This window comes from Clupea harengus, chromosome 13 (assembly GCF_900700415.2).
Source record: "Clupea harengus chromosome 13, Ch_v2.0.2, whole genome shotgun sequence".
In the NCBI taxonomy this organism is placed as follows: Eukaryota; Metazoa; Chordata; class Actinopteri; order Clupeiformes; family Clupeidae; genus Clupea; species Clupea harengus.
The window spans coordinates 27,808,297-27,868,296 of NC_045164.1; the positions used below are offsets into that span (position 1 = coordinate 27,808,297).

Genomic DNA, 60,000 nt, shown 5'->3' on the forward strand with positions numbered 1-60,000 from the left:
ACGCTGCTGTTTACTCCAAAGATGGCTTGACCGTAAACATGTCTTTTACATTCTGATATTATGGCACGCACTGAAAATGTAGTCTTCCCTTAGTCTCCTTTTCCAGCTGACAAACCACTTTGGTCAAACATGTAATCAGGCAAGTAGACCAACACTGAAAACCCACGGCAACACCGAACAACCCTAACCCTAATCCACGGCAACACCGAACAACCACGGCAACACCGAACAACCCTAACCCTAATCCACGGCAACACCGAACAACCACGGCAACACCGAACAACCACGGCAACACCGAACAACCCTAACCCTAACCCACGGCAACACCGAACACCCACGGCAACACCGAACAACCACGGCAACACCGAACAACCCTAACCCTAACCCACGGCAACACCGAACACCCACGGCAACAAACAGAATTCATGCGCAAAAGATCCGAGTCCACATCAGTGCTTATCAACTCGAGACACCGCTGACGCCGCTGATGCCGCTGATGCCTGATGCCTGCGCGGTGAGATAAGTGCCACAGTGGCAGCATCAATCAGCCCCATGTCACCAGCGGATACCGCCCTCACTCAACCGGCCTCGGTTAGCATAATTAGTGTTGGTGGTCATTGTAGGCACACAACAGCCCAGCGCACCTTTTAAAGGACATTGCTTTACGACAAATGGCAGGCTGAGAAGTCATTTATCATCTAAATAGCAGCTGAGTTGAATTAGAAGTGGTCTGAGCGTGTGGCCTTAGAGTTGACCTTCAAATGGCTTTGAGGGGTAAAATCTTCCAAACAGCCCTTCACTTTACATATTACAAAGCAGAGGGAGGGCGATGAGGTCGTTTGCATTTCTCTTCTTTGCCTCGGTTCAATCTGTTTCCTCATCCTGTCACTGGGTTCACAGACTGGGCTGCATCTTTAAATTCCCTGTCAATATTCCGTCTGGCTGACAAGAAAAGTTCTCATTAAGAGTGAGCAGACAGTGCTAACAGGGGCATGTTGATGCCTCATTAGCAGAGCAAAACGTGCTGTCTAACAAGTACACACACACACACACACACACACACACACACAAAACCTTCCCTCTTCCCCAGAGAGTCAAAATATCCTGTGCGTCTATTTGTCATTGGACATCAAACTGTCTCATCCTCAGGCGTACCACACCACACTTGAGATTTGGCCGGCCGCTGGAGCGTGGACGGCTCCATCTTGAGTAAATGAGAGAGCCGAGGGGACTGCACGCCTCAGAGGGCCACAGCAGACGGTGACTATATAAACGGAACGCACAGATCAGCCATGCCTGTGATGGACAGACAGGGAGCGGGGGAGGAGTTGGAGGAGGCCTCTGGCCTTGAGGAGAGCTAGTTCCTGTGGTGGAGGAGTAAGAGGAGGCTTCTGGCCTTGAGGAGAGCTAGTTCCTGTGGTGGAGGAGTAAGAGGAGGAGAGCTAGCTCCTGTGGGTGAGGAGTAAGAGGAGGCTTCTGGCCTCGAGAACAGCTAGCTCCTGTGGGTGAGGAGTAAGAGGAGGCCTCTGGCCTCGAGAACAGCTAGCTCCTGTCTGCTCCTAAGGCAAAGAGCGCTGGATAATGAAGCCTTGGAGGTCAGCCAGCGTGTGGCAAATCAGGGCTGCCAACTGGCCAGAGAACCATTTAGTCACCAAGATGCAGTGTTGGTTTTTTGCACTGATGGCCCCCTGTAGTCCTCTCTTCTCTGTCTTTCTTTTGTACAGACCTAAAAGAAAGAAGAAGAGCATTAAACATGTCTACCTTCCTCATCCTCAGTCTGCACCCTGCAACCCGACTGCAGAAAACAACATGAATAATGTTAAGCCTTTCTTACATATGCACTTAAAGCCGGAATTAAAAAAGGCTGTAGAATATGCAAAAGCCAATTATGCGATGTTCCAAGGCCACAGGTCCATTGTGGAGGCCTTGAATTAGCATGCTTTAAACCTCTCAAAGGAGGATTTAGTCTATCTGGAACTCACAGGAATTGTTGTAAATGTAGCAATTACTGTCCTGGAATATATTAATGTTTCTCTATTAATCATCGTAACATTTTCCACATTAATTATCGGCACATTTTTTTAAATGCTTTCATCATGAGCACGTCACCTGTCCGGTGTGATTACTGAAGGTCTTATGAGGGACGAGACCCGTGTTTCTCAACCTTTGACACACACGCGCACGCACACACACGCACACACAGACACACACACACACACACACACACACACACACACACACACACACACACACACACACACACACACACACACACACACACACACACACACACACACACACACACACACACACACACACACACACACAGACAGACAGACAGACAGACACTAGACAGTGAATGTCGCGGCTGTAAGGGAATGAAAGATCATTGACCAAAAGCTTGCCCTTGTTTGCTTGTCTTTACTTCACTTGGGTTTCTTCCCACTGCAACTATTCACTAGGTATAACCAAGAAACATGAAACACATCATGTTCATGATATTCACTCTATACACTGTATGAATAATTAGTACAGCAATGCATTTAAAGGAAATATAGTATTTAGTATTCAGCATTTAAAGGAAATATAGTATTCACTGACTTAAAAGGTTCAGTCCAAGTGATAGGATCATCATCACACTTTGAATATTTCCTAAGGCAGAGCTCAGGTTTATGCCAAATTGAGTTTTAGAGATGGCATTAGCCTACACACTCTCCACACACTCTCCAGAGATGGCATTAGCCTACACACTCTCCAGAGTGAGAGATGGCATTAGCCTACACACTCTCCATATGAGAGATGGCACAGGACTGCACAGGACTGCCACCCAAAACAGAGGAATAAAGCTATCCGCATGAACGTTTCAGAGGCTTGGGTGCTTTTGTTAAGCATCTGGAGGCTGTGGCGTTTGGTGGCTGTGCGGCTCAAGCTATCCTCATCTACAGGGGATGCATCCTCATTAGGCAGCCTACATGTCCCCGCCTATCTCCATCTACGGGGGATGCATCCTCATTAGGCAGCCTACGTGTCCTCGCCTATCTCCATCTACGGGGGATGCATCCTCATTAGGCAGCCTACGTGTCCTCGCCTATCTCCATCTAAAGGGGATACATCCTCATTAGGCAGCCTATGTGTCCTCACCTAACTCCATCTACAGGGGATGCATCCTCTTTAGGCAGCCTACGTGTCCCTGCCTATCTCCATCTACGGGGGATGCATCCTCTTTAGGCAGCCTACTGTATGTGTCCTCGCCTCAGGGGGAACCAGGAAGAGGAAGTGCAGTTTAAAGGGCGATCAGTCCAGCTTCGGATGCCAACTTCATCACACTGGAACTCGCGACATTAAGATTGCAGAATCACCTGGGGTAATAAGATCACCTGGGGTAATAAGATCGCCTGGGGTATGGAGCCCTGCAGGCCCAGGGTAGGTTATATTCTTCGGTTAATCCTGCAGGCCCAGGGTAGGTTATATTCTTGGGTTACAGGCTAGCTGCAGGCCCAGGGTAGGTTATATTCTTGGGTTGATCCTGCAGGCCCAGGGTAGGTTATATTCTTGGGTTGATCCTGCAGGCCCAGGGTAGGTTATATTCTTGGGTTACAGGAGCCCTGCAGGCCCAGGGTAAGTTATATTCTTGGGTTAGAGGAGAGCTGCAGGCCCAGGGTAGGTTATATTCTTGGGTTACAGGCTAGCTGCACTGCCTCAAACAACTTACTGGCTGAGAACTTCATCCATGCCTGCAGCTGGCCCGAGGTGAAGTGATCTAGAGCAACTCAAGAACATAATTGGTGTGTTCCCGCTTGTGTACAGGATTGTGCTTGTCAAACTCAAGCTAACCCATTATTCACTCCGAGAGCAAGACTGAAGAGCACTGCAGGGCATAAACAAGGAGATTATGTCCATGTTCCACTCCAAATCCCCCTAGAAATAACCACTTTTGGAGGAACAGCTGCTGCCATTGGCAGGATATAATAGTTTGGAACATGCAAAGTGTTTGTACAAAAAAACAAACCAGAGAAAAGTACTTAAGAACATGTGTATCAACATCTATACAGTATATATGGATAAGATTATTCAAGAATAATAATTGTTATATTCGAATTACTCCTGTTACCTATCAAATGTTATTTGATTCTTTCAATCCTGAGCATATCAAACATAAGTTGTTGTGTTTAGTGATAGTCTCAATATCTCCCTAATTGCCATTCCTGCACTGATGTTTTTCTTTTCTAATCTATAAGGCTGTTAATGCAAAGCTTCTTTTGTGTCTCCCTCAAGGCTCACTTACACCTCTGAGTGGGTTTCATGTGTTGGAGGAAAACCATCCAAGAAACAAGTGAGGACAAAGTGTGAATAATTACTAATGTGTCTTTGTATCTCTGTGTGTGTGTGTAAGTGAGAGAGGGAGAGAGAGAGAGATAGAGGGAGAGAGAGAGGGAGAGAGAGAGGGAGAGAGAGAGAGGGTGGAGAGAGATAGAGAGAGAGGGAGAGAGAGAGAGACAGAGAGAGAGAGAGAAGGAGAGAGAGAGAGAGAGAGAGAGAGAGACAGAGAGAGAGAGAGACAGAAAGAGAGAGACAGAAAGGGAGAGAGATAGAGAGAGAGAGAGAGACAGAGACAGAGAGAGAGCGATAGTGAGTCACAGTGTGTGTGTGTACCTAACTCTGATCTGATCTGATCATAGGCTGTATTGATGAATTCCTTCCAAATGAAGGTGATTGGATTTTCTTGAGGGCTTCTTCATCTTCCTCTCCATGCATTGAATCCCAATGAGTCCCCTTCAACAGAAACGTCTCATTTCCCGCTTCTTCAATTTGCAGTCTGACGACCCTCCCTCAGCACCTTCCCCTCCATCCCCGCCGCCATGACACTTCACTGAAAGGCTGCGCACGAGAGGAAGGTGTAGACACACGCAGAATGAAAGGCGCGCAGAAGAAATCCAAAAGAGTTGATAAAAGTCAGTTTGAATACAGAATGGACCAAAATGAAATATAACGGAGAACTTGAATCATTGGGCAGCTTCTCTTCTGCAGGATTTCATCTTCAGTGTGTCTGCAGTCCTCAGCGGAGCGTTTGATCCGTGGCGCTCAGACCCTCTTCCTCATCATCATCATCACTCCTACAGCCCTCAGACCTGTGTTTGGGTCTCATCCTCTTCATCTTCATCATCTTCATCATCACTCCTACAGCCCTCAGACCTGTGTTTGGGTCTCGTCCTCTTCATCATCATCATCTTCATCATCACTCCTACAGCTCCCCTTCCACAGCACAGCATCTGTCTGGCAGACTGAATTATTCACTGCTGATTACAAACACACACTTCATAGCATTTTAGGATTTGATTCCGCTGGCTGGAGGAGAAAAAGAATTACAGTCGCAGGAAAAGGAAAGTAGCTTAGAGGCGGCGAAGGCCTGGGAGGTGGTGCCCAGATAAGCACCAGAGATTTTTGATCTATGACAAGCACACACACACACACTCTGACAGCCTGGTGATAATGGGTTTAAAGGCCTAACGAGCGTCAGGGCAAGAGTGCCCGGGGGAGCAGCAGGACACGAGGCGACGGCCCAAAGCCCTCAGCAGACGACGCTGCGCCAAACCAGAGAGAAGCTTGCAGACTTTTACTGAATCAAAAAATCCACACGGCACTGACATCTTCCCCCCTTACACTACTGGCACATGTCACTCAGGAGCCATTTCCCAACTATGCACAGTGTAACCCGGGGGAACAGCAGGGCACGAGGCGACGATGGTTTCCGTCCAGGCTTCTGCCAATAGTGCCATTCTGTCAACTCATGACACATTCAGATCCTTTTAGCTTCATGACAACACATGTAAATAATATGTATGGTTCTTATTACAAGTTTGTCCTAAAATGGCAAAATAATATCCAGGGACAAAAATCATAACCAAAAATTGGCATCACATAACATAATTGATGGCTATATAGTTGGCAATATGACACCTTAATATCAGACCACATGAAGTCAAATGTCATACTAGAAAAGAATGAAAGACAGACATGTCATTTTGCATACGTCTCCCATGAGAGACATGTCATTTTGCATACGTTTCCCATGAGAGACATGTCATTTTGCATACGTTTCCCATGAATCATTGTCCTAAGTGGTGCCATCCCACTGAATGCATGCTATAGTTGCCAGACATGAGGATATCTGCCTTTGTCCAAGTCAGCGCAAATATGGTGACCTGCGTTTCTCATAAGCACAGCATCCTGATTCATATGCTTAGATATACACACACTTGGCAACCCATTCATATGCTTGCATATACACACACTTGGCAACCCATTCATATGCTTGCATATCCACACACTTGGCAACCCATTCATATGCTTGCATATACACACCTGGCAACATATTCATATGCTTGCATATACACACACACCTGGCAACCACCAGCGTGCCACTCGCCTGCCGCCAGGGTAAACATATTAAACAGCTGTCAATTAAACAGGGATGCTGCGTAATGAATTCACTTCAAGCGGCAACACTGCAACACACTGCTATGCCAAATTAAATTCCCCAGCACCACTCCCCCCCCCCCCCACTGAATTAGGACTGCGCACCCAGCACTACACACAGAACCATGGAAGTCTTACGCCAGTACGGGAGTGGCCAAGGGATGGTTAATTCAAACAGACACTCATAAGGTCTCCAGAGGAACGAAGGTGAGAGATAAACTAATAATCTATTCTGTGCCATCATTGGGAATTCCTGTATGCTGACAACGCTTGTCTTACCATGCCCTTCAAGGCTTCTGCCAAATGGTCTCTCTCTCTCTCCCTCTCTCTCTCTCTCTGTAGGGGGTCAACTCTTTCCTTGTCTTCACTCTATACATTCCAGGTACACAAAATAAAAAAAGATGTCTTTTCTCTGACATGACATCCTTGTGAAGATAATACATATCTCCTATTGACCTTCCTGTAAAGTCAAGGACATTTCTGTTCTGCCCTCTCGGCTCAATTGAGGTCTATTGACTTTCTTAATCTTTTCCCTCTCCCCTCATGTTTCCGAGTCTCCCCAGCAGCCACTGCAACACTGCAAACAACACCATACGCCCCACAAACTCCTATGCCTGCAACTGTACCACATGACATTTCTGAACAGATGCTTCCCCAAAGCAAAGAAACACTGGCACTGAAAACACAGGAGCGGCCGCGGCGGCTCACAGGGTTGAAGCACTGCAGGCTGCAGGATGATGATGACACCTATATTTGATTCATCACAGACACACAGAACCCACTTTACATCTCATCATGACTCATCCAAGAGACAATGGTGACTCATCATCTCTTGGTGTTATTTTCATCCGGTTTTGGAGTTCATTTTGACAGGGCCTTCATCCATATGTGCAAATCATTGGGTTCAGAGAGCGAGGCGAGCACCTGTGCTGTTTTGGTGGACAAAAAAAAAGACTTGTCATGTCTAGGAGGGTAGCCCTGGTCAGACAGCACACATAGTACATGTCATATAATCAACATGGTTGAATATCTCTGTAGACAGCACATGTAACAGGGTTTAATGTGCTTCCCTGAATTTCCCTCCCTTCATGGGTTAATTCTCTAGCACGGTCAAGGTGCAGATTATTGGTTCCCGAGTATTATTTGGATACAATGTTTTGAAGTGGGTGTGATTGAGAGGTTGTCTCTGGGTTCTTCCTTTCCTCTGTCTCTTTCTTCGAATGTATGGGACAGAGGTAGGTACACGTCCTGCAGACACACACTGGCGAGTTAGCTAGCCTACATGTGAGCTTGTTTTGTGCATATTGTTTTAAGTGGCTTGCCTGATTTGTATTGACAGGAGCTGAGCGTCTTGCTAACTCTGTCCAACGGATTTTATGTTCGTCATTTGCATGTATCAGGTGGGTCACGTTTTGCACTTGTGTGTTTTGTGCACGTGTTAGCTCTTTCTTCGAATGTATGGGACAGAGGAGCTGAGCGTCTTGCTAACTCTGTCCAACGGATTTTATGTTCGTCATTTGCATGTATCAGGAAGCAGCAATAAACGTGTGAACATCAGGTCGGTGGCTGTGTCCTTCTTAAACAAACACAACGCAGAGTGAAACAGCGAGGGGAAGATAACCTCCGTTACAGTGGTGCCGTGACGACCCGGATCTCTGTTCAGCTGTGTGCCGAACACTGGGCTAGCTGCATCGACAACGCCGACCTGAGACCATCGACGACGCCGACGTGCGCTGCCACTGACGTTGCTGCTTTTATAGCGTGCCTCACGCTTGATGCACTTGCATGCATCACCGTGTATCTTTTGAACTGTTACTGAGTGCATTGCAAGGGTGAATGCATCTGTGGTCTCTGTTAGTGAGGCGGTGCAAATGAACAATTCATATGTTTGAATCGTAACACTGTGTTTTATATCATTTTGGTATATTATATATATATATATATATATATATATATATTTTTTCTTTCTCAATTTTGTTTTCTCTTTCTATTAACGTGTACTTATTATGGAGCCTACTGGTTGTTACTACTTTAGTGTTGGGAGGGGGAGGGGTCTTCCGACATTTAGCCCTTCAGGTAGTCCTGGGTTGATGGGTGACGACACTGTTAGGAATAGGATTTCATTTTCTACACCTGTGCGCCAAGAGTTACCGCCACAAGCATCCACTAGGTCTGACACCCCTACGGTGCTGACCAGTGAACAAGTTAGGGATATCAGTTTTAACATTAGTCAGGCAGTCAGTGCAAATATTTTGCATACCATGCATTCTGGTTCTCCATCTCTATCTACTGGCCATTCACCGGGGGGTGGTTCCTTTATTGATGGCTCACAATTGAATCTGGTCCTTAAATCTCAGAAGAAGGAGCCTCCGTTCTTCAGAGGTGATAACAGTGATAAGTTCTCTCTGTCTGAATGGGAGGGTTTAATGAGGGCATACTTAGGTAGAAGTGGCTACACCGGGCGGGAATGTGTGGATGAGTTGGTGGGCAGACTGGTGGGCAGGGCCAGAGATGTAGTCCGCATTTGGCTGCGCAGCAATAGTCATGTGTTTGACTCTGGGGATGTGGAGGCTGTGTTCGGGGTGCTCCGGCAACACTTTGATTCGGTGGTGCGTTCAGGTATGCCGCTGGCTGATTTTTATGCCACCTTGCCGTATCCCAGTGAACAGCCTTTGGACTATTGGATCAGGCTGAACAAGGCAGCTGAGGTAGTTGAACAGTCTATGGGAAAAGGCAGTAAGGCATTGCAGCCGCAAACTGTAGAGGTTGCGGCCATGTTTATTAGGCATTGCCCTGAAAAAGACTTGTCCCTAATGTTCCTGAGTAAGCCACAGACTATGTGGACGGCCTGTGAAGTCCAATCACAGTTGGATGAGTTTTTGAGGAGCCGTGCGGGAAAGGTGGGCCATGTATCTCAGCACACCACTTTGACAGCCACACCGGTAAGTGGGGCGGTGGTCAGCAGTGTGCCGACTGGTGAGTCTACAGTGGGGGTGGGCAAGCTAGGTAGTGCAGCTGCGGAGGGTACCAAAATTGACAGGTTGCTTGACGTGTTAGAAAAGATGGTTGTGTGTAATGCGCAAGTTGCTGGCCAGCCTAGGCAAAGTGTGACGCGCAACTTCAGATGCGGAGTGTGTCAGAGTTCCGACCACTCTACTCAGTCACATTGTAGATTGCATAATTTGTGCTTTCTGTGTTTTAGCCCTGGCCACACACGACTTCAATGTCAGGGTAGGTCTTTAGGTAGGAGTCGGGCTGTTGTGCCTGTGGCGGTGGAGCCAGCACAGACGCTGAAGCCGTTTCAGGGAAACTAGTGAGCCTCCATTCGGGGGAGGACAGTGGCAGGCATCTTAGTTTACCCTCCGGTTTGAATGATGACATTGAGTCTGTGTATTCGTATTTGTGTGAAACCTTGCCAAAGTCAAGCAGAGTAGTCATGCAGAACACCATGAGAGTGACACAGAGTGACAGTTTGTTTTATGCATCGGTTTTAGTGCAGGGCAAGGTTGAAGTACAGGGGATGTTGGATACTGGGTCAATGGCGACCACGCTTAGTGCAGACGTTGTGCCACGTCTGAGGGAAGCAGGTGTGTTGCTGGGTGAGTCTCCAACTCCTGTGGATATTGTCTTGGTTGGTTGCGGGGGTAAACAGACTAGTCCTCTTGGTGTGCTTGACATGGTTATTGAGATGTATGGATTCAAATTTGAAGTTCCTGTGTTGATTATCAAGGGACAGGTGGACCCGTTGATTGTTGGCACTAATGTGTTGAAGCCTCTTATCAGGCAATTTAAGTCCAGTGATGCTTTCTGGCGGGTTGTGAGTCAGCCTGATGTAGCAGGTCAGGGTGATAGCAGCCAGTTTTTACGCCTTTTATCGAATTTGGAGAGATGGAGAGGTGAGTCCATTCCAGATAAAGTGGGTACACTGAGGCTGAAGAGTGCAGTCACACTCCAACCTATGACTGAGCATCTGGTGTGGGGCAGGTTGCCGCCGAAAACACGTATCTCTGTTGGCAGCACGGTTGTTGTGGAGCCCAGCACTACGCGCTGCATAAATAGACAGATGCTTGTTGGACGTATTGTCTCTCCTATGTGGGGAGATGGGTGGCTTCCGGTTAAGATTGTTAATCCCACGCCCGACGCAGTAACCTTGCGCCGGAACGCAAAGGTAGCAGATGTGTACCCGTGCATTGCCCTGGAGGATTTTGATCATGACTTGGTGTCACAGAATGTAGCTACGGTGAGGTCAGGCAGTTCTCATGGCAGTTTGTCTGTTAACAGTGACTCTGGTGGCGTGGTTGGGAATGTTGATAGCACATTGCAGGGCCTTGGACTGGGGTCTATACCCATTGACGATTGTCAGGCCTCTCCTTGTGGGAAGGACAGGTTAGTTGATCTGATAAAGGAATACGAGTCTATCTTTTCTCGGCATAAGCTTGACTGTGGTGAGGCACGTGAGTTTTGCCATAGGATCAGGTTAACAGATGACCGTCCTTTCAGGTTGCCATATCGCAGGCTGTCCCCAGCACATTATCAGAAGTTGAAAGAGACTTTGGATGAAATGGAGGAAAAAGAGATAATTAGAAAATCTAGTAGTGAGTACGCTTCTCCATTAGTGCTGGTGTGGAAGAAGAACGGGGACCTGCGATTATGCACTGACTTTAGGTGGCTTAACGCGCGCACGGTTAAGGATGCTCACCCACTTCCTCACCAAGCGGATGTCCTTGCTGCTCTAGGTGGTAATGTGTTCTTTTCCACTATGGATTTAACCTCAGGTTATTACAACATGCCTTTGCATGAGGATGATAAGAAGTATACCGCCTTTTCATCTCCATTAGGATTGCATGAATATAACAGGCTCCCGCAGGGTTTGTGTAATAGCCCCGCCTCCTTCATGAGAATGATGCTCTCCATATTTGGGGATCAAAATTTCTTAAGCCTTCTCTGTTATTTGGATGATCTGTTATGTTTCGGGAGATCTGAAGACGAGAGTTTGCAGCGATTACGCATGATTTTTGAGCGGTTGAAGGAACACAACCTAAAGTTGTCGCCTGCAAAGTGTAAATTTCTTAGGAGGTCTGTGAAATTTCTAGGTCATATAGTTTCTCAGGAGGGTGTTGCTAGTGATCCAGACAAGGTTGAGGCTATTGTGAATGTCTCGCAGTCAGATTTGATGGAGGCTGATGGTGCCACACCGTCGGCGAGTAAGATCCGCTCCTTTCTTGGTATGGTGGTTTACTACCAGCATTTCATTGAGAACTGTTCTGTACTGGCAAGGCCACTGTTTGTACTTACAGGTGGGTCTAAAAGGCCACGTAGGAATAAGGGGGTGAGTAGGCCCGTGCAAAGGAGAAAGCTCTGCCCTCAGGACTGGTCCCCTGAGTGTTCAGAGGCGTTTCAGGCCCTTAAGTCTGCACTGGTGAATAGTGTGCCTTTAGCCCATCCAGATTTCACTAAGCCTTTTCTGCTGTCTGTTGATGCGTCCACTAGTGGTCTTGGGGCTGTACTGTCCCAGGTGCAGCCTGGTCTAGACAAAGCTCGGCCCATTGCTTTTGCAAGCAAGTCGTTGAATCATGCCCAGTCTAAATATCCTGCTCATCGGCTCGAGTTCTTCGCTATGAGGTGGGCTATTTGTGATAAATTTAGTCACTGGCTACGGGGTCACAGGTTCACAGTGTGGACTGATAATAACCCACTTAAGTATATTTTGACGAAGCCGAAACTGGATGCATGCGAGCAGCGTTGGGTGGCTAAGCTAGCACCGTATGATTTTGATATTTTGTATATTCCCGGTCCCAAGAATGTGGTGGCGGATGCTCTGAGCAGGGAGCCTTTTGTGAGGCCCAGAGTTATGCACCGCTTGACCAGAACTCCCTATGCTGATCTGCTCCAAGAGGCAGAGAACTTGCAAGTGGATGCAGTTCAGGATATGTTTCGCCTGTCCACTGAGCTTTCTGAAGTGAGGGAACAGCGGATGGTTTCTGGGCCTGACGAGGTGTGTGTCGGGGCTGCACATGCTGTTCAGTTTGAGGTGGGTGGTAGAGTCTCGCGTGAAGAAGTGTCTGCTGTATTCCAGTCCTCTCACCATTGGGGGGACGGCGCTAGGCTTAGGGCCGTCTCTCATGCTCAGCAGCTGAAGGCTATGGCCATGTCTGGCCAAAATCCTTTGCCAGTGCTCAGCCATGATGAACTGTATGATAAGCAGTGTCAAGATGCTACCATTTCCAGGGTTAGGTTCTTTGTTGACAGGGGGCGTCGTCCGTCCAGGCGGGAGCGGGAGCACGAGTCCCAGGAGACACTTAGAACCCTGAGGCAATGGAGTAAACTCACCACCAGGTTGGGCGTGTTGTATAGGGTGTCTAAGAATACTGTGTCCAAAAAGAATGCTTTCCAGTATGTGGTACCTGAGGCACTAAGGCTCATGGTTCTTGAAGGGGTACATGATGAGGCTGGTCATCAGGGTCAGCAGCGTACTCTGTGGTTGGCCAGACAGAGGTTTTATTGGGACACGCTTGAGAGAGATGTCCGGGCTTACGTCCAGAGGTGCAAGAGATGTGTAGTGAGCAAGGCTCCGGAACCTGAGGCTAGGGCCCCTCTCGTTTCCATTACTTCCTCAGCACCTCTCGAGTTAGTGTGCATTGATTTTTGGTCTGCAGAAGACTCCAATAATAAGTCTGTTGATGTGTTAGTAGTGACTGACCATTTCACTAAGCTGGCATGTGCCTTCCCATGCCCTAGTCAGTCGGCCAAGTCTGTGGCTCGGGTCCTATGGAACAAGTACTTCTGTGTCTATGGATTTCCAGCTTGTATTCATTCTGACCAGGGGGCTAATTTTGAGAGCTCTTTAATTGCTGAGTTGCTCCAACTGGCTGGGGTGGAAAAGTCCCACACCACCCCGTATCATCCCATGGGGAATGGTCAGGTAGAGAGGATGAACCGCACCCTAGGGAATATGATCAGGGCTCTACCACCTAGGTCAAAGGCCAAGTGGCCTCAAATGTTGAATGGCCTCGCTTTTGCGTATAACTGCACGGTTCACGAGACCACAGGGTACCCCCCTTTCTATTTGATGTATGGCCGCACTCCTAGGTTGCCTGTAGACTTGATGTTCGAAAGTGTTTTGCTGGACGGGGAGACAGTTGATATCGACACGTATGTGGCATCCTTAGGGAGGGATTTGCGAGAGGCCATGACTCTGGCGCAGACCAACGCAGAGAAACAACAGCTTCGTCAGACGGAGCTGTATAACAGAAAGGCTAAGGGACACCTGGTTAATGTGGGTGACAGAGTCTTACTGGCTAACAAGGGGGAGCGGGGCAAGAAGAAACTGGCAGATAGGTGGGAGGGGACTATTTACACTGTTGTCACTGTGAATAGTAGGACACACACATACCACATCAGGAGCCCATCAGGTACTGTAAAAACTGTACATAGGAACCTCATCATGCCAGTTAACTTCCTGCCACTGACCGATGTGGATGATGAGGAGAATCTGTCATTCTCTGGGGGTAGTCTCAGTGAGGCTTGCGTCTCAGGGTCCAGTGGGGACAATACATCTGTCGACCGCACAGCTTCGTGGGTGGCTGGGCTTCCTGGTGCTTCCACATCTCATGGTAGCGACATAGGGGATTCACAGGGGATTCAAGTGGCTCCGGATACAGTTCATTTGGACTCAGTAAGCACTGTGCTGTCTTTGCACAGCAGCAACCCTGCCTGTGCTGTGCCAAGTGATAGTGCTGAGTTGTCTCTGTCCGTGGAGCCCCCCTCAACTCTTAGGTCTACTGCCCACACACGTGCTTCACCTGGTCATCATGGGGGTTGGCTATGCACTAGGCGGGGTAGACTTGTTAGGCCTGTGAGGAGGCTAATACAGACTATGGCTCTACAGTGGGTGCGGAGTCTCCTAAGAGGAGCTCTGTAGGTAGGATGCACTAGTTTGTTTGTATATATGTGTGTGTTTTGATAAGTTTCTTTTGTGAATTTTTTTTATTTATTTATTTTTTCTCTCTTTCTTGATCCTGTATATCTCCCCTTGTGGGGAGAGATCAGCGTATTCTGCCTATTACATTAGGCTATGGTTGTAGGTAGGTGTACCCCTCATTAGCAAGGTGTATATGGCACCTTTTCCTAGGATGAGTTAGGGCCCGGTTGACCCCTCTAGCTGGCCCCCTTGCTCCTCTAGTCCGTCAACGGACAGCACTCTGATGCTGGTGGACCTTCGGTCCTTATTATGGGTTACACTTTCCCTGCATGTTTTCGATTGTTTTATTTTGTTTTTGTTTGCTTGGATGGATGTAAATTCAGTGAAGTCAGTGGGGGTGAGTGTAACAGGGTTTAATGTGCTTCCCTGAATTTCCCTCCCTTCATGGGTTAATTCTCTAGCACGGTCAAGGTGCAGATTATTGGTTCCCGAGTATTATTTGGATACAATGTTTTGAAGTGGGTGTGATTGAGAGGTTGTCTCTGGGTTCTTCCTTTCCTCTGTCTCTTTCTTCGAATGTATGGGACAGAGGTAGGTACACGTCCTGCAGACACACACTGGCGAGTTAGCTAGCCTACATGTGAGCTTGTTTTGTGCATATTGTTTTAAGTGGCTTGCCTGATTTGTATTGACAGGAGCTGAGCGTCTTGCTAACTCTGTCCAACGGATTTTATGTTCGTCATTTGCATGTATCAGGTGGGTCACGTTTTGCACTTGTGTGTTTTGTGCACGTGTTAGCTCTTTCTTCGAATGTATGGGACAGAGGAGCTGAGCGTCTTGCTAACTCTGTCCAACGGATTTTATGTTCGTCATTTGCATGTATCAGGAAGCAGCAATAAACGTGTGAACATCAGGTCGGTGGCTGTGTCCTTCTTAAACAAACACAACGCAGAGTGAAACAGCGAGGGGAAGATAACCTCCGTTACACACACATACCTCTTGTCATACAATCAAGTGTTGCAGCAAGAGTGCCTACATGGTGAGGTGAAGTGGCGGGGGGTTTGAGGGAGAATACAGCGAAAACCATCTACAATCTACCTGGAAGAGGGGGAAGGATGGAGGGAGAGAGAGGGAGGGAGAGAGAGAGAGAGAGGGGGGTAGAGGGAGAATACAGCGAAAACCATCTACAATCTACCTGGAAGAGGGGGAAGGATGGAGGGAGAGGAGAGGAGGGAGAGAGAGAGAGAGAGGGGGGTAAGGGGAGAATTACAGCGAAAACCATCTACAATCTACCTTTGGGAAGAGGGGAGAAGGATGGAGGGAGAGAGAGGGAGGGAGAGAGAGGGAGGGGGTAGAGGGAGAATACAGCGAAAAACCATCTACAATCTACTGGAAGAGGGGGAAGGGATAGAGAGAGGGGGGGGAGAGAGGGAGGGGGGTAGAGGGAGAATACAGCGAAAACCATTTACAATCTTCCCGAAAAAAAAATGTTTCCCAATTACACATTTGTAGACATAAAATAGGAGGGCATAACTACATGCTGACTCACAGTTCCTTTCTTTTTGAGAGGAGCAAGAGGAGACCTGGGGAGATAGAAAACATCCGAGCTTTTTGACTGCTGGTAACGACTGCTGATCAAAAAGCACAGAGGCTAATGCACAAGCCACAGGATCTTGAACATAAATACACTCTAATTAGAACTGGAGTATATTTAATATATAAGTTTTATATATAAGTTACTTGTTTTTGAAATCAAACAACTCTAAGGCATCAGTGTTGTCCCCCAACATGTCCAGCCTTAACCAGTAGGATTGAAAATGTTTCTGCCTTGGCCAGTAGATTGAACATGTCCTGCCTTGGCCAGTAGGATTTGAACATGTCCTGCCTTGGCCAAGTAGGATTGAACATGTCCTGCCTTGGCCAGTAGGATTGAACATGTCCTGCCTTGGCCAGTAGGATTGAACAAGTCCTGCCTTGGCCAGTAGGATTGAACATGTCCTGCCTTAGCCAGTAGGATTGAACATGTCCTGCCTTAGCCAGTAGGATTGAACATGTCCTGCCTTGGCCCAGTAGGATTGAACATGTCCTGGCCTTGGCCAGTAGGAATTGAACATGTCCTGTCTTGGCCAGTAGGGTTGAACATGTCCTGCCATTGGCCAGTAGGATTGAACATGTCCTGCCTTGGCCAGTAGAATTGAGAGAGTAGGGCTGAGGTGGGGAGGTGCTAACTCCTGTGAATGATGAGTTCGATCGACAGATGAAAATGAGACTCGCACTCACGGAGACGGGCTGGGGGAGGTGATGAGGGGCTGGGGGAGGTGGGCCGCCCGTTTCATGATGTAGAGGAGTTCCAACTGGTCCACACTGCGTCAGGTTCAGGATCATTTTAAACAGTAGATGGAGTGTTGAGCTATTTTCAACCCAGAAAATGCAGATTTTTATTAAAATGGTAATTTTGTCCATACAAACACCAGCATTGATGTGTTTCATCACAGTAGTCATGTAATTTACTTTACAACTCAAAAAACACATTTAAGTGTATACTAAGTTTCCACTTTAAAGTTTTTGTTTATTGCGTGGGAACTTATTTACCATGTTAATTGGCTGGATCTCAGAGACCAGTGTTTTCAAACTTGATTACAAAACCTAGGGTAGCCTGATAATAGAGACTATTTAATCCAAGGCCTCACAAAACGTGTATTTTGGGCCAAAGCAAAAAATAACGGACTGAAAAGATAAATGGACTAATTCCTTTCTAGGAAAAAAAACATTCTGAAATTTGATACGAGGTGAACCAAAAACGCCTCTGTTTTGTAAACAATTCTCCCGTTTTCAAACAAGACCAAAACAAGCCATTAGTGAGGTGGGTTTGAGAGAGACAAGCCCAGCAAACGACTAACTTTGAGTTCATGTGCAAGCCAATTAAGAGTAGATCTTCTGCTCTCTGCTGGTCAATGCGGGAAGTTCGGGAAACGTAGGTAGGTTCCATGCAAATGGCCAATTTCATTAATCTAACATATGGGGACACATTATTTGTCAGAACAGATTACAAACAATTCAGAATGACAAATAATTCATAGTTCATGACACTCCTGATATAATTTCAGACAATACAACTACAACTGTGGTTTTTCTGTTGGCTATCGTAGGCTACAGAGAGTGACAGTACATCCATCCCATTTTCTTAACTTACTTACACCTATATAATAGGTAAGTAAGTCCTCCTTAAACTTATACAACACTGCGGATATAGTGTAGTCCGAGTCTCAAGCCAACTGTCCACGCTAAGGCTCTTATTTGCACCAAACACGTTAACCCTGTCTTTAAAAAATGTTTCCGGTTTGTTTAGCGCAAATCGAGGCACCCATTGGGTAAAATGTGGTGATGACCAAAGGAGCCCATCCCACATCCGCTGCACTCTGGCGGAGATTTCCCGCGAAGACTGGTGTGTATGTATGCATGCCTGCATGGAGTCACAGTGGAGTTAGCCTGCATTATGCAAGACTCCTGAATCGTATTTACTCGAAATAAGTATTAGAAAACATTTGCAAAATGGCGAAACAGAGCTCACTTTTCAACTTTTTTACGAAGTCACCGCCTGCCGTTGGTAAAAGTAAGCCAAATCCATCACCTGTCGAGGCTGACCTGCCGTCCTCGGTGCAGAACACGTCTCCCAAAGAAGAGGCCAAACAAGCCGCTAAATCCCATAAAAAGACGGCGGCAAAGCCCAAGACAAAATCCACTAAAACAGGCATAAATAAGTTGTTCGGGAACAAAACCCCTTCAAATGTTGTTAAAGAAAGGTAAGTTGGCTAATCTTGCAATTATTAGTGTTCGACTGGGAGATTGACATGCTTGAGTTGACCTAAGAATTAGATGACTATGTAATCTTGGTAAGATGTCGATCTAATTTAACACCTTCAAGTCTATAAAAGTATCAGTGCACAATATTGCTCCTTTCTGTGCTAAATTGGTTGGTGGGCTAGCTGTTTGGAAAGCTAGTGTTTGCCTATATGTTGTGGAGTGGTATACATTTATTAAGAGACAATATTTAGGTCGACTTGAAAGTAAATGTGATTGCAAATGAACATATATGTCGACTGTACTGTTAATGCCAAACTGGCTAATGCTAAGTGCTTTGCTAACAAAAGTGCTGAACCAGGTGGTAACATGGTGGCCCACGTTGTGCTTGTTATGCTATGAGGGCTATGGTATGGTTATGCTTCCCGTGATTTGCTGGCGGGAATTTTAGGGAAGAGGGAGGGAGCTTAGCGCAGTGGTCTTTGCATGAGTTGTAAAAGCTGTATTTTTTTTCATTGCTCGGCCTATCTTGGGATGACTAGCATGCCAGCCTCCCAACATTTCAATTTGAGTGCTTTGTCGTGTCCGAACGAATATCAAACGTCAAACCATGTTCACCGAAGTCGACAAGACATGTCTCTGATAAGACCCATCTGGGGTGTGTAACATGTTCAAAAGCTGTTGATTTGACTGTCGTTAAGAAGCGTTACGGGCATGGAAAGTACGATGTAATATGTGTCAGCAGAAAACAAAAGCTTCAAAGGAAAGAAAATAATCAAATTATGTTTTATTATTATTAAGTTATAAGTTGACGTATCACCATATATCTCCTGTAGTAATTTGCACGCTTTAAACTGTGTACTACTACAGCAAACAGAATGAGTCATTTAGTTGATTTTCAGTCAGGTGTTTTTCATTTACTTGAGTCGTCGGACAGGCATTTTGAAAACTTTGCAAAGATACTTGGTCTGTGGGTAGCATATAAAGTCTCATTCATTCATTTATTCATTCATTTATTTATTTATTTATTTATTTATTTAATAAATGTCTATGCTACTCACTGGCACAGACCTGTCACTCAACCACTTACTAAGGTTATTGAAAGGAAGCTCGTGCATGAGGCGTGATGTCAGCAACAGAATCTTTTTCTTAATTCAGGAGTTCTCTCTCTGTGTTGGGCTCCGCAGCTTTGTGAATAGGATTTAGGAGACATTTTAGTTGGAGACTTTTAGTGTGACCTTAATCCTCTTAGTGGTAAGATGGCATCCTTTGTGAATATGGGCCCAGGTCTTGTAACACCGAAGTGCTGTTCTCGTTCAGTCAGCCGTCCCCGTTCAGTGCGGGTGCTCTGGTGTGGACGAAGCTGGAAGGGCACCCCTGGTGGCCATGCATGGTGGTGCCCCAGCCTTCGAGCGGCCAACAGATGCGAGGCAAAGGGCGACACCAGCGCCTCCATGTCCACTTCTTTGACGAGCCCCCGACTCGAGGCTGGGTCAGCACCAAGTTTGTAAGAGAATATCAAGGTGAGTGTGCGCTGTGCTCCGCTGGGTGTCTCGCTCTCGCACTGTTGCATTCCATTTGTGTATCGCATCGTTTAATGTAAAAGCCACTCTAAATGCATGGATCTGGATGGACGCATGGATCTGTATGGACGTGCCCTTGAATGGTATTGGTGGAGTCTGTGTGTCATGACGTACAGTATGAGGGGAGCAGGATGTTGTGTTCAGAGTTAATCTCAGAGTGTTCATAGTGATGGTTGTCTAATGTTGTGGCCATGCCAGGTTCAAACAGCACATGATGTTGTATTCAGAGTTAATCTCAGAGAGTGTTCATAGTGATGGTTGTCTAATGTTGTGGCCATGCCAGGTTCAAACAGCACATGATGTTGTATTCAGAGATAATCTCAGAGTGTTCATAGTGATGGTTGTCTAATGTTGTGGCCATGCCAGGTTCAAACAGCACATGATGTTGTATTCAGAGTTAATCTCAGAGAGTGTTCATAGTGAAGGTTGTCTAATGCTGTGGCCATGCCAGGTTCAAACCGCACATGATGTTGTGTTCAGAGTTAATCTCACAGGGTGTTGATGAGCTCGGAGTACATAGTAAAGGTTGTCTAATGTCGTGGCCATGCCAGGTTCAAACAGCACATGATGTTGTGTTCAGAGTTAATCTCAGAGTGTTCATAGTGATGGTTGTCTAATGTTGTGGCCATGCCAGGTTCAAACCGCACATGATGTTGTATTCAGAGTTAATCTCAGAGTGTTCATAGTGATGGTTGTCTAATGTTGTGGCCATGCCAGGTTCAAACAGCACCGATGCCAAATCGGGAGGCCTGTTCTTCAGTGGGAAGCCTGTGATTCGCCGGGCTATGGAGATGGCAGACGACGCCATGCCCAAAAGTACAGAGGAGAGACTGAAGATGCCACTGTGTACCGATCTGTCTGATGAGGAAGACGACGATGAGATGGAGGTGAGGCTTCACATGGATTGATTAAGCACTTTTTTTTTATCCTGATGATGTCATTGTTGTTCACCTTCTCACTCCATAGTGGAGTGTAGGCCAAGCGAGTTTCCACCGGATTTGGTCTCCACTTGTTCTTGATGTTTCAGTAATCCAGTTAATCCACTGAGCGAGGGATTGGCCCACCCAGCTAAGATAATGTAATAGTACCATGTTATTCATCATGATGATGATGATGATATTATAAGGATTGTTACTAACTGGCTTCTCCTCCACTTACTGTTGCTAGAATTGCAATATACTTTGCAGTAATGAATTGCCTCGTGCGTGCGCATGTAAAATATATATATATATATACACACACACACACACACACACGCACGCTTATATGTTACTTTGGTAAAGATTCACATCTTCAGATGTTTCCACCAGTCATGGCCACTTGTTTTGCTGAATCTAAAACTACCAATGTTCTATTGTAGGTGGACAAGTCCACTCTGAGTGACGAGTCTGAGGAAGAGGAAGAGTCTGAGGAAGAGGAAGAGGAGGTGAACCCTGGCCGCCGCTCGTCCCGGGTGGCCGCTGAGAAGGGTCAGAAGTCCAAACGGCGGCGCATCGTGGTGGCCTCAGACAGCGGCGACTCCGACGAGGAGTTCAAGCCCAATAAGGCCAACGCCAGCAGCGACGAAGACGAGGACGAGGAAGGCGTAGGCAGCGGGGTGGACGAGGCAGAGGAGGAGGAAGAGGAGGAGGAGAGCGAACCCGAGACGGACCCCGAGAGCCCCGTCAAACCCGTGAAGCGCAAGCGTCCCGCCGAGAAGCCCGCCAAGGCCAAGCCCATGACTCCGGCCCCCTCAGAACCACCCAAGAGAAACCTCTCCGCTGCGTCTTCTGTGTCGGCGAACACCAAGTCCAGACTCTCTGCCTTCTCGGCACCGGACGCCTTCGACAGCCAGACCGGCAGCGCCGGGGGAGTGGACGGCAGCGTGACCGTGTGGGACCACGAGAAACTGGACTGGCTGCAGGAAGGCAGGAGGAAGGACCGCCGGCGGAGACGCCAGTCCGAGGAGGAGTACGACCCCACCACGCTGCACGTGCCCGACGACTTCCTGAACCGCTGCACGCCGGGCATGCGCCGCTGGTGGGAGCTCAAGTCGGGGATGTTCGACGCCGTGATCTTCTACAAGGTGGGCAAGTTCTACGAGCTCTACCACATGGACGCGGTGATCGGCGTCAACGAGATGGGCCTCACCTTCATGAAGGGCGTCTGGGCGCACTCGGGCTTCCCCGAGATCGGCTTCGGGCGCTTCTCGGACGTGCTGGTGCAGAAGGGCTACAAGGTGGCGCGCGTGGAGCAGACGGAGACGCCCGACATGATGGAGGTGCGCTGCAAGAGCATGGCGCGGCCCACCAAGTTCGACCGCGTGGTCCGGCGCGAGGTGTGCCGCGTGATCACGCGCGGCACGCAGACCTACAGCGTGCTGGACGGAGACCCGTCGGAGAGCCACAGCAAGTACCTGCTGAGCGTGAAGGAGCGGGCGGGCGAGGGGGAGGGCGGGGCCGCGGGCCTCTCTCACACCTACGGTGTGTGCTTCGTGGACACCTCCATGGGGCGCTTCCACGTGGGACAGTTCCGGGACGACCGGCACTGCTCGCGCCTGCGCACGCTGGTGGCCCACTACGCCCCGGCGCAGGTGCTCTTCGAGAAGGGGAACCCGTCGGCCGAGACGCGCAAGGTCCTCAAGGCCTCGCTCTCGTCGGCCATCCAGGAGGGGCTCAGCGCCGGCTCGCAGTTCTGGGACGCCCAGAAGACGCTTAAAACCCTGGCGGAGGAGGACTACTTCAAGGAGAGCGCAGAGAAGAGCGACGACGGCTCGGGAGGTGCGACGCTCCCTCTTACACTGAAAAGCATGACCTCTGAGAGCGATTCGTTGTGCCTTACGCCTAAAGAGGGGTACGAGCTCGCCCTCTCGGCCCTCGGAGGGTGCATCTCTTATCTGAAGAAGTGTCTGGTGGACCAAGAGCTGCTCTCCATGGCCAACTTTGAGGAGTACGTTCCAGTGGACGTGGAGATGGAGAAGTCGGAGGGACCAGGGTCCAGCTTTTTTGCCAAGACCCGCCAGAAGATGGTCCTGGACGGGGTGACCTTGGCCAACCTGGAGATTCTCCAGAACGGCTCCACAGGCGGTCTGGAAGGAAGTCTGCTGGAGCGCCTGGATACGTGTCGCACGCCTTTCGGCAAGAGACTCCTGAAACAGTGGCTCTGCGCTCCCCTGTGCAACCCCTCCTCCATCCTGGACCGCCAGGACGCCGTGGAAGATCTCATGGCCATTCCAGCCCAGGTGTCGGAGGTGACGGAGCTCTTCAAGAAGCTTCCCGACCTGGAAAGACTCCTGAGCAAGATCCACAGCATGGGCACTCCTCTGAAGGCACAAGACCACCCAGACAGCCGCGCCGTCATGTACGAGGAGGTTGTCTACAGCAAGCGCAAGATCGCCGACTTCCTGGCCGCGCTGGAAGGGTTCAGGGCCATGCAGGAGATCGTGTCCGTCCTGTCGGCCGTGACCGAGGGATTCCGCTCCAAGCTTCTCCGGCAGGTGGTGGTTCTGAAGACGACGGAGGACGGCGGCGAGGGACTCTTCCCAGACCTCTCCCCGGAGCTCAAGCGCTGGGACACGGCCTTCGATCACCAGAAGGCTCGCAACACCGGGGTCATAACCCCCAAGGCCGGCTTCGACCCGGAGTTCGACCAGGCCCTGGCGGAGATCAAAGACTGCGAGAGGCACCTGCAGGAGTACCTGGACCGCCAGAAGAAGAGGCTCGGCTGCAGGACCCTGTCCTACTGGGGGACCGGCAAGAACCGCTTCCAGATGGAGGTCCCAGACAGCGTGTCTGAGCGGAACGTTCCGGAGGAGTACGAGGTGAGGTCCACCAAGAAGGGCTGGAAGCGCTACGCCACCAGGGAGATCGAGCGCTGGTTCTCGGAGATGCAGGGCTGGGAGGAGAAGCGGGACGCGGCCCTCAGGGACTGCATGAGGAGGCTCTTCTACAACTTCGACAAGAACTACAGAGACTGGCAGACAGCAGTGGAGTGCATGTCTGTGCTTGGTATGATGAAATTCCCTTTCTCTTACACACACACACACACACACACACACACACACACTCTCACATACACACACACTCTCACATACACACACACTCTCACATACACACACACTCTCACATACACTCACTCTCACACATACATACACACACACACTCTCACATACACACACACACTCTCACATACACACACTCTCTCACACACACACCCTCACAGTCTCACACACAGTAAAAAGATTATAGGAGATGGGTTTTGCATAGTCTCAGCAGAAGCTTCTAAGTATGTCTTCTGTCATAGTGTGTGTGTGTGTGTGTGTGTGTGTGTGATGAAAAATCTGTTTGGAGGATTTTTAAAAAAAGAAAAGAAAAAAGAAACGGTCTGAAAGGGTAGAGGGAGGAAGGGTCATAAATATCTGAAGAAACTGGCCCTGGTCTGTCAAATAAGTGTTTGTTTGGCCAGAATAATGTCCCACCTCCCGGCCCGCTGCCTCTCCCCGTTTAGTGCCCTCCAGTGGGCCATTACTGCTGCTGTGGACCCGGCACCAGCTAGACGAGCGCCTTGCCTTTTAATAAATAATTGAGAACTTCACATTTGCTGCCTGAATCTGAAATGCAGAGAGCTGAGTGAGAGTGTAGCCGTCGGTGCAGTGCACTTAGGCAAAGCCGGATTGCATTTGCCGTGATTAAGGCCTCGGTGAATTGTGTGAAGGCAAGCCTGTTGGCCATTTAATGAGCTCCGCAGATGAAGCAGAGAAGAGCCACTGGGTGAGGCGTGTGTGTGAGAGTGTGTGGTCGTGCAGTCTTTCATGATGATGCTGGTGATTAGCCTCATCCCTGTCCGCACTCGTGTGTGTCTCATTTATACAAAGGGGTTGAGTCTTCACAAGCGTCGGCCGCCCCAGGTAGAAGACTTCTGCAGCAGCACAGTCCGTAATGACATTTTATTTCACTGGTAATAGAATTGGGCTGCCGTGAGGCGGTTCTTAGTCTGATTAGCGGCTGAAGTGATGTGTGCTCCAGTAGGTTAGATGGTGAGAGTGAGGCTGTTATTAGTCTGATTAGGGGCTGAAGTGATGTTAGATGGAGAGAGAGTGGGGCTGTTAGTAGTCTGATTAGTGACTGAAGAGAGTGAGAGAGTGAGGCTGTTACTAGTCTGATGCGTGGCTGAAGTGAAGTGAGCTCCAGTGGGTTAGATGGTGAGAGTGAGGCTGTTACTAGTCTGATGCGTGGCTGAAGTGAAGTGAGCTCCAGTGGGTTAGATGGTGAGAGTGAGGCTGTTACTAGTCTGATGCGTGGATGTGTGCTCCAGTGGGTTAGATGGAGAGAGAGAGTGAGGCTGGTGTTAGTCTGATTAGTGGCTGAAGTGATGTTAGATGGTGAGAGTGAGGCTGTTACTAGTCTGATTAGTGGCTGTGTGCTCCAGTAGGGTAGATGGTGAGAGAGTGGCTCTGGCTACGGCAGGGGAGTATTGGCCTGGGATGCTTATGCAGAGGAAAGGGCCACTTCATGCTGTGTGTAAATGGGCTTAGGTTTCATGCAGTCACATACGTCAAGTCTGTTATTGAAGCAATGTAGTGAGAGGAAATGTCTTTGTGTCCTCATGTGGTGTGGAGAGTGTTTGTTCTGACTTGTGTCCTCATGTGGTGTGGAGAGTGTTTGGTCTGACTTGTGTCTTCATGTGGTGTGGAGAGTGTTTGGTCTGACTTGTGTCCTCGTGTGGTGTGGAGAGTGTTTGGTCTGACTTGTGTGCTCGTGTGGTGTGGAGAGTGTTTGGTTTGACTTGTGTGCTCATGTGGTGTGTAGAGTGTTTGGTTTGACTTGTGTGCTCATGTGGTGTGGAGAGTGTTTGGTCTGACTTGTGTCTTCATGTGGTGTGGAGAGTGTGTGGTCTGACTCTTTGTCCTCGGCCCACAGATGTGCTGCTGAGCTTGTCGCGGTACAGCCAGGCAGGAGATGGACCCATGGTCCGTCCGGAGGTGCTGCTCCCGGGGGGCCACCAGGACTCGCCCCCTTTCCTGGACCTGCGGGGGTCCCGGCACCCCTGCGTCACCAAGACCTTCTTCGGGGACGACTTCATCCCCAACGACATCTCCATCGGCTGCCCGGGGGAGGAGGACGAGGACGAGGGCCGGGGCGGGGGGAAGGAGACGGCCACCTGTGTGCTGGTCACGGGGCCCAACATGGGGGGGAAGTCCACCCTCATGAGACAGGTGAGTCGCCATGGAGACGAGGGCTTCGGTGGGATGCTCTGGGGGGGTCATGTCCTCCGGAGACGGTGGACTAGGCATAAAACTGGCAAGAACACATTTTAGAAGTTTCCCATTTCTAGTCTACTTATTGCTCTCATTTTTCTCGTCTGTTGTTGGCCTGAAAATGAAACTTGTGTTCACACCTCTTTCGTCTGACATGACACATGTGTGCGTATCTAGTACTTGTAAGGCTTTTTTTTAAGTGCTAACATTCTTGCTTCTGTAGGGGCGGCAGTGGTACAGGAGGTAGAGAAGTCGTTTAGTAATCAGACGGTTGCTAGTTCGGTTCCCTATCGAAGCGTCCTTGAGCAAGACACTGAACCCCTAATTGCTCCTGATGTGCAGTGTGCCATCAGTGTAAATGTAAAAATGTGTATACATCCTTGTAAGTAGCTTTGGATAAAAGCGTCTGCTAAATGACTAAATGTAAATGCTTCATGTAAGCCATGTCACTGCACACATCCTGAACTCAACACCTGGGCCAGCAGTTTGCTGTTTAGACAGGAAGGAGGATGTGGTTTGGCACAGGCTTGGTGAACGCTCTGATCTTAACCTTAACCTGTGCAGTAAAACATGTAGAGTTGAGATCTTAGCCCTTATGGTACCATAACAGACACCTTTACCCTGAGCAGTAAAACATGTAGAGTTGATATATTGACTATTAAGAGTCGACATACATGCTCAAATGCAAGTTTGGACAGTTATATTTGATGTGGCTTCAAACATAATGGAACAAATGTGCTTGAGATTTATCCTTTGATTTATTCATCTCATGATGAGCCGTGTTCTCGTCCACTTACGTTACGATGAAATGAGTTCCCCCATGACTGTAAATCAGAACCTGCTGTCCATGGCAGAATTATGGAGACATGCATTTATCATCTCCTCTTGGTGACGGTGCATACTCTCACACTCACACACACTCACACACACACACACACACACACACACACACACACACACACACACACACACACACACACACACACACACACACACACACACACACACACACACACACACACACACACACACACACATCCATATCCACTCCTTGGTGACGGAGCAGCTCTTGGTCATGGCAAATGGGTGTCCAGTCAGTAGGACTGACTCCCCTTCATCAGGAGCATGTGAGGGGTACCGGCCTCTTCCTCAGGAGCATGTGAGGGGTACCATCCTCTTCCTCAGGAGCATGTGAGGGGGAACCAGCCTGCTGACTCCTCTTCTTCTTCCTCTTCCTCTCCAGTGTGGGCTGATCGTGATCCTGGCTCAGCTAGGCTGCCACGTCCCAGCGGAGTCCCTGCGCTTCACCCCCGTGGACCGAGTCTTCACCCGCCTGGGCGCCTCCGACCGCATCATGTCCGGTGAGGGAACGCGTCCGCTCCTCGGCTAGAGCGAGGCGCTGGCCAGGTCACGTGTTGGTCAGATCACGCCGACGTCCTGTCCATCAGTGGTGTGTGGGTTCAGTGACACTGTTGTGAATGCTCATTGAATGTTAATCTTTGTATCGTTAGTCACATTGCCTCTTGGAGATGTAGTTGTCACGTTGCCTCTGGGAGATGTAGTTGTCACGTTGCCTCTGGGAGATGTAGTTGTCACAGTGCCTCTGGGAGATGTAGTTGTCACAGTGCCTCTGGGAGATGTAGTTGTCACAGTGCCTCTGGGAGATGTAGTTGTCACATTGCCTCTGGGAGATGTAGTTGTCACAGTGCCTCTGGGAGATGTAGTTGTCACATTGCCTCTGGGAGATGTAGTTGTCAGTGTCACAGGCCCCCTTTCTGGGTTCTGTTCAAGGTTTCTTCCTGTCACCTTAGTCTGTGCTCTCAGGGGGTGGAGTCTGTGCTCTCAGGGGGTGGAGTCTGTGCTCTCAGGGGGTGGAGTCTGTGCTCTCAGGGGGTGGGGTCTGTGCTCTCAGGGGGTGGGGTCTGTGCTCTCAGGGGGTGGAGTCTGTGCTCTCAGGGGGTGGAGTCTGTGACGCGCCTACAGACCATTTCAATGTTAGTGGTGCTATAGAAATATAAATATGAATTGAAATGAACCCACACATCACTGACCTACATGTTCAATTACAACACCACTATCCTGAATGTGAGCGTCTACAGTGATGACTGAATGTGAGTGTCTACAGTGATGACTGAATGTGAGTGTCTACAGTGATGACTGAATGTGAGTGTCTACAGTGATGACTGAATGTGAGCGTCTACAGTGATGACTGAATGTGAGTCTCAGTACTGCGAGAGGTAGTTCAGCAGAAGCTCTGACCCATCCGTGTGTTGCAGAGGAGAGGTTCTGACCCGTGTGTGTGTGTGTTGTGTTGCAGGGGAGAGGTTCTGACCCGTGTGTGTGTGTGTGTGTGTGTGTGTTGCAGGGGAGAGCACCTTCTTCGTGGAGCTGAGTGAGACGGCCAGCATCCTCCTGCACGGCACCAGACACTCTCTCGTGCTCCTCGATGAGCTGGGTAAGACACACACACACACACACACACACACACACAGACACACACACTCATACACTCATCTCTCGTGCTCCTCGATGAGCTGGGTAAGACACACACACACACACACACACACAGACACTCTCTCGTGCTCCTCGATGAGCTGGGTAAGACACACACACACACTCACACTCCTCGATGAGCTGGGTAAGACCCGTGTGTTTATGGGTAACCTGGGGTCCTGATTCTGCGTGGGCCTGATGCCCCCGTTGTTGTTGTTCCCGTTCCAACCCGTGTGTGTGTGTGTGTGTGTGTGTGTGTGTGTGTGTGTGTGTGTGTGTGTGTGTGTGTGTGTGTGTGTGTGTGTGTGTGTGTGTGTGTGTGTGTGTGTGTGTGTGTGTGTGTGTGTGTGTGTGTGTGTGTGTGTGTGTGTGTGTGTGTGTGTGTGTGTGTGTGTGTGTGTGTGTGTGCAGGCAGAGGCACAGCTACATATGATGGCACAGCGATCGCCAGTGCTGTGGTGAAAGAGCTGGCCGAGCGAATCTGCTGCCGTACCCTCTTCTCCACTCACTACCACTCCCTGGTGGAGGAGCACGCCAAGGACCCCTCCGTCAGACTCGGACACATGGTGAGTCAGTCCTCCGCTGCCTGCCTGCCTGCCTGCCTGGCCCCCGAGTGTCAGCGGGCCGCGTTCAGACATTAGGATTATATATATTTAGGGTTAGACATTAGGATTAGATATATTTAGGGTTATATATATTTAGGGTTAGACAATAGGATTATATATATTTAGGGTTAGACATTAGGATTATGTATCGATAAAATATATTCTGATGTTATGATTATGTATGGTTCATTTAGTTAGACTTGTCGCCATTCCATGTAATCCACATGTATTCCCTCTAGCAAACATTCTGGGGTTGACAAGTCTTCCTGCATACTTAAACATAATTGTTAATTTAATGCCATGACATTAATGTAATCCATTCCAAATTCAGACAGCCAGCCTGTTTGACCGAAGAGCCTTGTGTTTTAATGTGCTGTGAACAGATGTTTTGATGCAGTAGCACCCAACATTACTCACTTGTATGTCTGTCTTGTTTATAGTAGTTGTAAATGTCTGCCATTGGGTGGCGCCATTGTGCAGATGGTTAGTTTTCTTTAAGGTGGTAACCATTATTCTGTCCATCATATTCTAGGAGAGAATGTTCTCTCTTCTTTCAGTATTTAATTCATCTTTATAAAGAAGCAGGGAATGTGGGTGGGGAACATTTCTGGAAATGCTTTTCAAACATGCAGAGATTGTGTGGCTGCACACTGTACTGGCTCTTCCCCACCACTAGATGGCAGTATTCAGTGATTTAATAGTTGTAAGGACTAAACAACATAAACCTTTCATGGCCTCCGTCTCACAGAAAAAGATTCTGCGTGGACCTTAAGATTAGAGGTTGATACTACCGTTTGTCCGATCACCAGAACACATCTTTGGTCTTATGTTGGTGACGCAGACATGGCAGAACTAGTTTCTTCCAACTATTTCTTCCCAAGAACTGGATTGTAAGCTCAATGTTTTGACACACAGTATCTCATTTCCCGTCTCTCTCCCTCTCCCTCCCTCCTCAGGCGTGCATGGTGGAGAACGAGTGTGAGGACCCCAGTCAGGAGACCATCACCTTCCTCTACAAGTTCATCGGCGGTGCCTGCCCCAAGAGCTACGGCTTCAACGCCGCCCGGCTGGCCAGCCTCCCCGAGGCGGTCATCCAGTCCGGCCACAGGAAGGCCAAGGAGTTCGAGAAGAGCACCGTCACCCTCCGGCTCTTCAGGTAAGAGCACACACCTTCACAAGACTCACCACACCCGCAGCAGCTGAGCTGGAGCTCATGTCAAATTTAAAACCTTGTTATTGATTCTTTTTAAGACATCTATGTGGCCACAGGCGAACAGACTCGCTGCGATTTGGATTTCAGTCCCAAAGCCCCAATTCAGATTCAGTCTGGAACAACATAACTGCACCAATCAGATCACATATTTATAGTTAAATCGATTCACCAATTGAATTAAAACAAATCCAGTCTAATCACTGAACAGCTGCTCTCCCTGATTGGCTGTCAGCACATTCTGATGTGACTTCTTCTCTCTCGTCACAGGAAGCTGTGTGCATTCGCTGAGGATCCCTCTGCTGGTCTGGAGCAGTTCGCCCCCCTTGTTGAGATGATGGCCAGTCTGTGATGGAAGCGTCTTTGCTTTCCCATCAGTTCTTTCCCAGTTTCTTTTCTTTTTTCTTTTCTACTTCTCATGTATTAAACCATTCACCACTACTGAAATGATCTAATAAAGTTTATTTTTAAAAATGAAACACTTTCCTCTTTGCCTAGGAAATTAAACCCTTTTTGATTAATACTAACATCTACATAATGGTTATTGAATACTCCACAATATATTAAGTCTAGATGTTATGGAACATGCATACAATTCAGGCTGTATGAGAACCCACAGTCACCATTACAGTTGGATTGGGGGGGAAGGAAAATAAAATAAAAAAAAAGCAAAACCAAATAAAATAATAATAATAAAACAGCTGTGTCGATACTCGTCTCGGCTTCACTGGAGCAGAAGCCTTTCTTTCTTTTCTTTTTTTTTCTTACAAAGATAAATATCTCCAGCAATGTTTATACCACCAGGAACCGGCGCCATTTTGCCCAGTGCAGGCCGGGCCGCGGCGGTCTGGTTCAGACATCAGTGCTTCCACGAGACTGGACCTCAAGTTTGACTATACTATATATCCGCCTGTTCTTTACTCAGTCAATTATGGAGGATAATCTCCCTTTGGGCCTTTCGGAAGAGTGCTCTAAACGCACGCACGCCCATATCAAAGTTCACCAAAACACAGGAAGTAAAAGGGACAGGGCAGAGGGGTAGGCGTTTTCTTTTTTTTTAATACTAAATCTAAACACACTACAAAAGCTTTATAGGGCAAAAAAAAAAAAAAAAAAGTGTCACACCACCAGTCTCGTGAAAACACTGTCTTATGCTAAAACAGTTTAAAATCCGACGTCTGTTCTTGATCCCCTTTCTTTTGTCCTTCAATACCAATAAATTCAACATTGCTGGAGAGCAATTAGTGTTATTCACTGCTTCCCTCCCCTAACCCCCAATAATCTCTTTCACAGAAAGAACTTACACCCTGCAGCATGAGTACAATTACAGCAAGTCTAAAGTATAATAATAACCCCCCCTCCCCTCCCTCCCACAAATTAATATATTTAATAAAATAAAAGATATTCAAGTACATTAAGATTTTTGCTTGAAAATACAAATCTACATGAGAAAGCGTTAAAATCAAAATCTCAATAACATTTTTTCTTTAAAAATAAAAATAAAAAGATGAACCAAAAACAAAAAAGGTGAAAAAGCTGAAGTGCTGGGTCATCTGTCCGTACTTGTATACACACACACACACAAACATACATACATACGCACACTCTCGCACACACACACTTGTCCGTACTTGTACACACAACAGGACTGCTGCTTGGAGGACCGGTGGTGGAGAACGTATCCACGGGAGATTCCGCCTCCCGACGTGAACCGTTATCTCCCAGTGGCTCAGGGACAGACCTGGGGGTGTGGGGAGGTGGGGGTTGGCAAGAGGAATCTCTCTCTCTCTCTCTCCCCCCATACTTCTCCCAGCCTCCAGGAGGGGGAGGGGAGGGCGAGGAGGAGGACTAGGTGTGAGCGCTGGTCATGCACCCGATGCTGCATCATGACAGCTCCTCCCATCATTTTACTTTTTTTTTCTCTTTTTAAACTCAGGGTCGCAAGAAATGAAACTGAAAAACAAAACAAAAAAAAGCCAAGTCCACAGCAGAATATGCTTTCTTCCCCCCCCATTACCTCTCTGTTTTGTTTTAAATATAAACGTCCCCTCTGCTTGTGTTTTCTCTTTTCTTTTCTCGTTTGTTTGAAGTTGAACAAGTCCTGTGAAGTGTAATTGTATTACATCTAGCTTGGTAGGCCCCACGGGTTGGTCTCGGAGCACACACACGACGGGACGGGCGGAGGTGTTTGGGGGAAGGGAGCGGGAGCGCTGGGGGGGGGGGGGGACACAGTCCTGGAGAGGCGGGGGGGCCAAGGCCTCGGGGGGGGCGGGGTGGGGGGGGGCTCAGTTGTGCTGCAGGGTGTTGGACTCTATAGGGGGCGCCGAGTCATAGAGTGTGTCCGTGTCGTGTGTGGGCTCTCCGGCCAGCGTGCACGGGTTTGACAACGTCCCCGCGCCACAGTCACAGAAAAACCTGACGAGAGAGAGAGAGAGAGAGAGAGAAAGAGAGAGAGAGAGAGAGAGAGAAAGAGAAGCAGGTCAATGACTAGACAGAGAATGTTTGTCAGAGGGAGAAACTAAATGTCTAGACAAATATTTTACTTTCAAATATTATTTCACTCTTGATCATGCACTTCAATTTGTACATCACTCTAGATCATGATGAATGGCAAGAGGTCATTCAGCAAATACTGGACGTCTACATGTAATGTCTGAGGTGTGAATGCTATGCTTCCTCGTTAGCAAATGAGTGGAATACTATGCTTCCTTCCTCGTTAGCACAGGGCTATGAGTGGAATACTATTCTTCCTCGTTAGCACAGGGCTATGCTTCCTCGTTAGCACAGGGCTATGAGTGGAAAACTATGCTTCCTCGTTAGCACAGGGCTATGAGTGAATGCTATGCTTCCTTCCTCGTTAGCACAGGGCTATGAGTGAATACTATGCTTCCTTCCTCGTTAGCACATGAGTGAATACTATGCTTCCTCGTTAGCAAAGGGCTATGAGTGGAATACTATGCTTCCTTGTTAGCAAAGGGCTATGAGTGAATACTATGCTTCCTCGTTAGCACAGGGCTATGAGTGAATACTATGCTTCCTCGTTAGCACAGGGCTATGAGTGAATACTATGCTTCCTCGTTAGCACATGGCTATGAGTGGAATACTATGCTTCCTCGTTAGCACAGGGCTATGAGTGAATACTATGCTTCCTCGTTAGCACAGGGCTATGAGTGAATACTATGCTTCCTCGTTAGCACAGGGCTATGAGTGAATACTATGCTTCCTTGTTAGCACATGGCTATGAGTGGAATACTATGCTTCCTCGTTAGCACAGGGCTATGAGTGGAATACTATGCTTCCTCGTTAGCATTCCAGAGAGGGATTTCACACAAGTGGAACCACTTACTGAACAACATATGAATGGAAATAAGCAATGCGGAACTAACCTATCACGCCTAATAAACTCTACATGTAATGTCTGAGGTGTGAAGCACAGGGCTGAGTGGAATACTAACCTATCATGCCTAATAAACTCTACATGTAATGTCTGAGGTGTGAAGCACAGGGCTGAGTGGAATACTAACCTATCATGCCTAATAAACTCTACATGTAATGTCTGAGGTGTGAAGCACAGGGCTGAGTGGAATACTAACCTATCATGCCTAATAAACTCCACATCGTGTCCTTGATGGCACTTCTTGATGCAGTTCACGCAGATGGCGTTGCGGTCTGTTGTGTTACAGGTGTGACACCTGGGGGAAGAGGAAGCACAGGATGAACACAGGTTAGGTCACGTTGACGGTTACGTGTGATCAGTAAAAGAAAGATGGTGGGAAGGTGGTTACCTGTAAAAATCGTGCATTGGATAGCTGGTGTAACTGGAAATCTTGTACAGGCACTGACCTCTGCTGACAGCCTTCTCGATAGCATCTTGATTGTTCATGATTTTATTATCTGCAGAGGGCGGGAGAGAAGAGAAGGAAGTGGTCTGTCAATGCCAACTCGGCCCGATTCATTCAACGGGATTCAACAGTTCAGTAACACATTTATGAATAGAACAACCGCTTTTTTTCCGCTCACCTTTCATAGTAACGTTGACACCAGATGCTAGAAACAATCCTCCGAAGCGGTTATTGAAAATCTGATTGCCCTCTAATGTCGCCGTGGCATGGTTTGTGATCTCGATGCCTGTTCGGGAAACACAAAGCCAACCGTTAGTCCAAATCCTTCATCGATTGAACACAAACAATCATTTCATTTGATCTCTCATCGATTGAACACAAATAATCATTTCATTTGATCTCTCATCGATTGAACACAAATAATCATTTCATTTGATCTCTCATCGATTGAACACAAATAATCATTTCATTTGATCCTTCATCGATTGAATAAAAATAATCATTTCATTTGATCTCTGATCGATTGAACACAAATAATAATTTCATTTGATCGCTGGTTCCTACCTGCGGCGAAGCCGTCAAATATCCGATTTTTCCGTAATACGGGATGACTGTTGGTACTAATGAGGACTCCGGCCTGAGCGTTTCTGAAGATATCGTTCTCCTCGAGCAAACCTGTAACACACACACACACATCAGTATCGCTCTGTCCAAACGGTTTCTAATCTCCATTTCATAGCATGGCAGCAGATCTACTTGCTGTCTGTAACGGATAACGCCAAGCACTATTGGCCTGCAGATGAAGAGACCGGGCTTTAGTCTTCCAGGTCGGAGACGGGCCTAATTGTTTTCAGAAATGGCCCACATCAGGAGGGCCGAGGCCAGGTGAACACCAGAGAACACGTGTCAATAGAGAACCGCTCCTGGCCCCAGACCTAAGAGACCCCACGGGAGTCCATCCTGCCCCAGACCTAAGAGACCAATGGGAGTCCATCCTGCCCCAGACCTAAGAGACCAATAGGAGTCCCATCCTGGCCCAGACCTAAGAGACCAATAGAAGTCCCATCCTGCCCCAGACCTAAGAGACCAATGGGAGTCCATCCTGCCCCAGACCTAAGAGACCAATGGGAGTCCATCCTGCCCCAGACCTAAGAGACCAATAGGAGTCCCATCCTGCCCCAGACCTAAGAGACCAATGGGAGTCCATCCTGGCAGCTCACCTCTTCCTCCGTTGAATATGCAGATGCCACCGTCCCTCCCGTCGTGGATCTTATTCCTACGTAGCGTTGGGTTGCTGTCCGTTTTGATCCACACGCCGGCCATGGCATTGTCAAAGATCTCATTGTCTTCAATGAAGCCCAGACCTAGGATCAGGGTTTCGGGAAGCGTTAACGGATTAGTCAGAAGGTAACAACCGTGGAGGTTCTCACTCCAAGCTAAATGACAGTTAGTCTGAGGGACACTGATGGGATCATTTTGAAGCACCAGAAACACACATTTGGAGACGAATATGACATGACCCGTGTCCTCACCAGAGTTGTAAACAAGAATGCCGCCGTTCTGCCCTCCCCAGATCTTGTTCCGTCTGATCTTGGGGTTACTGCCGGTTCTGTGGAGGCAGAGAAGGCCGACATAGAACATCAACACCTTACAGCCGACATAAGACATCAACACCGCACATCAACACATTACAGCCGACATAAGACATCAACACCGCACATCAACACGTTACAGCCGACATAAGACATCAACACCTTACAGTGGCAAAACAGAGGAATCTGTCCTGTGTCAGTCATGAGGGGGCGACAGTGGTACAGGTGGTAAAGAAGTCGTTTAGTAATCAGAAGGTTGCTAGTTCGATTCCCTGTCGAAGTGTCCTTGAGCAAGGCACTGAACCCCTAATTGCTCCTGATGTGCAGTGTGCCATCAGTGTAAATGTAAAATGTGTATACATTGTAAGTCGCACGTATGTAAGTCGCTTTGGATAAAAGCGTCTGCTAAATGACTAAATGTAAATGTAAATGTAAATGTAAATGTAATGAGGGGTTTTACGATCACACACCTGATCTGGACACCAGAATACATGTGATTGTAGATGTCATTGTCCTCCAAGACACCATGGCCATTGTCATAGAAGTACACACCGACCTGTGTGTGTACACATGCAAACACAACATATTTAGGGTGTGATTACGTTAATGCACACAAGAAAATCCGTTTGGCTGACCGAAACACAAACATTCGTGTACACACACACACACACACACACCTGTTTCCCGCTGTGGATGCGGTTCCTCCTCAGGACTGGGGTGCTCCCCGTGGTCACCCACACGCCGGCTAGCGTGTTACTGTACACCTCGTTCTCCTCGATCACGCCCTGGCCCTTCTCATGCTGTGGAGACGCCAACACACATCTTTACATTCGTTTGGCCACCTAAACACACATCTACATCCAACACCATCGATGGCTTAGCTAGGGTACAGTTAGCTCTTCCCCATGCTGAGGAGTACGACACGCTCCAACAGGTGCTTCATACACTAGCTGAGGGTGGAGGACTATAGTGTATTATAGTCTATTATTGTGTATAGTCTATTATAGTGTATAGTCTATAGTGTCTATAGTCTATTATTATGTATTGTCTATAGTGTATTATAGTGTTGAGGACTATAGTGTATTATAGTGTATAGTCTATAGCAGGGGTTTTCAACCAGGTGGTCCGCGACGGCATTGCAGGGGGTCCGCGACATGAGCCTATGTTGATCAGTTCACCATTGACTTTTTTTATTTTTATAAATATACCTGGGCCCGTCGACATATTTATGTCTGAATAGCCAAGTCGCATTGCCCAAAATACTGATGAAATTACACTGACAAGTATTGTAGGCAGAATATGTGTGCGGGGAGTGGGGGCGTGGCGGTGGCGGCGGTTACAAACATGAAAAAGGGTACGGGACTGTAAAATCTTTTGGGAATCACTGGCACATCAGTGGGCCGCGGACTACTTTCTGGTCAGAATGGTGGTCCCTGGGACAAAACCAGTTGAAAACCCCTGGTCTATAGTGACTATAGTGTATAGTCTATAGTGTATTATAGTGTATAGTGACTATAGTGCTGAGGGTGGAGGACTATAGCGTATTATAGTGTTGACTGAGGGTAGAGGACTATAGTGTATCGTAGTGTATAATCTACAGTGACTTTAGTATTTTTGGCCATTCCCATACCACGTAGATGCCTCCGTGCTGTCCATCGTGGATCTTGTTGTGCCGAACGATGGGGCAGCTGTTTGTCCGGATCTGAATGCCAGCCAAGGCATTGCCATAGATGTCGTTGCTTTCTATAAGACCCCGTCCATCGCCAAATATGTAAACACCGCCTTGGTTCCCGTTGAAGATGGCGTTGCCCCTGAGCGTGACAGACATAAAGAGTTAGTCCTTCTCGAGCACAACCACACAAAGTACTACAGGAAATTACAATCAAACAACAGATCATATAGCCCAAGACAACAGATTATAGAGCCCAAGTACCTGATGGCAGATTCTATAGCCCAGGTACCTGATGGCAGATTATATAGCCCAAGTACCTGATGGCAGATTCTATAGCCCAAGTACCTGATGGCAGATTCTATAGCCCAAGTACCTGATGGCAGATTCTATAGCCCAAGTACCTGATGGCAGATTCTATAGCCCAAGTACCTGATGGCAGATTCTATAGCCGAGGTACCTGATGGCAGATTATATAGCCCAAGTACCTGATGGCAGATTCTATAGCCCAAGTACCTGATGGTTGGGTCGCTGTTGGAGGTGATCCAGACCCCAGCAAAGTTGTTTGCATAGATCTTGTTCTCGATGAACTGGCCTCGGCCCTTCTCGTGCACGTAGATGCCGCCCGTCTGCCCGTGGTGGATCTCGCAGCGCACCACTGTGGGGTTGGCGTAGGCCTTCACCTCGAAGCCCGCGATCCGGTTCCGGTGGATGTTGCAGCTCTCAAAGTAGCCCTGCCAAGGGGGACACAGCATCACAGGGGCCATGTTTAGCTCTCTCTCGCTCACTCTCTCACTCTCTCAAGAAGGGAAGGAGACTAGGGGGGGGACATACAACAAGCTCTTCCGCCACAACTCCAAAGTCACAAAACAGCAGTGGATGGATCTGCATAAATTTACAATTCTTTTTTTGGGCGAGTGGAATTTTCGGCACCAGATTAAGGCGCTTATGTAACTACTTGTGCTGGAGGGGTCTGTCAGTCTTGAGGATTAAGCCTCGGGATGGCAATGCTTTCCTCTTCAAGACGATGAAACACACACACACAGGCACACACGCAGAGGCACACACACACACACACAGGCACACACACACACACACACACACACACACACACACACACACACACACACACACACGCCTAGTGCATCTAGAACTTTCTGAAGGATGAGGGAAGAGAGAACTGAAGAGCATGAAGCCTGTTTCACCCACCATGCCGTGGTCAAAGGTGAACACGCCCACATCTCTGCCGTGGTGGATGTGGTTCCGTCTAATGATGGGGTTGCCGTGGTTTTTCACCCAGATCCCAGCTAAAGCATTGTTGGAAATCTCATTGTCTTCATATATACCCTAGAATGAGAGAGGGTGGTCGCTATTAGTTTGAAAATGGTGTTCTGTTCAGGGCATTTAATGCAATACTCCCTAAAAACATTACAAATGTATTGGTTTAGGACAAACAATACAAAGAAAAAAAACTTGATATTTCAATGTACATTAATTTATACATCTGTTTGTGCTGAAAGGATGATTTGTTTTACCTGTGCGTGGTCTGTGATGTACAGTCCCACGTTCTCACAGTCGCTGATGTTGCAGTGTTTGATGGTTGGACAGGCGCCCTGTCCGCTTACGCAGACGGCTGAGCCCACTGCAGGCACACGAGAGAGAGAGAGAGAGAGAGAGAGAGAGACAGAGAGAGAGACAGAGAGAGAGAGAGCACAGACACGTGGTTAGCTTTGGCATCGGGCTAACACCAGCATGGCACAGGGGGACGTGGCCAACACACCCAGCAGCACACCCAGAAATCTCTCTTAACCAAATGCTCAACTGGCAAGCCATCCCTGACATCAGTGAAACAGCTCTATGTTTAATGCAGACGTTAAATCGCAAATTAAGATTCTAAATGCACAATAGTATTCCAATAGTCCAGCCTCGGTTTCAGACGGCTCAAGGGCAGGTAAGGGCAGGTAAGGGCACCCGCAGTCATTGGGATTCATACCGGTGCAGGTGCTGCGGATGATACAGTGGTCGATGATGGGGCTGCAGTTGACGGTGATCTCCAGGCAGTGGTGGGCGTTGTGGTGCTGGGCTGACTTGTCATCGGGGTTAAACTAGAGCGAGAGAGAAGACACACACAGATTCATCAGGACTCAGCCATCGGGGTTAAACTAGAGCGAGAGAGAGAGAAGACACACACAGATGGATCAGGACTCAACCATCAGGGTTAAACTAGAGAGAGAGAGAGAGAGAGAGAGAGAGAGAGAGAGAGAGAGAGAGAGAGAGAGAGAGAGAGAGAGAGGACGCACACAGAGATTGATCAGGACTCAGCCAGCATCGCAGCTGGATATCTTCATTTGAGTGCGCCTCAAAGGGATCTGTAGATCCACCACAACAGTTTTTTTTTTTAAACACAGATTTTACGATTATTTGCTTATTATCAGTTTTATACATTGTGTCAGTACAAGGCCACTCTTTTTTTGTTTACTATTACTTCGCAACATGTGACATTTTAGGGAAATAAGGTGGTGGAGGCAAGTTGCAACATGGTTTGTTTATTTAATGCTACAATGAATTCCTCAATAACAACTGTGGCATGAAGGCCGTGTCAAGCCTGGGGTTGTGGCGACTGCAATGGTCTCCTCACTGAACACCTGGGGCACTGAGTACGCCACTACCTCACAGCAGATAGCCAATAGCAAGGGTAACCACACACACACACACACACACACACACACACTGAACACCTGCAGCACTGAGACTGCCACTACCTCACAGCAGATAGCCAATAGCAAGGGTCACCACACACACACACACACACACACACTCACACACAGTACTGAGCATGCCACTACCTCACAGCAGATAGCCAATAGCAAGGGTAACCACACACACACACACACTGAACACCTGCAGCACTGAGCATGCCACTACCTCACAGCAGATAGCCAATAGCAAGGGTAACCACACACACACACACTGAACACCTGCAGCACTGAGACTGCCACTACCTCACAGCAGATAGCCAATAGCAAGGGTAACCACACACAACACACACACACTGAACACCTGCAGCACTGAGACTGCCACTACCTCACAGCAGATAGCCAATAGCAAGGGTAACCACACACACACACACACACACACACACACACACACTCACTGAACACCTGCAGCACTGAGACTGCCACTACCTCACAGCAGATAGCCAATAGCAAGGGTAACCACACACACACACACACACACACACACACACACACACACACACACACACACACACACACACACACACACACACACACTGAACACCTGGGGCACTGAGCATGCCACTACCTCACAGCAGATAGCCAATAGCAAGGGTAACCACACACACACACACACACACAGCACTGAGCATTCCACTACCTCACAGCAGATAGCCAATAGCAAGGGTAACCACACACACACACACACACACATGCCACTACCTCACAGCAGATAGCCAATAGCAAGGGTAACCACACACAACACACACACACACACACACAGCACTGAGCATGCCTATACCTCACAGCAGATAGCCAATAGCAAGGGTAACCCCCCCCCCACACACACACACACACACACACACACACACACCTCACAGCAGATAGCCAATAGCAAGGGTAACCACACACAAGCACAAGACGGCAACCATGAGACGGCCACAAGCCGAGACGGCTCTTTTCTGACGTTCTGCCGTTGTCTATTCCTCCTTCTTAGAAACTTGAACTGATGGACTCTTAAAACCTGCCCAGACCACCAGCTGAACATCATAGACTTTTAAAACCTGCCCAGACCCCCAGCTGAACATCATGGACTCTTTAAACCTGCTTCATAACCTACCTTTATGGTCATATAGCCCACGTACGCGTCCTCAGATCCTTCCATGAACACAAATGTGGAGTCTCTCGTGTTTTCAATGATGACTTTATCAGCTACTTTGCCAGGAGCTAAAATTAGGGACGATAAATAACGATGTTAATTAAAAGGTACAGTACTTATGTGTGCACAGAGGCAGAGTATTTACAGGCCAGAGGAGTTCTGATCATGAATGAGTGTGCGGGCCGCGACACATACCGGCTCCGATCATCGTGATCGGTGACTCGATATAAATCCACTCGTCCGTGTAGATCCCCGAGTGGACGAATATCAGGCCATCAAAGTGGGCCTCCTGCACCCCTCCCAGGGCATCCTCGATGGTGTCGTAATACTGGAACAGCAACACAACGAGTGGCATCAGACAAACAAGGCAGCGACCAGGTTGGGCTTCAGAAGACGACGACGACCAAAGAGCTGAATACTCACCAGCATGTTCTCTCTGCCTTTGTATCGTGCTGGGTTGCTGTAGAAGTGTTCAGCGAAGCCTGGCTTGACGTGAGCGCCTTTGTACTGCACAAACAAAACAAGACCCAGTTAAATCGTGAATAATGTTATTAGAGAGCCATCGCAGACGCCTCCTTCTAAGCTGGCCCTTCATTTTCACCTCCGTAAATGAATGAGAACAGCACGAGAACAGCTCTGAGCCAGCACGAGAACAGCTCTGAGCCGGCATGAGAAGAGCTCTTTAATTGAGACGCGTACCAGCTGCTGAAAGCTCTCCTTCCAGGGGTTGGGCTGCTCGTACTCGTCAGGGTTGATCTGGTAGAATTTTCCGGACTCTGGGTGCATCATGGGGCGTGTGTACTCGAACACGTCCATGTAAAGCCTCTTCCTGCAATGCACACACACACACACACACACACACACACACACACACACACACACACACACACACACACACACACACACACACACACACACACACACACACACACACACACACACACACACACACACACACACACACACACACACGGTAAGATTGTGAGGACATGAGGGAAGGGAAATGGAGCTTAAAGCACGCTTATCTTCAAAGATGAATCCTGGGACATAATGAACGAATAAAGCAGGGTAGATGGGGTCCAGAAGTCTCACCATAGGATGGGGTCGTTGGCCAGCTCAGTGAAGCGCTTGCAGACGCAGGCCGCCCGACACAGGTCCTGCTCCAGCAGGTACGAGAAGATCTTCAGGACCACCTCGTCAGGTAGTCTCACCTGGAGGTACTGCTCTGCTGGTGCAGCTGAGACAGGGAGAAGACATATTCAGACACTGCAAATAAGGGACGATTCATTAAGATGGTTTAGGTGCCATGGTAGGGAGAGCCTTGGCTGACAGGCGGAGCTTCAGTGATGTCACTACCTGTGCCTATTAATTAGGTAAAAGCACACCTGTCCTGGCAGTCATGGTACATGGACATGTATTGGGCCCCGTGCAGGAGCATGAGGCCTGTGGTCTCCCTTGTGTGGGAACCTCCACAAACCAAACCTGAACGGATTCAATAAGGAACCAGCGCTTGGGCTGGTCATTTAGCAGGAGTCGCTGGGCAGGGAGTGCGAGCATGTCGACAGGGACGTGCCCGCTCTCTAAGGCTCCTGCCAAACTGACCCACACACACCCTCATCCAAACACACGGGAGGTTCACACACACACACACACCCTCATCCACACACAGGAGGTTCACACACACACCCTCATCCACACACAGGAGGTTCCCACACACCCTCATGTAATTACAGTATGTAGGGACCGTGTGTTAGCATGCAGTGACTAGGGTTTGTGTCTTGTTACAACAACAAACGGAGGAGGACTCTCTGTTAAATCTCCCTAGACAATTTCCCTTACATCTGCTTCTTTTTCCCATTTCTCTGATATACTTTGTGGAACAGCCTCTTCCCTTAGTTATTCCCTGGTAGAGTCTTGAAATCACTGACTTCGAGCCAATGGTGTAAGTCTGTGTGATCAACTGTATTATGTCATTCAGCTCAGTATTTGCTTCTTTTTTGCTTCTTAACACTTTTAATACAGATATCTTGATATTAAATCAACAATAAAGTTTATATTACAGAAATAAGATGAAGACTTTGTATTTAAGTTCTATGCATGTGAACAGAACTGGTTGGATGTCTGGTGTAAATTGTGACGCGTTACCTGGAAGGTCTTGTGATTTCCCAGACACTCTCGCACGCTTGGCTCTGTGGCCAAAGTTCTCTGTAGTTGAAGTCGAGGCCCCCTGTGAAAAAGAAATGGGATTAGCTACAATCTTGCCATTCCCCATCAACAAGCATTCCTACACTGTACATGAAAAAGACATTAAAATGCACCCTGTTTTAAAACAACTGAATTCATTAAGTGATGCAACCGCTGCTAACAGATCCAAAATGGAGCTGGTACCGACTGATTTTGTCGGGGGGGGGCCAAATTAGGCCATTACCTCAAATGGCTTTTATCTAAATGTCAGCTGGCTTTAATGAAGCAGGGTCTCAAAACGAGTAAAATAACAGATTGAAACATCACCTTTGCAATGGGGGAGATAAATCACCACGGTGACAGAGCCAGGCCTCTGGCTCCGGCTCCATCACTCATAAATGTAGGGGGGGGGGATGGGGATTTATTTATTCTATTCTCCGTATTATCAGAGCCTAGTTTTCCTGACAGGATTTCACATTTATCCAAGGTCTAAAATATGTTCAAAAGGGATATTTTCCACTGAAGGCTACAATCGGCCCCCAGATTTGGGATCCCTGTGTGGGTTAACACAGGAGCTACCGAGGGCCCAGGTTGGAGCGGGCCTCCAATGGCCTCCAATGCCTGAACGCACACTTGCCTCCATGCTCGTCTTGCTCGTGGGACAGGCTGTTCTCTTCGGTAGCAGGGACTTCCTTCGTAGCTGGTACGGACTATTTTGAGCTCCGGGATTCCCAGATTCTTCTGCCACCATGTCTGCAGGAACCTCTTCATCTGTGGGGCAAAAGACATAGAGGCTCAGCCAGTCTGCTCTGCAAAGATCTGCTGATTATAGGAGTTCCGTATAGTTGGGTTTTGACACCAGTCGAGACCACACCGAGGTTAACTCACAAAACCACTGAAAGCTTAAAACATGCGTGCATAGAGATTCATCACAGAAAACAAAAGAACTTTGGAGGACAACAAATACTCTCCTTCAGTAGAGGAAACTTCTCCAGCCCACAGTACACACACACACACACACCTCAGCCCCCTCAGTTCCTCCCTCCGCTACACTGCGTGGGCGTGTGACGAAAGCTGCCTTCCTGTGACCTCTGATTGACAGCAGTAATATTTGCCCACATTCCTTTCTTGCACAATGGCGGTTATGAGTAAGTCAGTGAGCGGGAGGGCTGCGCTTTAAGCCCCAAGGACACATGTCTGCTAACGTGTTCACACACACACACACACACACACACACACACACACACACACACACACACACACACACACACACACACACACACACACACACACACACACACACACACACACACACGTCCAGGTCAGTGCAGGCCCGTCCACATGTGTTTTAGCCTCAATAACAGGGGAGACGTCCTGTCAACACCACAGACGTGTTATGGGAGACACGGCCACACAGAGGACTCAAGCAAGAGAGAGCGGGGCGTTGGAATACCTCCGCCACGCCACAACACAAAACACCTTTAATCATTGCCGATTACATGAAGGGAGCCTCTCGAATGATCCTTGGGGAAAGGGAGGACGGCGTCCCTCTGTAGATGTCCTGATCAAACGCTGCACGCCCACGGAGAGCTCAGGACTGCAGGGTTGGATTCCCCCAGCCCCGCTCTCTGGAGGCGTGAGTCACTTGGCAGCTGCGCGGGGTTAAGCAGGTGAGGGGGAGGGGCCTAAAGGGTGGCACGGAGCACGGAGGGGCCCAGGAGTTGTTTTTGGAGAGGGGGAGGGGGGGGGGGGGGTCTGGACACTACACTGGCATGCCTTTGATGACAGCCATGCGCTCAACCCGGGGATTGACTGACTCAGTTCCCTAAATGTGCTATGCCACCTCCTCTCGGGAAACGCTGCAGGACAAATGTCCACCCTCATCCTCACTCCGCTCCCTCTTCATCAAAATGAAAAGACGCACCAGAAGGAGACGACTTCCTTTCTCACAAGGGCCAATATGCCTTTGAGACGCAGGAGCCAAGGGCCAATATGTCTTTGAGACGCAGGAGCCAAGGGCCAATATGCCTGAGACGCAGGAGCCAAGGGCCAATATGTCTTTGAGACGCAGGAGCCAAGGGCCAATATGTCTTTGAGACGCAGGAGCCAAGGGCCAATAAAGAGAGGCAATCACTGAGGACACAGGAGCGGGCCTTCGGAAAACCCCGAAACAGGACCTTAATCAATTACAATCATCTACAAATGTATATTTACGTAATTCTACGTGAGAGGGAGTTCTAGCCTTAATCATGGGATGCTGCCACTGGTCTGTGCCGCTGCTCTCTCTCTCTCTCTCTCTCTCTCCCGTGTCTGCGCTGCTCTGCTCTCTCTCTCCCGTGTCCCAGACTGCTCTCTCCCGTGAGTGTCTGCGCTGCTCTCTCCGATCCCATCACACAGTGTGCGGGAACACCAGTCATCCTAATCAGCCATTAGCACCTGTGAACAGGGCAGGGCAGGGGCCACACTAGCCAAGATGGCAAGTTTGGCAACAAAAGCACCAACATTTCAGTTACAATGACACTAGTTTGTTGCCTCTTGTACAAAATCTCCTCCGGTCTCCTCTGTGAAAACCCAAACAGTCCCGTGTGCTTCCTTCGGTGAAAATCATTTCACAGAGGACAAACGTCATCATGCCGGGACGAGAGAGCGGTGATGGACTCCTGCTCAGCCTCTCGCAGAACTAATAGAGAGAGCAAATAAGAGCCGAGAGAGAGAGCGAGGGAGTGGGGAGGGGAGACAGGTCTAGGCCCACTCCAGCAGACCTCCGGCCATTTTGACTTCATTGAGACCATTTGCCAGCGCGAGGAGATAAAAGGCTGCAGGGCCTCGGAGCAGCCCGCTGTCAGAGATCAATGTAATGACGAGAGAGAGAGAGAGAGAGAGAGAGAGAGAGAGAGAGAGAGAGTCAAGAGGCAGAGAGAGACACAGAGAGAGAGAGAGAGAGAGAGAGAGAAAGAAAGAAAGAAAGGCACACTGTTTACCAGGTTAGAGTGGCGTAGAGTTTCACAGGGTCACACACTAAAGTGGAAGAGGTGATGCTTTTTAAAGGGCTGAGCTGCCGCACCTCGGTCGGAAACGGCTGAAGATAAGGAGAGGTGACCACACACACAGCTGTGGTCCACATGTCTAGTTCTCGGCAGTATCGGTAGTATGTTTTTTTAGTAGTGTAATTTCAGGACATGGCAGCCTTCTACAGTCAAATGAACTCCATAGTACACACTACCAATGGGGATCTCAGCCAACTCTTTAGAATGCTGTAATTATGCAAACTTCCATCATTCCATCCAGTCTGGTGTACGCTTGCCTGCATGCCGGGACGCCGACTGCACAGCGACTACTGCCATCATCCAGAGAGGACTACTGCCATCATCCAGAGAGAGGGGACTACTGCCATCATCCAGAGGGGGCGGGGCTACTGCCATCATCCAGAAGGGGGGGGGGGGGGGGGTGCCATTGGTGTCATCACTTGAGGTTAAGCCCGTGGGATAAAAAACACTAAGGCTTAAAGAAGCCTTCTAGAAGGCCTAACCTATGGCCACTACAAGGCAGCAACGGCAGAGCCAAATCATTGGAGTTTGCAGAGCGGCTGAGAGGAGAGAGCAACCACATCACCCCGAGTGGATCACTGGCTACCAACCAATGAAAAGAACCCCTTCACTGAGAAAGGAAAGTGAAAGCAGACAGGGTTGAGGCAAGAACTAAGTCAAGCAGCGATACACTGAAGTGCCTCGTCTACGCAGGCAGCACACTACCTACAGTATTGGACAGATCATTCCGCTAACGCCCAAAGAGCTGTGGGGATGTGTGTAAGAGCTGTGGGGATGTGTGTAGAGAGCTATGGGGATGTGTGGATGTGTGTAAGAGCTGTGGGGATGTGTGTAGAGCTATGGGGATGTGGGGATGTGTGTAAAGAGCTGTGGGGATGTGTGTAAAGAGCTGTGGGGATGTGGGGATGTGTGTAAAGAGCTGTGGGGATGTGTGTAAAGAGCTGTGGGGATGTGGGGATGTGTGTAAAGAGCTGTGGGGATGTGTGTAAAGAGCTGTGGGGATGTGTGTATAGAGCTGTGGGGATGTGTGTAAAGAGCTGTGGGGATGTGTGTAAAGGGCTATGGGGATGTGGGGATGTGTGTAAAGAGCTGTGGGGATGTGTGTAAAGAGCTGTGGGGATGTGGGGATGTGTGTAAAGAGCTGTGGGGATGTGTGTAAAGAGCTGTGGGGATGTGTGTATAGAGCTGTGGGGATGTGTGTAAAGAGCTGTGGGGATGTGTGTAAGAGCTGTGGGGATGTGGGGATGTGTGTATAGAGCTGTGGGGATGTGTGTAAGAGCTGTGGGGATGTGGGGATGTGTGTAAAGAGCTGTGGGGATGTGTGTAAGAGCTGTGGGGATGTGGGGATGTGTGTATAGAGCTGTGGGGATGTGTGTAAGAGATGTGGGGATGTGTGTGTGTGTAAAGAGCTATGGGGATGTGGGGATGTGTGTAAGAGCTGTGGGGATGTGTGTAAGAGCTATGGGGATGTGTGTGTGTGTGTAAGAGCTATGGGGATGTGGGGATGTGTGTAAGAGCTGTGGGGATGTGGGGATGTGGGGATGTGTGTATAGAGCTGTGGGGATGTGTGTAAGAGATGTGGGGATGTGTGTGTGTGTAAAGAGCTATGGGGATGTGGGGATGTGTGTAAGAGCTGTGGGGATGTGTGTAAGAGCTATGGGGATGTGTGTGTGTGTGTAAGAGCTATGGGGATGTGGGGATGTGTGTAAGAGCTGTGGGGATGTGTGTAAGAGCTATGGGGATGAGGGGATGTGTGTATAGAGCTGTGGGGATGTGTGTAAGAGCTGTGGGGATGTGTGTATAGAGCTGTGGGGATGTGTGTAAAGTGCTGTGGGGATGTGTGTATAGAGCTGTGGGGATGTGTGTGTGTATAGAGCTGTGGGGATGTGTGTAAAGAGCTATGGGGATGTGGGTATAGAGCTATGGGGATGTGGGGATGTGTGTAAGAGCTGTGGGGATGTGGGGATGTGTGTAAAGTGCTATGGGGATGTGTGTATAGAGCTGTGGGGATGTGTGTGTGTATAGAGCTGTGGGGATGTGTGTAAAGAGCTATGGGGATGTGGGTATAGAGCTATGGGGATGTGGGGATGTGTGTAAGAGCTGTGGGGATGTGTGTAGAAGCTGTGGGGATGTGGGAATGTGTGTAAGAGCTGTGAGGATGTGGGGATGTGTGTAAAGAGCTGTGGGGATGTGTGTATAGAGCTGTGGGGATGTGTGTATAGAGCTGTGGGGATGTGTGTAAGAGCTGTGGGGATGTGTGGATGTGTGTAAGAGCTGTGGGGATGTGGGGATGTGTGTATAGAGCTGTGGGGATGTGTGTAAGAGCTGTGGGGATGTGTGGATGTGTGTAAGAGCTGTGGGGATGTGTGTAAGAGCTGTGGGGATGTGTGTAAGAGCTGTGAGGATGTGTGTAAAGTGGAAGTGAATTAGAGAACAAAATGGCCTCAATTCAGAAAAGGGACTAAAAAGAGTCAAAATAAGAGTACTGGGACTGAAACTTCAAACCAGAGATTCTCCACCAACGCTAGAATTTATCAGTCAAAATATCATCAGACCACCTACAGGCCATTGGTTAGTGAATCAGCCCCAAACAGATACAGCGTCTATTACTGCACTATTAGGCCATAAGGGTTACCTTGGTTGGCGGAAATTAGTTAGACTAGCCCAAATAAAAAAGAAAAGACCTATTTTTATATTCGAGAAAGCATTACCAAAACATTTACATTTAGGCATCCAATCATACATATCATTATGCGTCTTAAAGTTTGCACTTCTTCCTGTTCTTAATTCAGGGCCACTGCTGGCCATTTGGGTACCCAAAGCCGCTAAGGGAATTAATAAAGGTGTGATTGAACTTTATTTAACCCCAAATTCGTGTTGTGGTGTAAATGCTATGTTATGAGAGATACACGGTTGTCTGTTATGTGCGCAAACCCGTGTTGATCTCCGCTTTTCTGGTGACTTATTTAGCGTGGAATGCTGATGTGGCAGAGAGGGCATCAAACACAACCCGACTAGTATGTTTCCAATTAACGAGTACACTTACTAGCTGACAACCCATCATGATCAACAACTTGTTTGTTCGGTGGTAAAAGGTTCCTCCAAATAGCAAGTCAAAAGAGCAGAAAAGCCCCCCCCCCCCCCCCCCGAGTCGGCGGCGGAGGTCACAGAGCCGAATCATCATCTGTGTGAAAGGGGTCGAGTCGGCGGCGGAGGTAGTCACAGAGCCGAATCATCATCTGTGTGAAAGGGAGCGCTGGTATGGAAGGATAGGGGTGAGGTGTGAGGCAGCCTAGCAGCTCACCAAAATGAAACTAGACTGGTCTCAGACCAAACAACTTCACCATGATGAGCATTAATATGCGATTAATACATGATGCACAGCAGCTTCGCAGTCCTAACATTGCTATAAATGGGCATGACTGGCAGGAGCCTGCCAACACCAAGTGCCCGGCCTTGTTGTTGAAAGCAACCGCTTGACTTAGTTCATTTCTGCCGTGTTATGGCGCATGACAATTCGGAATGTCCAACATGATTTTACCCAGCTCTGACTTTGATGTGACAGTGTGTTTTCCTTCCATCTGCCGGGTATCAATAATAATGTACAATTTTGTTCTTGTTCATTTAGATACAATGCCTTTTCATGTCCGACTTTAAGTGGTGTTCTGGTGCAATTGTCCACGTTCAGAGCGGTCTCAAACGCAGCATTATAGGTCCATCTATCCATCTAATCTCTTTACATTAGCCTTTAACTAGCTACCACTTCGCACTATATTAATTTATAAATATTTTAATTTAATTTAATTTAATTTAATTTAATTTAAATCTCTACTGGTGATATTAAGGGGTTAGATTAAATATATCTCTATAATTATAATTTAATTTTTTTTGCACTATATCTGAGTTATGTTTCTTTGATGTCTATTTTTATGTGCATGTCATTTCTTTGTGCATATTATGTATTTGCTGTAAAGCACTTTGAGCTGCATTCTTTTGCATGAAAGGTGCTATATAAATAAAGTTTTATTATTATTATTATTATTATTATTATTATTATTATTATTATGGTGTAATGTGTGATTATTATTATTATCTAGAAACCATGTTAGACGACATGCCTCTGGGGCAGCATTCTGCCGGCTGTTTAGTTCCGTGTAAACAAGGCCAAGCAGTCATAACAAGGGGCTCTCTCAACAGCGATAGCGTGGGATCTCGGTTTAACATGGACCACTAACAGAAAAGCCTTTATCAGACTGCTATTACGCTAATAACTACATAGTGTTTAGTGATGAACACATCCACCAAATCACACACCACTGGATCACCTGGCCACTGAAAGGCCTTTGACCAATGGGAGATGGAACACACATTTCTAGAGGTACAATTTCGCTGGTGCACTCAGATGTAAAGTTGTAGACATTTTTGGGGGGCAACGCTTAAACCCTAATATGCCTTTTAGGAAGAAGCCCTGTGGAAATAAAATCCCAAACTTGGCCAAACTTTACCACAGACATGTTGATTTTGAAGAGTTTGCCAGAAGACAGCGGCTAGCCTAAACATTGTATTTAAACACAATGGTGAATGATCCAAACATAACAAGAGTGCTTAAAAACCCGATGTCCTTTGCAGTATCGTGAGATCCACGTCTATGTCACCCAGACCGAAACAAGATCATCTTTGAAAACCCCCAACACATGTGCTGACCATTGTGCTGTTGGACACTGATATCCCTGCTGAAGCTAGGTAATGAGATGTGGAAGCGCAGGGCACACACAAACACTGTGATATCCCTGCTGAAGCTAGGTAGAGAGATGTGGAAGCGCAAGGCACACACAAACACTGTGATATCCCTGCTGAAGCTAGGTAAAGAGATGTCGAAGCGCAAGGCACACACAAACTGGTTTCCAGGGCAGTCAGCGCCTAGCTTCCTGCAGAAAAAGCTAAACTACATTCCTGACCCATATTAAGAACAATGACATGGACAAACCAACAGCCCACTTACTTTTTTTTTTTTTTAACTATTATTTTTTAAATCCCTATCATTCAAACAGGATGATGACTTGAGATCTCCTAGCACGCATCAAGAGCTAGGCTAATAGCACGCATCAAGAGCTAGGCTAATAGCACGCATCAAGAGCTAGGCTAATAGCACACATCAAGGGCTAGGCTAATAGCACACATCAAGAGCTAGGCTAATAGCACGCATCAAGGGCTAGGCTAATAGCACACATCAAGAGCTAGGCTAATAGCACACATCAAGAGCTTGGCTAATAGCACACATCAAGAGCTAGGCTACTTGGCTTTTTGTATTGTGCTACTAATGAAGAGATGCTCATGAAGTTTAACAGCAATAAACCGAGAACTCACAATAACAATGAGCCTAATGTAACAATACATCCACTTGATGAAGGGCTGTAAACGGCTAAATGCTCAAAATGCAATACTCAATCTGGGGTATCCACCTATTTCCCTCGACCTTCTTACCTGGCTGCTCCAACCTAGTGAGAGAGAGATACACAGACACGTCAAAGCAGGAGACAAACAGAGGCACCAGAGAGAGGAAGTGGATGGGCGTTGAGATTCCAAATTTACCCTCAGGTGAGCGGGAGGCCATCATGCAGTCCACTGAGGCTATGCTAACGCTAACCCCAGCTGGGGGCTTCAGCAAACGCCAGCCCGTTGCTCAGGCAGCAGAAGGTGCTCTCCCAGGCTACTGGTGCAGTAACCACTACAAACATTAGGCACTGGACCGCCGCACAACACGAGGCCTCAGCACAACACAGAGACACCATGGCATCACCTATGCATCACCTTGGAAAGGGTGATTTAAAATAACTGACTAATTATTGAACAGGTTTTAAAAATTCTGCATTTGTTGTGCACTTAGACCAAAGCACAACAGTGCCAAACAACAGTTCTGAGCTCTGTTCAAAACAACAGTTCTGAGCTCTGTTCAAAACAACATCGTCTCTGCAACAATTCATCCAAAATGCATGATTTTGTGCTTCTGGGATATTTGGGAAATTCTTTGATTTCAAAACATGGAGGCGAGCAGGTCAAATCCCAAGGGCAGACAACCTGCTTTAATGCAGTCTTGCCCCCGGTTCTTACTTTCTCCATTGATCTGGGTTTTGCCTCTCAATGTGAGGGGGTAGTGTGTGCAGCTGGCCTGTCTGACAAAAGAGGGCAACCTTCCAAGAGAAGACGAGGCTAGAGAGAGCCGAAGACGCAGGGGCTTGAGATGACAAAGAGGCCTGTGCTCAGCTGAGCCCCTGCGTGGATCTATTGTTTTAGTCTGAGGAGTAAATCACACCGCAGATCAATCAGAGGGGAGGCACCAGCACTGAGGTAGAACTGAATAGACCTGTGTGTGTGTGTGTGTGTGTGTGTGTGTGTGTGTAAGGGAGCATTAGGGGTGTTGACAGTCCTTGGAAAACCATCAGAGATGCACAAGTCCACTGAACAAAAAAAATGTTCTGAGGGGACACCAGACAAGATCAAACTAATCAATAACAGATTGCACATTATCCCACATCCATCTATTGGTCTGATGAAACATGTATTCATGTCATGGCTAACAGTAATTCACCAGTAAACACCAACAAAGGAGAGACCGCATTTAATTAAGTAAATTACAATTAAAACGTCAGACAGGGACACAGATCACTGTTGACGAGACCATAGGGAAAAAAAAATACCTAACTTGTCAAAACACTGGAGCTTTTTCATCCTATGCTATTAACCTTTTCATACGATTCAATCTTTTGGATAAGCTTAATTGTTTCATCGGTCAATGGCGACATAACATTTCTACAACACAGTGAATCTGCTCTATCTTTAAGTCATTAGAGACTATTGCAAAATACTTATATTTTTCAAATCCCCCCCAAACTTGGTAGCATTATTGTGGACAGAGACTAAAACATATGCCTTACAGATTAAGAATGGCCACTTTCTTTTGTTTCCCAAGAGCACACCCACTGTTTCACAGAATGTGTTATTTTACAAGTAGGAGGTATTCCACTGTGCTACAGAGGATACGCAGGGAGTGAATGCATAGGCACACACACACACACACACACACACACACACACACACACACACACACACACACACACACTCATAGGCTAACAAGGGCCCAAAGGCCTACTGAGGCTCAACACCCCCACAGATGACCAAAGGGATCTCTGCATCTGCAGGACTGGTGAAAATGCTACGCTAAACAACACCTCTGAAATTGACATGGTGAAGGTGGATTCAAACAGCGGGCGGTGGAAAATATTCATGTACCCTATCTATGACATCACACTTAATCCACCAGGACGTGGGGGAGCTCTGCTCACATCACAGAATTAAACTCCATCCAAATCTATCATTTGCATCCTTTGCTACCAGGAGCCACGGCCCTCGGCTGATAGTATTCACCGACACCTAAGAGCACTAGTCTCTCTCATATACTACTTGGGCCCCATCACACACACAGCCTCTGCCACATGTGAAGATTCCCATCATCACCAAACTAAATTAAACCAAATGCAAAATGCTTTCACTGAAGGCCCATCATCTTAAATAAACATCGAACCCTATTCTCCCCACCAAGGCCTCGCTCACACACTGCTTACACAAAGACAAAGCCAATCGAGTTTCTCACAGGAAGAAATGAGCGGTCACCAAAGTATTGCTCGAGCATCATTAACACGACACATTTTAGTGTGGAGAACATGGTGTTATGCCACCAAACAAATAGCCCTAAATAAAGAACAAGCATCTACAATCAGCACCACAAAAAACTAAAAAATATTTTTTAAATTACAGCCTAGTTATTAATCTAATCAATAAAGAGCCTATCAGGGTAGGTGTTGATGGATGAACGAGAGCAGTCTCCAGGGAGCATGACCTTAATCCAGCCTAATTATACAAGGCTTCCTCCAGACTGATTAGCCAGCTAGATTACACAACAACTCCATTTAAAAAAAATATACTTTTGCCCATCCCTAATCCTCAACATGTGCACTATTTTAGGACATGGCTGCTTAAAGTTGTACACAACACTAGTAGACCTCAATGGAGTCAGCATGACACAGTTGGTACGTTTTGAAAAGTTATCATCGGTGGCTAGCTACATAGCCCAGTGTTAGGGCAACTAATCTTTAAGATAATGTCAAAGATTTCTTTATAACCATACATCAATGGGTCTGATCCACTGATCACTGGAATGAGACACCTTGAGTGTAGCGAGGATCGGCTACTTGCATGCCAGAGATGACCCATTGGCGTCTGAGCCTCGAAAGCTGCTGTTTGGTCATTATTGGTACAAGCCTGACTTGGTTAAAGATGGAAAAACAAGGCAAGCCACCTCCACTAGGGCTGCAATGAGACTGGTAACCATGGCACTAAATCAATATCAACGTGGGTCACACACAGCAGAGAATACACACCTAGAGTACAAAAACAAATAAATAAGTCTGTAATGCCTAAATGTCTTTCAAATGCACTTGAGTACTATGAGTGTACTGCCAACAGCATGTTTTCATTCTGACTGATGGAAAGGTCAGTTTTTTTTGCCTCTGATCTCAACTTCTGTTTCTCTTCAGATGCCTTTGAATGTTAGCCTACATTTATATTTGTTTCTTTAGCAGAAGCTTTCATCTTAAGCCACAGCACAGGGAGAGGATCTATTTTGTCATTTTGGGAATCCAACCCCAATGCAAGGACTGCTTTGCTCCGTGATCTAGCATCTAGGATTGAAGAGTAACATTTTATTCATTCCACTTGTGGTGTCCTGCAAACACAACACTCTATTACAAATGGGAATGCACCGTATTCAATAGTACGAGACACCAAGCTCATTTAAACGTCAGGATCAAATATACCAACAACAACATAAGCCCCTGCCTGCATTACAAAAACCTACCCTTTGTTAACCTAAAAGACAATATACAATAAACTACTACTGATCTCTCACACTTCATCAAAGCATAAAGCACAACTCACTCTAAAAATACTACACATTACATAGGCTGGGCCTTCTTGACAGCTGTCTGTAATCCTGTCAGAATGTTGTGAGGTGTGGAGGAGAGTATGGGGTTATAACGTCACAATGAGGTTTACGATTTTGAGAGTAGAGGCCTCATGTATATTCAAATGAGTCTGGGCCTATCCAGAAAGGATGTATGAAATTCAAATTTGCATGCCAAGTAGCCAGGGAGGGCAGACTGCTGGGGAGGTACCTGCCTATCTTCACCAGACCCTTCTTTGTGTGCTCAACGTATAGTAACCAATAACAAAACTATGACTATGGTACTGTTGGTTTTGGCTGTCATTTGGCTAAACAAATGCCAAACACAGGCGTGTTGAGGTGGCATGTTACACACTTGTGACCCAAAATCTATCTGCAACCAGAGAACACTGCTTTGTTTACAGATTTTAATATCTAAACACACTATGACAGACCAACACTATGCATGGATAGCCTTCCACTGAAACCCATTACAGCGTCATAAAACCATAAACCAAGACATACACTCCAAAAAAATGTAATAACTCTTATCTTATGACATGCTAATTTTTTGTTGTCTTACAAACCAGCGAGTTGGTCACTGGGTCATGTTTTTCTTTTTCTTTTTTCAATTTGCTAACTTTAATCTCACAACATAAACAGCGAATTACCATTGGATTGCGGACACCAATTCAACTTTCATCAAGTTGTGCATCTTGCACAAAAATACGCATTCTGCCGTGCCACCTACTAACCAAGACCGTCGTCTGCTTTAAGATGCCCTTTTAAGATGAACGAAGCTTTTGAGTTATGACAGGTTCTCATCTGCGACTGTTCTCGTGTTTGTAGAGAATGTACAAAAATGTGCAACGGTCCTGTTTACTTGTAAACAGTAATTACATGTGACAGATACTCACTCAACTCTAGTTAAGGCACGTCGATCAATATATTTTACAATTCCGTTTGGTTAAAATAACCAGCTTTACCATTTGGTTGACTAAACCTTTAGTCAGCACAGTTAATGTTGCTCCAGGTTAGAACATTGCTGACGTTTATTGGCACCCAAAAGCAACGTTAGTAAATGAGCCATTAGCTAAGTCAAACCTGATTAATGCAAGACAAGATACAGAAAATATAGGTGACTGCTACGTTAACTGGTTACTCGGCAATGAAGCAGAGACATAACGAAATTCTATAAAATATGACCTAATATGTATTTGTCAAAATGTTTCAGTTACAGAAAAAAAATCACGTTAACCTTAGCAAACATAATGGTGGCCAGCTTCTGTATGTTCCGTTAACCATCCTAGGATAAGTTAGCCATCCTAGTTGGCCAACGTGAGCTAACGCAGTCGTCATAGCTAATGTTAACTAGTTAAAATAGGTGACAGTAACTTAGTGTTCCACGCAAATAGATAACTTTAGCTAACCAATGCAACAACGGGGTCACTGCGTCTTGCTTAGCGATTGATCGTCGTTACCTAGTTTGATCACCGCACCGGTTGGGCATGCTAATTCGTTAGCATAGTAAGTTAGCAGACTGACCAACGTTACAGCAGTATGAAATGTTTGACTAGCATAGAAACTAATAAGTCAAACCATCAAGCTGCTGTGCTATAACTTACAAGTTAACGTTTTAGGGCTTGTGCATTACACTACAAAAGCAGCAAACTCTGACACCTAATTCACGTAACAGACCAGACAACTGTTTTTTCAATTACACTTTTACACTCCATCCTCGCTAAAAAATGGCAGCTCTTTGCTCAAACCCAACGCAGTAAAAGCAGATTTTCAATGGCTACATCTCGGCGGCTAGCATAGCTTAAAGGGTTGCGCACCAGCTAACATTAGCAGTAAGCTAGGACAGCTCTACGAGGGAATGTTACTGTTGGTAAACATTCAAAAAAAGAAACATTTGAGGAACACTGATTGTAGTTGTGTGCAAGGTTTAACTGGCGAATGAGAAACATGCAGTTAAAACATACCAACATTCTTCAGCAAAAGGCCAGATCAGTAAGGATTAAGAGCAAACCAAGCCAAACAAAGCGCGGCCTACGCTAACGTCCAATAATGGAGAAGCCTCGGTGTTTCCTACTGACTCCAGATTAAGATTAATGGTTTGTCAACCCGCAATGTGCACACGTTGCAATGTAAAAATCTGTACATAAATGACAAGACGTAATCTTCTCAAGCAGTCAAACAGTTTAATTCTGAATCGGGCATGAAGTGAAATGTTAAAATATGTGGTGGTTTGGCTACCTCTTTCCTGGTTGTTCCTTTCCGGCTGCACCGGGCGCGGCCTCGACACTCGCCTGGGTCTTCGGTTGGTAGCTCTGACGGAGTTCATTTGAGGTTTTTAGAATTTGAAAGAAAATAGAACCCTTCCCAATGATTAAGATCGAGTTCAATTTTTTAAGTGAATATTAGAAAAGGTATAACATTGCCCTGAAACACCCCGTTCTAAATTTGAGGAAGATTTAATCAAAGTGTTTTTCCTAACACTACCCCGTTACACTCCGCTCAACCCAGTCTTAGCCTTGCAGGAGGAGCCATTTACTCTGAAGCACCCAAAGACTGAAAAAAATCACATGGGAAGATTCTCCACCAATTGCAAAGCGCAATTCATGCTCCTCTCTGGCGACCGCAAATAGAAATGAGACTCTTGGATCATGATTCTCGTGAGATTGTGACATGGGAGAGTGGAAATAAAATGTAGAAATACTGTGGGACCGCGTCTGTCAGGTATGTTAGTTTTGCCTGTATAGTTAGCTAGGTTTTTCTTTTAAACCAGTGCAATGGAGTTTTCGTCTCTTTGACGATGTGAAAATACCGGAAACTGACCATACAAACAGTTAAATAGGGAGTCATCTGGTTAAATCTGTGGACAGGCTCTGACCATTGTTTAGCTGTCACATTCAGCTAGGTCTACTCGAGATAGTGTGAGTGTGCTTTGTTCAGTCACAACTAACCGTGTGCTACATACGAAATAAAGTTGTTGTTTATACTCGTGTACATTTTTTTTATATATATACATACCTTTCTCTGCCATTTGTATACTTGAACACACTTATAATGCCAAATATTTTTGTTAGGGATAGTGTTATTATCAGGTAACCAATTGACAGCAGCGGTTCATATGGGGACCAGCTGTTTTAGCTCCCTTAACAGACAGCTGACCATGAATTGAGGTCCACAGGAACCATACTGTGGCCTAAAATGATGACTAGACTCCTAGAAATGACTGAATACTAGTGTATTGTTTTCCCCCAGCCAATGGGTCAGAAAGAGTTTGATCAGACTGAACATTGTGTCAGTTTCCATTTTTTCTTTTTCATGTCAAATGCATCCGAGTGCATCACATTTCGAGAGTGTGTATACATTCCTTAGTGGAATTTTAGTTTGTGTTTTATCATTGTTATTAATATACTACTATTATCAAGTAGGACTTGGCCTACTGTGATGAATATACTATTATGACATCCATCTTTGTCTACAAAATTACCCCTAGAGTGTGGTGACGTGGTGTGAGTATGTGGTATTTTATTCTGCAATTATGATGTTCCAAATGTTTAGATGTGAGTGAAAAGTTTGTGTACATGGCAAGGGAGGGGGCGATCATTTAGCTTATATATTACCACCTCTCTGTCCTCTGTACTAAGTGGAATAAAACTGATTATAAGTCTACTATATGTAATATGATAATACTTTATGTTAGCAGGCTTTTCAAATTATTTATTTTTTCAGTCAACAGCCAACATGACTCTAGGGAAAAAATGTAGATGTCTGTTTGTCTTTGTCAAGTCAGTAAAGTTAACAGTGCCCTCATTTGTCCAGTTTGTGAAGTACAGGAATGAGGAGCAAGCCTCCCAGCTCGTTATTTCACAAAGTGTAAATGTAACGAATACCATATTTTGTAATAGCTTTTTTCACTTGCAAAATGGATACTGGATTTTAGTGCCTCCATACCAAGAGAGTCCAAATAGGTTCTGAAATATGGCCTTGTGAGGATGTGGCTTCTTGATTCTGTTGTTGATAGTATTTGTGGATAGCTTTCTGGAAAACCTTTACATTAAAAATATTATAGATATTAACTTACTAGGTCTATAACCCACACTTCATAGATAGACTTCAGATCATAGATTGGTTGATCAATTATGCACAGTGATGTTCCTTTAATGGTGTTGGTACTCAGCATATAGTAATGGTATTCCTGCATTTAGTGAAACTACTCTGGCTAGATCACATAACATTCACTCCCTCTACAGTAGCATATATGAACTGATGCAGCAATATTAGGTGTAACTGACAGAAGAATGACTGATATTAGTTCATGATTGAATAACTAATAACTTACCATATAGGGGTGGGGGGAAAAAAAATCGATTTTTCGATTTCTCTCGATTATCTCTAGAACGATTCCGTCTCGATTCAGAAAAGTTCATAATCGAT

The 60,000-nt window shown here is 47.2% G+C and overlaps 2 protein-coding genes and 1 long non-coding RNA gene across 3 annotated transcripts; 1 reads left to right on the forward strand and 2 right to left on the reverse strand.

Annotated features, from left to right (window-relative positions):
* The first annotated feature begins 17,799 nt into the window (after window positions 1-17,799).
* LOC105892851 (mutS homolog 6 (E. coli)) lies at window positions 17,800-30,852 on the forward strand. Its single transcript, XM_031579093.2, has 10 exons — window positions 17,800-18,201; window positions 19,520-19,722; window positions 20,500-20,669; window positions 21,143-23,768; window positions 25,680-25,975; window positions 27,261-27,378; window positions 28,383-28,472; window positions 28,922-29,076; window positions 30,072-30,271; window positions 30,596-30,852. The coding sequence occupies exons 1-10, from the start codon at window positions 17,951-17,953 to the stop codon at window positions 30,675-30,677; spliced, it is 4,191 nt and encodes a 1,396-aa protein (XP_031434953.1). The 5' UTR covers window positions 17,800-17,950; the 3' UTR covers window positions 30,678-30,852.
* Window positions 30,853-32,575: 1,723 nt separating this feature from the next.
* On the reverse strand, window positions 32,576-58,175 carry LOC105904996 (F-box only protein 11). The gene is made up of 22 exons (XM_031578783.2): window positions 57,811-58,175; window positions 44,144-44,277; window positions 43,468-43,549; window positions 42,415-42,559; window positions 42,022-42,151; window positions 41,746-41,829; window positions 41,518-41,650; window positions 41,284-41,390; window positions 39,422-39,533; window positions 38,964-39,070; window positions 38,638-38,775; window positions 37,945-38,162; window positions 37,390-37,570; window positions 36,437-36,559; window positions 36,230-36,315; window positions 35,700-35,776; window positions 35,388-35,531; window positions 34,732-34,842; window positions 34,346-34,453; window positions 34,111-34,219; window positions 33,919-34,017; window positions 32,576-32,740 (listed from the first exon to the last, which is right to left on the reverse strand). Exons 1-22 carry the CDS (start codon window positions 57,896-57,898, stop codon window positions 32,611-32,613), a joined length of 2,646 nt encoding a protein of 881 aa, XP_031434643.1. The 5' UTR covers window positions 57,899-58,175; the 3' UTR covers window positions 32,576-32,610.
* Window positions 39,830-40,935, reverse strand: LOC122133437. The gene is made up of 2 exons (XR_006152757.1): window positions 40,753-40,935; window positions 39,830-40,097 (listed from the first exon to the last, which is right to left on the reverse strand). It is a non-coding gene; the product is annotated as an uncharacterized LOC122133437 (long non-coding RNA).
* Window positions 58,176-60,000: the final 1,825 nt, after the last annotated feature.

Coding starts and splice junctions, on each gene's coding strand:
- LOC105892851 (XM_031579093.2), top strand. CDS start 17,951: ATGGCGAAACAGAGCTCACTTTTCAACTTTTTTACGAAGTCACCGCCT. Junction 25,976..27,260: donor AGTCCACCCTCATGAGACAG/GTGAGTCGCCAT, acceptor CTTCCTCTCCAG/TGTGGGCTGATCGTGATCCT. Junction 27,379..28,382: donor CTCCGACCGCATCATGTCCG/GTGAGGGAACGC, acceptor TGTGTGTTGCAG/GGGAGAGCACCTTCTTCGTG.
- LOC105904996 (XM_031578783.2), bottom strand. CDS start 57,898: ATGAACTCCGTCAGAGCTACCAACCGAAGACCCAGGCGAGTGTCGAGG. Junction 44,278..57,810: donor AAGGAACAACCAGGAAAGAG/GTAGCCAAACCA, acceptor TTTGCCCCACAG/ATGAAGAGGTTCCTGCAGAC. Junction 36,316..36,436: donor GCATCCACAGCGGGAAACAG/GTGTGTGTGTGT, acceptor GTACACACACAG/GTCGGTGTGTACTTCTATGA.